We start from the raw sequence: 68096 nt of genomic DNA on the forward strand, positions 1-68096 counted from the left end.
CTGACTCACTAGTGAGGTTTATAGCTATTAGCTTTATTGATCACATCTGCACTGCATACCTATTCCCACAGCACTCATTAAACTCCAAAACTCCTGTCCTAGAGAACTCCAGGCACAATGTAAAGCCGGGATGGATTCTGTATGGTCAGCCTATTCTTTGGTTGTTCCAAAATCCTGGCCAGGAATTAAGAATGGATGGCCCTACAGCATTGCATACACTGTTACTGCCTGAAGCAGTGCAAGAAATTCTGGTAATGCAGCTCTATATATTGATATCCATTAGAATTACATTGTGATTAGCCCTTGCATAAATGCATGGCCAGGATGCAAGAAAACGTCTTGATCCCCTCTCACATGCCCCACACAAAGATAAAGGACAAGCAGAGTGCAGGGACTGCTCCTTTGGGGCCTGAACTAACAACCACTGAAGTCCGGATCGAGCTGCCAGTGAATGATTAGGTTTGCACATCTGCCCAAGGAGCCAAAGAAGAATTAGAACTATGGTTCCCATTCTCCTCTACATTAGCTCACTCTCTGAGAACCAGGTACAGCAGTGGAAAATAGACTATGGTGCAATTTACACATTACTCAGCCAGGCTGGCGAGCTCAGTGGGCTTTCTGCCCCCTGGATCTGCACCACTAACAATATAGAGACATAATTTTGCCCTTGTTGTTGCAGGAGAAGCAGAGACTCTTAAATGCAGGTTTAACAGATAAAGCAAACAAACAGAAAGTTCTGTTTAACCTTTAATATTAATATAGGCATCCATTCATCAGCATCTTTCATTATCCCTCTTGTACAAAGCTCAGTGGTATATCACTTAGCATAAAAGAACAAAGCTTCATTTACAAAACAAATACAGTAAACAAAGAACTAATCCTCACAGGACAGAATAAAATCAAATTATAATAATGATGATCATTTTACTGGCAAGCAAGCCACTCAAAGATATGTCTGCCAATACGGAGGCTGATTAACTGACCCTCAGATGGCATCACATGCCAACCAGTGGGCAACAAACCTTCCCAAATAGACAGGCCCACCAACGGGGGGGGACAAAAGGGACAATTGCCCAGGGGCCCGGGCAATTAAAAGGTTTTGAGGGCCCCCGGCTGCCGGCAGTGGAGTGGGCCTAAGGCAGGCTTCCTGCCTGCCCTCACTCCGCACCGCTCCCGAAGCAGCCAGCACATCTCTGCAGCCCCTGGGGAGGGGGTCTCCGTGTGCTGTCCCCACCCCGAGCACTGACTCTGCAGCTCCCATTGGCCGGAAACTGCGGCCAATGGGAGTTGCGGGGACGGTGCCTGTGAGCAGAAGCACACAGGAACCCCCTGGGCCCCCCGCCTAGGAGCCTCTGACAGAGGGGTGTGCCAGTCACTTTCGGGAGCTGCCTGAGGTAAGCGCCGACCCCCTGACCTCCTCCTGCACCTGAACCCCCTGCCCCAGCCTAGAGCCTGCACCCCGCACCCAAATGCCCTCCCAGAGCCTGCACCCCCCCACACACCCAAACTCCCTCCCAGAGCCCAACCCCAAACCCCCTCCCACACCCAAAGTTCCTCCCAGAGCCCTCACTCCCTCCCACACCCAAATGCCCTCCCAGAGCCTGACCCCACAACCCCTCCGGCACCCAAATTCCCTCCCACAGCCTGACCCCGCATCCCCTCCCGCACCCAAACTCCCTCCCACAGCCTGACCCCTCACCCACTCCCGCACCCAAACTCCCTCCCAGAACCTGTATCCCGCACACACACCCCGCACCCCAAGCTCCTGCCCCAGCCTGGTGAAAGTGAGTGAGGGTGGGGGAGAGCAAGCAATGGAGAGCGCGGGCGCAGCTTGTGCGTGCATGGGGGCCTATTGACTGTTCTGCCCTGGAGCCTGCAAATAGACAAGAAACATTAGTCTCTCCTTCAAGGAATCATAAATAAGGGCAAATTGATTGCCCCTCCTAATACACAGAATTGTTCAGCTTTTCCAAACCATCATAGAGACATCGCCCCTATTTGTCAACAACTCAGCCCCAGTCTCTCCCTGAGATTTCCCAATACCAGGATGAGGTTCAACAAACATCACTGCATTGGGAAGGCCTTAATGTTCACATGCAACACTGAATGGAGATAAGCACAAATGTTTACATTCTGGTGTTCACCCAAATCAGTGTCTGTCCCCCTTCCATATCCTGGAGATGAGAGTATGAGATTTTCTTTGGGATAACGGCCAGGCTCTGATTCCTGTTGGGTATCAGGTCCCAGACACTTCCTTTGCAAGTCTTCTTATACAGGTTGATGAACACAGGAGCCTAGAAAGTGCCATGATATTTTTTAAAAGCAGCTACTGGAGCCCACCAGAAGAGAAGCAGTTAGGTACAGTGAGCCTGATCCTTTATTCCTCATGAACCTACAGTTCGCATTAAAGCCAGTGGGCGTTTTGGTCATATACGGAATGCAGGATCAAGCCTATTATGGAACCATAGATATAATTCCTTAGTTAAGGCTCCAGTCCTACAAGGCAATCCACATTAGCCTTTACATCCATGTAGAGCCCCACTGAAACCCATATAGATCAGCTCACAGGATCAGGCCTTAAAGTTGCAAGAAGCATTTAGTCATAAGCCTAATTTTTAACCCACTGTTAACTTTCTAATTAGATAGATAGATAGATAGATAGATAGATAGATAGATAGATAAAGAGGAAAAGAGCCAGTGAGATTTTGCAGCTTATGAAGCGTGTTTAAAATACAACTACTCCTTTTTATAGAACTCCAAATATATGTCCAGTATTATTGTATAATGAGCTAACAATTTGACAGAATTCTTAAACTAAATGTGATTTCCAAAAGCAGCACTAAAAATAGAGACTATGTGGAGCTGGAATGGATCTAATGGTGATGCCAGGAGAAGCAAGACTAAACATGCTAGTTGTTACAGCAGTAATTTGTTTAAGAACACGTATACTGTTGTGTAGCATGGAGAAGAAAAATTGATTTTCCAGCAGCACTATAAAACATGCCAGGAAACTGTAAACCAAAGCAAAGCACAAACTACAATGAGATAATAAAGGATCCAATATTTTCTATATATCTCCATTTATGGAAGGAAATAAGGAATTATTCTACACTTCTCTTGTCTTCCTTTTATGCCCTCTGCTGCAGGTCAAAAGACAAGAACACATATATAGAGGCAGAACTGGAACTCTAAAAGCTTGAATGCTAAAACTTATGTGCATAAAGAAAGATACAGGAAGTGATTTAGCTGAGATGATAGAACTGGGAACAGAACCAAAAATGACTGATGATGATAATGATGATTTGTATTGTAGAAGTGCGTAGGAGCCCTACTCATAGGCCAGGATCCCACAGTGTTAGGCTCTGCACAAACACAGAATGAGAAGACAGACCCTGCCTCAGAAAACTTACAGTCTAATTACTAACTCTCAGTCCTTCTCTTCTAACTACTAGCAAAAATCAGTAAGCACACTGAAGATAGATCATATGAAGCTCCTGAATATGCTAAAACACTTCTGTTCCTTTTCTGTTATTAGGGATCCCGATTTCCAGTTGGTCTAACTCAGGGTAGTTTCATGGACTTCAGTGGACCTACATCAATTTACACCATCTTATAGTCTGGATCTAGTACATACCTTAATGCAGAGGTTCTCAAACTGTGGTCCAAGCTCCATTCGGGTGGTCTGCGGATAGTTCCTTCTAAGGTGTGCACCTGGGCGGCCGCACATGAGAGAATGAAGGGCCGCCCACCTAATTAGTGGAGCCGCGCAGGTGTGGCTCCACTAATTAGGTGCCTGGACTCTGGAGAAGATGCACATGTAAGCTGAGGTGGTGGCCTTGGGGGGAACAGTAGGTAGGTGGAAAGGGGCAGTGGGGTGAAGTGGGGGAAACAAGAGGTAGCTGGGGGACAGTGGGGTGAGAAGCAGGGGTAGAGGGAATTTAGGACATGCAGGACTGCAGCAGCCAGAGAAAGAGGCGACTTGCTCCAGCTCCAGGGTTGCTGCCGGGGAGAGAACCTCCTCCTTCCCAGCCCAGCTCGGTGGCTGCCACAGCAGGGGAGAGACCACTCATATTAAAACATGAGTTGTGTGCTTTTATTTATAGAAAAAAAACATGTTAATTATTATTTAGGTTTTTTTATATAGCACTTTTATCCAAAGCGCTTTACAATAGTTAGCTAATGGTACAAACAACGTTTGGAAAGTTCATTAAGTGGTCCGCCAAGACCCTCAGCAATTTTCAAGTGGTCCATGAAAAAAAAAAGTTTGAGAACCACTGCCTTAATGCTTAAAACCCTGCTAAAAGTTATGCAGCCATATGGATGTAAGTTACACACATAGCTCAAAGAGGTATCTCAAGATACAAGCTACTAAATAACGCATGCACTTAGTACTTGGGATTAAATGAGGATGTGGTTAGCTGTGCACTGGTGTATATAATAGGATTAAGGATCTCATCTTCATGAATTCTCTACCGGTTGGTTAGTTCTTTCAGGGTATTTAACAAAGCTTCCAAAGAGCTACTGCAATTGGCTCCATCAATAATATGGCTCAATGCCATCGCGAGATGTTTGCTTCCATCAACCTGCTGATTCATTTCTCATTTTATGCGTCACTTTTTTTCCTCTCTCCCCTCTCTTTAATGAATGATTTTTGGTCAATATTTTTGGCTCATTTATAATTGTGCCAGGAGGTGGCGAGTCAGTGCTGGGAACTGAACGCTCTGGGGTTAGGACCAACCAGCTTGGGACAGGGCCATGGGCTGAAATGTCAGAATCACATGAGTGAAGTGGCTCTTGCTGTGAGTGATCCAGCTAAGACTTTGCCTGGAAAATGCACCTTTCATTCTTACCACCTCACCCTCTTTGGGATAAGGATGCCAAAGTATTCAGGAAACAAAGTGGGGAGAGAGGATTGGAGTGTGAAATGGGAAAAACTAGGGGGATAAGGCGTTAATAAGATCGGCCTTAAATTGAATTGAATAAAGGCCCCATTTCCAGGGAGTCTCCCTAGCTTCTAAAGAGTCGCTGATTAAAGAGTTATATCATGTACAGCAGGTCAGAAAGCATGCTCTGAGAACTAGCGTCATGCAATTAACATCAATCACTACTTATGGAGAAGATGGAAGTAACTAGGATGGGACAGAGAAAAAAACAAATCTGATCCATTGTTCTGGTCCTTTAAAACTCATCCTATCCTTCAGGGTGGACTCCACGAAATAACATTGAGCTCCTGGTTAAAATAAAAACATGACACTCTCTTCCTGAAGAGTAAGTGGAAATTTAACAGCCAGGACTGTAGTTAAAAAAATGTGTTAAGTCATTTATACCCGTGCAGCCAGAGGTATTGTTTAACCATAGGGTTAGATTAAATTCTATATTTCTATATTGCACCTAGAGGATACAATTTAGGCTCCATTATGCTAGACACTATATATATATATATATATATATACACACACACACACACAGAGAGAGAGTTGGAGACAGACCCTGCACAAAGGCTTACAGTGTAAACAGACAGTGGGTGGGAGGAAAACCCAGAGATGAAGTGTCTGCCCAATGTCATACAGCAGGTTGGTGGTAACTGTGGGATTAAAAACCAGGTCTCCTGACTCCCAATCCAGTGCCCTGTTCACTAGACTATGCTAGTGCTGACACTGATTTCCTGTGTCTTTGAGCATGTAACTCAACCTGACAATTATCCAGAGTGGCTGCTGCCCTTTTTTCAGATTTAATTCACAACATGCATTGACAGCTTCCAAAATTCCAATAATATCTGGAAAAGTAGGTTTAGAATGGAGCATTTGTCCCTGCCCAGGAATTTTTTTTAAAGTATGCCACTTCTAACCATGCAGGACCCCAACTGAAATGGATCCAGGGCCCAGTTTCACAGGACCATCATGCACTTGCAAGGAAACAGCTCAATCTGTGTTTTTTTAAATTTTGTGCAATGTTAAACACTCTTGCCTGATATGAGTTTCCATCCATCTGCCCTCACAGGAGAGAAAATTATAAAGACACCAGGAGTGATCCCGGGGAGTGCTACACACAATTGCCTCAACAGCTGTGATTCATAAAGGATACAGTGTGCAGGTTTATAACCACTATATTTGGAGGAGATGATTCAGAATGGATATTAAACAGGGAACCCAAACATCCAACAGTTGGAGACAGGATAGTGGACCAGATGGGCCATCGTTCTGATCCAAAATGGAAATTGCTTATCTGAATGGGCCAAAGAGTTGTCTGTCTCTCACAGTTTAGTAGCCATGCCCTTCAGATGTCTCCCATGGTGAGAGAGATCACTCATTTTACTCCCAAAGTTACCTATGCTCCACACATCCCACTGAGCCTAATTTATATCAGAAATGAAGTTAATGAGGTTGAGTTTATAGTAAGAGGAATGAATCCCACAGCATACACAGTTTTCTGCATGAATAATTTTTTGTCTCCCTCCTTTTGAGTCTTTGTCACACATTTAGGCCTTAGAAGGCTTAGAGGGGTCCATGCTGGGAAGTCTAATAAGGTTCCAAGCGCCATGAACAGGCAGTTGGGTGAGGGCACTAGACTGCTGCTGTCCAGGCAACGTACACCTCTAGAGACATGTTTCTTTTGCCTTGTGTTGCTCTTTATCACCTCCTTTTGGCTGAATCAGAGTCAGGCTCCTTGACTAGGAGGTTGACTTGGCATGTGGAGTAAAACTGGAAAGATCCTGCTAATTCCCTCCAAGAGCAAGAGGATGCTTTGGTTTAGATACAAGCTATTGGTATGCTACAGTCGTTGTAACAAAGCAGCTTATTTCTTCAGTGTAATTTATTGCAGACTCTCACTATAATAACTAGAGCCTCAAGCTTCCTCAGCAACGGCACAGTCTGGCATCAGATGATATTCTCTCATCTAGCTCAGAGATCTGAATGCACAATCCAGCTCTCAGGGACATCATAAAGATTTGTGATACTCCTTGGAGGACTGTAGGCCCATAAACCAGCAAATTATTACAGCAAAACATAAATACAGTATTTTCATCCATGACAGATACAATCCTGTTCACAGTGGACCTACGAACATCAGACCCATCTTGCTGAGACCAGCAATCAGAACGTCTCAAAGACACAAAGTGCTCCTCAACATTTATAAATTAAGTTGTGTACTCAAAATTGAAGTGTAATTAACAATGATTACAAGAAACTGAAATTGAGTAATTGGCTGTCAGTTCTTTGCTAAATTTCCAGTTTAGATGGCAGGCTACAAAAATAGTCACATTAAAAAGAAACAGAGATCAGTGTAAATTACTTCTTATATGGACCCAAAATGTTGTGTTATGGATACTGTTTAATTTTTATGCAGCTCTCCATTCATCAATACACCTACACGAACAGATCACAAATGATGTGCTCCCCAAATAAAAGCTCTCCAAAAAACCGAGACCTTTTGTGTATTTTTAAAGTAACACACAATATCCAAAGCCACCAATATTATCATGATGAATGAGGATCAGTCAATGGGTAAACTTTTCAAAAGTGTCTAAGTGAGTTAGGAGCCTAAATCCCATTTTCTAAAGTGACTTAGGTACTTAGAGCTGGATTTCAAAGGGATTTAGGCACCTACAGATACAGCTAGGCACTTAGTGGGATCTTCAAAAGCACCTGAGGTGCCTAACTCCCATGTGAGTTCATCTTATTCAAAGTCAATGGAAGTAAGGCCTCGTCTACACCACAGACCTATATCGGTATAACTACATTGCTTGGGGGTGTGAAAAATCCACAACCCTAAGCAATATGGTTATCCCGGCCTAACCCCCTATGTAGACAGTGCTATGTAGATGGGAGTGGTGGATTAACTATGCCCAGGGGAGAAGCTCTCCCGTCAGCATAGAAATGTCCTTACTAAAGCACTACAGCCACGCAGCCACTGTAGCGCTGTACGTGAAGACAAGCCCTAAGTGCCTACATCACTTTTGAAAATGAGACATGCTCCTGAGTCTCTTAGGCTCGTTTGAAAATTGTAGCCAACATTCCTGTTATGGGCCTGATCCAAAACCCATTGAAGTCAAAGAGAAAGACTCACATTAATGGGTTTGAACTAAGCTTCAAATTCCTTTTATAAAGGATTCATAAACTACCACAAATGATCATGCCGGCCTAAACCATGGCCTGCAAGCCCACTCCAGTTAGATACAAATTTCTTTATTCTTACAATATTAAAAGATTGGCTAACTATTCTTTTTCTTGGCAAGTGAAACATTTAACAGCTACCGGAACCTGTACACATTTGAGAAAGTTTAAACGAAAACCCCAACTCTGATTTTTGTAAAAAGGATTATTGAAAATAAATATGAGACCTATCAGATCCCATAAACTAAGCAGAGTCAAGTCCAGTCAGTACTTTGCTGGGGTGGGGGTGCTGTCAAAAACCATCATGATTCTGAGAGAGCAATTATTGGTAATTCAGTGTGTGGCAAACCGTCTAGTGAGTTACCATCGAACCAATTCCCAGCACAGTATGGGAGCTGTCAGAGGGGCCATTGTCAGGCACGTTGGCAGGTTTAAAAAAATAAAGTTTTGGGGTCTGGAGTTCTGGCCAAATTCCAATTTGGGGAATTATAATGTACCTACATTTCTTTTATAGTTTCAGCTGTTTCATATTCTTCACTTCCTGTCCAAACTGTGTAGTGTTGCTGCTAAACAAGATACCACATTCCACCCTACAGCTGATGGCAGTTCACTGATGTCTGAAGTGACAGTAACAAAGCGTTCGTAGATTTACATGGATAGCCTAGAGAGACTGCGCCTAACATTAAGACCGTTCTTCAGGCTACCAACAGGGGGCCCACCTGTAGTAGCAGTAACACAATATAGAGCCTTTGAACTCTTGACCGTAGATCATAGACCGTAGATTCATCAACCTGCCTGAAATGAGCTGACAGTTTCAGTCCAGTTCCTAAAACACAGGTGTCCACAGCATAAAAATCATTATTATAATGTTTTATCAATACATCAGTCAGACCTGTGATGAAAGCAACCCAATCAAACTGGACGCTCAGTTGACACCCAATGTAAAAATACTTCATTCCCCAAAAGAACAAAATAAGGTAGAGAATTAAAATGTTAAGCATGTCCACGTCCCCAGGGACCACTTGATCTCCTTTATTATTCTGGTAATATGCTTATTATAACTCCTTTTCAGATCATTTTCTCAGGCTAATAGCTCCCCTATTACATCCAGTCCTAGAATCTACAAAGAGCAGTGACAGGTTTAACACACTGAATGGTTTTGCGTCATGTTCATTTCCTGAATATAAAGGACTTTAAGTGGCACAGTTACACCAGGGCTTTCATTTTGTATAAGTCATCTCAAGCAAGGGGAAATATTTGCTTCAGACATATTATACCAAGTCAACACAAACGTCTTTTAAACTATAGGCCTCACGCTGGATCCTTTATGTGCCCATTGAATTCAAGGAACTTTTGGGTGCACCAGAAATGCAGAATTGGACACTCTGTATTTTCATCTCATATGAGATATGAATATAACATATAAAAATACTTTTTACTGCATTATATCGCTGGCCCTACAGCTGGTCAAAAGTTATTTGTCGAACGATGGATTTGATTGAACAGCAGCAATATTTGATGATTAAATAATTTGTTAACTTTTGCTTTATTGACTAGCTCTATTGAACAATAACGTGTGATATTTTGCTACAGAGGCAAAATTTTGAGTGCTGGGTCTCCAAAACTGCATTAATTATATGTATAACTGCATCAGCTCATGCAGGGTCATGCACATAGGTACTGACACATAAAGAGCCATCTCTTCAGACCTCTGCTTGTTCGAAGTCATATGCACAAAAGTTTGCCAGTTTGTGATTACATTTATTGCAGTTGTGCATGTAAGTGAGGGAAAATATGCATGCATATGACAAATTATTAGTCTAACTGCTGTTTTATATATATACCGACCATGAGTATATGCACTACTGCATTAAATGCACATACTATTAAAAACCTCGATCTTCCAAAGCCTTCAGCATGTCCTTAACTTTAAACACATGAGTAGTCCTATAAAATTCAGTGGGTCTATATGCATGCTTAAAGTTAAATGCATGCCCCAGCTTTTACAGGAGCGGTGCCTAGGGATTCAAATACATTCATGTTTTTGAACATACATTTTCACACACAGGGATCTGAAATTATGTCCCCAAATTGCCATAATAGCAAAAAGGAGAGAGGGGTGTACATAAGTAGGTTATACACTGAATTGATAGAAGCATTTCTGAAAGCCTTTTTGAAAATCTGAACCACATTTCCTTTATTTCTGTTTACTTTATACACCATTAAGGAAACAAAGATAGCATGGAATAGGCATAATATGTAGCAGCACTGAAATCAGTCTCTTTCATTTGCATTATTATTTTAAACATCTGAGGTATATTTTCATGCAGTGGAAAATAAATGTTACTTTCATGCCATTTGAGCTCATTTTTCTACTTTTTTGTGATAAATTATTCTTTTAATTTATAGTTTTGAAAAGAGACTGAAAAGCTATTTTCTGCAGACTGAAACATCATTGTCAAAGTAAAATGAAATCTCCAAGCTCCACAAATCTAGGGTTATTTGTAAGCATAAGTGTCTGAAGAAATTCCTGTGCTGTTCTGAACCCATGCGGCAAGGTAGCGATGGTAACAAGACTAACAATGATAGAACCAAGCAAAGATAATTGAGCACATGTATCTTTTTATTATTGCTATTTTAAAATGTTCCTGCTCTGTAAAGCAGCACTGTTGTCAATAAATACTTCCCTTCCTTCTTTCCTTTTCTTTTGTTGGTGAAGTTACATTTTCTCCTTAGATAGTGGTTATCATATTCGATGCTTATTGACAAACAATAGGCCAAATTCATCCTCGAGGGAACTCCACTCCACTGCAGGGCATAGGTCGTGGAGGAATGACCTGGTGTATTTAAAGTTAGATTTATTCTACAACCATTATTCTAGTTATACAATAAATGCTAACATTGCTAAACTATATATGGTTAAATTATCAAAACATTATGGGCCAGATTCTATCCTCAAATTACTGTAATTTGGTCCTAAATGTAAACCCCTTTCCTTCTCTGATGCTACCATGTAATTTATTCCTCAGACCTAAACTTACCCTAAATCATATTTTGCATAAATAGGCCTGAGTGAGATTGCACAGTACAGCCACTGTGCTTCCTCCCCTCACAAAGGACATTTGTTTTGAACAGCCATTCCTACTTGCACTGATCATGCTATCTGCATTAGGCTCAATTCTCCTCTCCAACTGAGTTCTGTTCAGCCCTGGAGAGGATGAAACATCTGGCAGCCATAACCAGCTCTCTGATTCTGCGTCAGCTAGCCCCAGCTTGAGGTGTGCTCTATACCACTGGCATATGGGACATTATTTCAAAGAAGGATCAACGTGGCAGAACAATGCTCTGCCACGGCCCAACATGCTGCCTCACCATGCTCCAGCATGCCAACTGTGCCAGGAATGCAAAGAGCAGCTGGTGTAAGAGTCAATTTCACCTGCTTTATGCCAGTTGGGGAGTACCTCTCCACTAAAGGAATTCTCTGCTGGCCATTTATGGTCAGAATCCAGCTCCTATATACCACCTGCCTGGCACAAAGTGGACCCAAGAATCTGGGCCTAAAAAAAAAATCCTGTACATAGCAAAAACACAGTACATAGACAGATCTTCCTATTGTGCCCATCAACCACAGAGTATAAACAAGACTCCACTGAAAGAGACCAGGGTCAGTTTTCATTTTTCACTACTTTGCTGAAGAAACAAAAAGTTTTAACCCCTAACCAATTTGCTGAACTCTCTTCCACACATTCCATGGAGTTTCATTTCCCCTTCTCACCCCTTATATTATCCCTTTGGCCTCCTGTCATCTAAATCATAACAGAGGAGAGAATTCCACAGTTCGATAAAAAACTTCGGACAGAGTGTTCTGAGCCATGGCAAACAGCTACTCTGCTCATCCAAAGAGTTTAATTCCTACCTGCCAAGGCTCAAATGTGGGATGCACTGGTATGCCAAAGACCCAGAATAAGGGAGACCAATAAGTTATTCGTGCAACTTGCTGAAATGCCCTGGGACTCATTCCTTCAGTGCAAATAACTATACCCTCACTTGCATGATTTTTTATTTCTGATATAAATAATTTTCAGTGGCAAAAGTGAGAAGATCCTACATTTATTAGGGATGAAGGTAACCCTGGGATTAATGAAAATGATGTTCCTCAAAATGGGGGACATTGGAGAGATAGGTTTAATTCAAAATGTGTCAATACTGGATTGAAAGCTGAGTTGTTTTCTATTTTCCTTGTCATTCACAGCTACAAACAGACTTCCAGCTTTCCTAGAAAACTGGAACTCTACAGCGGGGTTGCTGTACTCTGCATGACAAAGGAATCCCCAACATTCTAGTCATTATCGGTATGTTTACACTGCAAAGAAAAACTGGTGGTGGCAAGTCTCAGAACCTGGGTCAATTGACTCCGGCTTACTCGCAGGGCTCGAGCTGCCGGGCTAAAAATAGCAGTGTAGATGGTCCCACTTAGGTTAGAGCCCAGGCTCTGAAACCCAGCAAAGGAGGAGGGTCTTGGACCATAGGCTCCAGCCCAAATGGGAATATCTACGCTGTTATTTTTAGCCCTGGAGCCCAGACCCACCCAGGAGCCCAAGTCAGTTGATCCAAGTTCTGAGATTCAGTGCCACAGGTTTTTCTTTGCAGTGTAGCCATATTTTAGTAATACTGAGTCTTGGACTATGGGAACAGCTCATCAGCATGAGTAGAAGCAGCTTCTTTACTTAGAGCTCCTTTAGCTTCTGTGTTTCTTTTGAATTCAGCAGCACAGCCAGGCACATGGCAGGATAGAAGGACATAGTTTCACTGCCACCCAAAACAGCAAATGTTTAAGAAGAACAACAATAATCCTGATGTTTAAGCTTAGCAACTCAGTCAAAGATATTCCTGAGCTCCAGGCATCTCAGTAGAGATGAAGGAAGAAACTCAGCAAAGCACAGTAGCTGAAGAGATTCATTTGCAGTTAGGAATCAGTTACTATCTGAACAGATAGAAGCACCACACCAATTGCTAAAATACAGGGCATGCCAAAGAGAGACTGCACCACCCTTTGAGCTGGGAGTCGAACAGCAGTATTAGCCACTGGCACAGCTAATGATCATTCTACAAGCATACCTATCCCATCTCAGTTGTTCAAGGTGCTATAGTCCAAATTCTGATCTCAGTAACACAAAAATAGAGTTTACTTTCTCTGGATTTCTACCAGTATAGCTGGGAGGAGAACTGGGCCCAGCTAGTCTATCAAATTCCTATGTTCAGAAAACAATGAGCAAGCAGATAGGTTTCTCCAATTTCTTCTGGCATATGAGCCTTACAGCAAAACAGCAAAGACTGAGAAGAAAGAAAGTCTAACCTTCTCAGATACTGGAAAAAGCTATCATTACATTCTTTCCTTCATTGCTTTCAGAAGGAAGGTACTGAGGCAATGGAAGAGCCCCAGCCTAGTCTAAACACAGACTTTGTAGCAATATAATTATGTAGGTTAGGGGTGTGATTTTTTTTTTACCAAAACAGTTATATTGATACAACCCTAACGTGGACATATCTTAGACTGGTCCAGCTTATTCCCCTTCCTATACAGGAATAGCTATACTGGTATAAAGCACCATAATACCATTATAACTATATCCACACTGGGGAGCTTTAACTAGACCGAGAAAGTTATAGGAGTTTCTACGGATGTCAAAGGGGATTTTGCTGCTGATTTCAATCGGAACAGAATCAGGCCTTCCAAGAGCATCCTGTGACTGAACTGCAAATGTATCCAACTAAAATGCATTGCCTAGCAGCATTTCTAGGTCGAAGACAAAGCTGTGCACAATCATAACTTAACAGGAAATGTCAAGCCATGATATTTATTTTTAGATAAATACTTGATTTTTTAAAATGTGGTAAATGTGAATGACTAATGCATGGTAAATTACCAATAAGGAACCTTATTATATTTCTATGATTCCTAAAATAAGAATTATTTTAGAGGAATGTTTCGTAAACTTAATAAGAAGAAAATAAATCTTATTAACCAGAAAGCTGGTCTACATTTTGTGGCAATTTTATTGCAAGCAAGATGTACGGCTGAACAATAATTAGGTATAGTAATCACATTATGTGTGTCTTGCTTCTTGAACATAAGGTTCCATATCTGAATTATAAGAATTATGTATTGTTTAAACTTGAAATTATATACCAAGTACCGTTGTTAACTTCATTCACAGGGAACACTAAATTGCCTGTCTGAGGTGGTTTGCTGGAAAGACTCTTTCCGGTATTTTCATTTTTTATAATTGCTAATAAGGTCCATAGATAATTTAATCACAGTAACTCATCCAATCCCGAGAGGAGCTAAGCACCCACGCTGCCTCTAAAGTCAATGGAAGATGTGTGTGCTAAGCACCTCTCAGGATCAGGCCCAATAATATTCTAGGGAAGAATATTTCCATACAATTCAATAATCCATAGGTAAGCATTTGAAAATTCGTGAAAGGAATTTATTTTTGAAACTACTTACGGGTAGATTTTAGCCAATAGCTATTACCAGCCACAAAAGGGAGGCATTACAGATGGACTTATTACAAGATACTATATGTAGCTGGGATCTAGCTGCAATGTACGAAATTCTCAGGAAAGTTATTAGATTATTGTATAATGTGGTCACCAATTGTACCAAGATGTTCTGCAAAGATTCTGCAAAAATATCAATTATAAACAAGTATTCCTGCACAATGATTCTGCAAAATTGTTCTGCATTGTGGTTATTATAACCAGATATTCCTCTGATGGGATAAAAGTCTGATTATGTTTGGATGACTAATGACTATCCCTTATCATGGAGTAGCCTGGTTAACAGCTCTCTGAAGATCTGTCACATTAGATCTATCCAACTTATATGTACATTACTTTATCTAAACTCTTCCTTCTACAGACTGAGATAATACCTATGCTGCTGTTAAAATATCTCAAGGACTGCAAGAGTCCCAAACCTTGCAGGTTACCAGAAGATCCTTTTATGGCGCTGTAATGGGGTGCTTACATCAGCAAGAGAAAAATTTTAGGGTCGTCACATGTCTAACTAGGTCAGTGAAGCTGACTTACATCAACCCAACTTCATAGTGCAGACAAGGCCTGAGACTGAAATGTTAGAATATTACGCTAATATCAGACCAGACCATTGGCCTTAACTGCAGTAGCAATGAAATTTTAAAAAAATTATCACTTGAGTACAGCTCGAAGGCTTAGGTGATTGGTATGTAAGTTGCCAGTTCAAATATGACCCAGGCCAGTACACCCCAAAAATTGCCACACCTTTTGGTAGCATAAATAAAATACATTGACACATGTCCACATCACATTGACCATTGAGCCACCAATCTCAGCAAAGTGGCCAATAACTGAATAGTCTGTGGAGACTGCACTCACCTCTAGAGATGGTCTTTCCAGCTCAAGGTTGAGACATACCGATGGAGTAATATGTGCAGGAAGCTTGCAATGCCATAATCTGTGCTGTGAGGAAAAAATAGAGCATGTCCGTTCTCATTAAATTCACGCAAAAATGGAAAGAAAAAATGCTTGCTTTTTCCTTCAGTCCAGCTGCTCCATACCCATCCACCAACAAAATCTTTAGCCCCACAAAATTATGGGAGACATTATGACAGAATATGTGCATGAGTCTAAATCTGTTTGAAGGTCCTCTGATGTGGTGAACCCCCATTGCCTCCTAGAAAAGAGGGAAAAAATTAATTAGAGTCATACTCCGCACCCAGTAGAGTGATTAACTAATTACCTCCCATTCAGAGGGGATTTAACTAGCAAAGGACCCATTAGGCACCCAACTAGAGGAGAAGGCTCAGGAGAGAAGTGATAGGAAGTGTGTGCTCTTGCTCTCTTGGAAGGGCCTGAGGTAAGCAGACTAAGGAATGCCACAAGGACAGAACTGATCCCTGTGGTAGGCCTTGGAAAGGGGGCAACACCCAAGAAGAGATTTCAGAGGACTCAGGACTCTTCTCTGGAAAAACCCCCACAGAGAGCAGAGTAGGCTCCTGTGGGGGAGAGCCCTGAGAGAGGCTTTGCAAGTGGAAGCAGAAGATTTCTGTAGCACAAGGAGGCAGAAGAATTATTAGTTGGATTTTCATTAGGACCTTTCAGTTATTCACAAAGGGGGATGTCCTTTGTAATGTGGCTGGAGGGGGCCGAGCCATGGAACACTTGGAGACAGGCAGATGGCCTGCTGGAACTGAGAATAATGGCCACACGATGCCCTGATGAAAGGGGGCACTCTCAGGGTGTACAGTAATAAAAATGCAGACAGTGAACCAGATTCTTAGTTTGTGTAAATTGGTGTAGCTCCACTGAAGTCAACAGAACTATACAGCTTGACACCAGCTGAGAATCTAGACTATTTCAGGTGTAACCCAGAGTAAGGCTCAAATCCGACCTACTTTACTCAGGTGAGTAATCACAATCCCATCAAAGTCATGAGTGTGTAAGTAAGCAGAACAGGTTTGATCCCTGTGGGCCTGATTGTGATAGACAGTGAATAGTGCCTTATCCTTGAGCGTTCCCACTGAAGTTAATGAGACTACTTGTGAAGTCAGAGTCTCATAATCTGACCTTTTGTGTTTAAAATACTGACTTTCATTTTCATTGAGTCACAGTATGCAGAACATTTGTGGAGATTCAGAAATGTCATCTACAGAATTAGCCTATTATTATCCAGCTAAATCCTTTGTTTTGCCACTGTCAGAATTATGGCAATTTATTTTTTCTACACAGCCTTCAACCAATCAAACGTGTATTTAAATTAAAAATGCAGAGCACAACGTGAAAGATACAATGAAACATTCAGATGCCACATTTAACAAGCAGCACTGAGACACAAAGAAACAGCAAAACATTGTTCATGAACAATGAAGGAAAATTAACAGGAAGGCTCCCCATTTGCACAACTCCATGCAACAAACAGACACACACAATGTGTTCACACACTGGTTTGCCTCATCTGAGCACAACATTAACAATAATGTATGTGAGCATAGGCTAAATTTGTGTGCAAATGACCAGTCAGATGCTTTTATTAATAACAATAATGATAACTAGCTGCATTACAGTATAGCCTATCAGTCCCAAATGATATTGGGGCCCCATTGTACCTAGGCATTGTACAGTCCATCCTCCAAATAGCTTACAGTCTAAGAGGAGAGATTTCCAAAGTCATAAATGTGCCTTATGTGCCTTTAAAAATCTTCCCCCTAAGCAAACAATAGAGACTAAGGTTGGGAGGGAAACGGACCCACAGGAGATGACCTGACTTGCCCAGTATTGACCAGAATTAGGAATAGAAGCCAGATCTCTTTACTCCCATGAACAAGTATTGGCAGGGCCGTCCTTAGGGGAGTGCGGGGCCCGGGGCAAAAGTGACGTCACTTCCAGGTCCGACCAGGCCGGGGATGGGATGGGGAGACTGGGGGAGGCGATGCCTCCCCAAACAGCCAGGCATGGCCCCGCTCACACTCCGCCCCCCCAAGGTCCAGCTTCAGTGGCACCGCTAGGCTCCAGGGTGCTGGGGCCATGCCACCCACCTTTCTGGGGCTGGGGAGTCTGCAGTGCCACCATGTGTTCTCCCACACACACACTATCCCTTGGGTAGAAGGGGCGGGACTGAGGGTAGGGCCCCCCAAAGCCCCGGGCCTGGAGCAGTTGTCCTGATTCACCGTCCCCTAGGGATGGCTCTGAGGCTTAATTGGTGCTGAGCTTTTCGCCTTTGGCTAGCAGGGATCTTCCCTGATACCAGCCACGCGGTGGGGGGAGGGGTACAGCAATCATCCCAGATAATTCATGGTGGGTGGAAGGGGCAAGAGGTTAGTTTGGTTTCTGCAGGGATCTTCCCTGATACCAGCCACACGGTGGGGGGAGGGATAAAGCGATCATCCCAGAGAATTGGATTGGGGTGGGGGGGTTAGTTTGTTTTCTGCTGCTGAAAGTTAACAGGAAAACCGCAGCAGTCAATGGGCTTTGCTTGGTATGTGGGAAAGGAGGGCGTAGAAGCCGAAAGACAATGGCTTACCATGGCCACATGCAAGCCAAATTCTGTTGCCCGGACCTGCATCTGTGATCTCTAACACCAAAGCCAACAGGCACTCAATATTAAGATGGAAAATGCGACCTTGTACTGAAATCACATGTGCTATGTAATGTGAATAGTGTTTTTCACCGTGAAAGAGCATAAGCATTGTTTTATAAAATGTATATTTTTTAAAAATTCTCTCCTTTTTTCCATCCCTCCAGCAGCTGCAAATTTTTCAAGCCTCCCTCCTCCGTCCCGAAGGCTATCTCAGATAAGGCGTTGAAGAAAGAGGACACAAGACGAGATGTTCTCGGAAATAATGGAATGCACCCGCAATGAAAGAGCTCATTTGAATGAGTGGAAGGACACGGTATCTAAGTACAGGAAAGATGCCAGTGAACGTGAGGTCATGAGGGACGCTTGAGATGAGAGGTGGCAGGCTGCAACGCTGGGGCTGCTGCGTGATCAAATGGACATGCTCCGGTGTCTGGTGGAGCTTCAGGAACGGCAGCAGGATAACAGAGTGCCGCTGCAGCCGCTATTTAACCTCCCTCCCCCCTCACCATGTTCCATAGCCTCCTCACCCAGACGTGTAAGAATGCGGGGGGGGGGAGGCTCCGTGCACCCTCCCACTCCACCCCAGTGGACAGCCCAACCAAAAGGCTGTCATTATATTGAATTTTTTCAGTGGCCTTTTACTTCCCTCCAATCCTCCTCCCAAACCTCCTCCAGGTTACCTTGTCGGTTCTCTCCCTATGTTTATAATCAATTAATAAAGATTACATGATTTTTAAACAATAGTGACTTTATTTCCTTTAAAAGCAAGCTGTGATTTAAGGGGGGAGGGTGGTTTGCTTACAGGGAATGAGTCAATCAAGGGGGTGGGTTTTCAACAAACAGCTTTCACACCGTAGCCTGGCCAGTCATGAAACTGGTTTTGAAAAATTCTCTGATGCGCAGCACTTCCTGGTGTGATCTTCTAATCGCCCTGGTGTCTGGCTGCACATAATCAGCAGCCAGGCGATTTGCCTCAGCCTCCCACCCCACCATAAAAGTCTCCCCCTTACTCTCACAGAGATTGTGGAGCACACAGCAAGCAGCAATAACAATGGGGATATCAGTTTGGCTGAGGTCTGACCAAGTCAGTAACGAGCGCCAGTGACCTTTTAAACGGCCAAATGCACATTCTACCACCATTCTGCACTTGCTCAGCCTGTAGTTGAACAGCTCCTGATTCCTGTTCAGGCTGCCTGTGTATGACTTCATGAGCCATGGCATTAAGGGGTAGGCTGGGTCCCCAAGGATAACTATAGGCATTTCAACATCCCCAACGGTTATTTTCTGGTCCAGGAAGTAAATCCCTTGCTGCAGCCATTTAAACAGATTAGTGTTCCTGAAGACGTGAGCGTCATGAACCCTTCCCGGCCAGCCCACGTTGAGGTTGGTGAAACGTCCCTTGTGATCCACAAGTGCTTGCAGCACCATTGAAAAGTACCCCTTGCGGTTTATGTACTGGGTACCCTGGTGCTCCGGTGCCAAGATAGGGATATGGGTTCCATCTATCGCCCCACCACAGTTAGGGAATCCCATTGCAGCAAAGCTACCCCCTATGACCTGCACATTTCCCGGAGTCACTACCTTTCGTAGCAGCACCTCAGTGATTGATTTGGCTACTTGCATCACAGCAGCCCCCACAGTAGATTTGCCCACTCCAAATTGATTCCCGACTGACCGGTAGCTGTCTGGCATTGCAAAACACAGGGCTATCACCACTCGCTTCTCAACTGTGAGGGCTGCTCCCATCTTGGTATTCTGGCGCTTCCGGGCAGGGGAAAGCAAGTCACAAAGTTCCATGAAAGTGCCCTTACGCATGCGAAAGTTTCACAGCCACTGGGAATCATCTCACACCTGCAACACTATGCGTTCCCACCAGTCTGTGCTTGTTTCCAGGGCCCAGAATCGGCATTCCACGGCTATAACCTGCCCCATTAACAGCATGATCTCCAAAGCACTGGGGCCCGCGGTTTGATAGAATTCCATGTCCATGTCCTCATCACTCTCGCTGCCGCGCTGCCGTAGCCTACTCCTCGCCACCTGGTTTTGCAACTTCTGGTTCAGCATAAACTGCACGATAACGCGCGAGGTGTTTACAATGTTCATGACTGCTGTCTTGAGCTGAGCGGGCTCCATACTTGCCGTGGTATGGCGTCTGCACTGTTCACCCAGGAAAAAGGCGCGAAACGGTTGTCTGCCGTTGCTTCCCGGGAGAGGGGGGAAGATGTACCCAGAACCACCCACGACAATGTTTTTGGCCCCATCAGGCATTGGGATCTCAACCCAGAATTCCAATGGGCGGAGGAGACTGCAGGAACTATGGGATAGCTATGGGATAGCTACCCACAGTGCAACGCTCTGGAAATCGACGCTAGACCCGGTACATGGACGCACACCGCCGAATTAATGTGCTTAGTGTGGCCGCATACGACTTTATACAATCTGTTTCCAAAATTCGAATTATATAAATTCGGATTAATCCCATAGTGTAGACATACCCTGAGTATTGGAATACTAATTCTTTGAAGGATGCATTATACTGTATGCCCATGTCTTTCCAGAACAGCAATCACAATAATCATGAGGAACATATTTGCCTAATAATTTTCTTTTGAATTGCAAAATACGGTACATTTTGAATGTCAGGGCACCAAAATAAATAAACACCATACTATTCAAGGAACAAATATTATATTAATAAATTAAATCTTAAAGATTATGTCACCAGTTTGAAAAATGACTGAGATTTAGAAAAACAAATGTAATAGAAGTCCATCTCACTTCCTTAATTAAGAGTGTGACCAGAAGGGACTGGCTGGAAACTGTATCCTGGGTGACACATAGGCACATCTATCCAGCATTGTTTACTACATCTCATTAAAATCCATATTTGCATGAATCAGATTCAAAAACATATCATTAGAGTCATAAAGACAAATGTATCAAACTGGTATTTTCATAGTGCCTGAACACATCATAGGGAAAATGATTTTCTTCATTTAATTTGATACAGACTGATTATCTTTGCATCTGAGTATTTGGAACTTAATCCAGTCCAACTCGCAAAGCCACACAAAACTCAGGCTAAAGCACATGCATGGAAAAGCGATTTGCAGATCCTTGCAATAATCCTTCAGCTCAGCAGCTCCAAAAAAAGAGTGACTTTTTCTAACACTGCCAGGACCCTGAAAAACAATACATTGTCCCTGATAGTTCTCTATAGAGCATTTCTCTGAAACTCATTATGGCTGAATAGCCTTCCTCTTCTGCAAATACTTTCATTGGTTATTGCCTATACATGATGTACATTAATATTTACAATAAATAAATAGATGAAATATTTATTTCATTTAACTTCTGGAAGCCTAATCGTTTAAAAATGTGGGTTTAACTTTTGTGCTTAATTTGCTCTTGCAATAACAATGATTGTGCACAAAACCTGCATAGTGGGGTGCAAATGGCTAATTATTATTTGCACATACAGGTACCCGGGATACCCATGCAGTTGCAGTAACTGCATGTTCATATTCAGCAGAGATTTTGCACATGCCATTGTGTGCCCAGGTTGCTGTTTTTCAAACTATCTGTTTCCCACATTCTTTGTAAAGTGAGTGCTTATACTGACTGCATTTTTATACCCACATGTGCATCTCATTTGTAGCGTGTCAGACTTCAGCATGTTAGGACACATCCATCAGCCGCACAGTATTCAGCCAGAAAAATAGGCAGAATACTTATCAGTGCATCTGTATTGGGGAAGTAGGAGGAGATTAACAGCATAAAGCATTTGAGAAAGACGTCAAATGCCTGTAAATTAATTTCAGTCACATCGGCCACCTTCAAAACATAAACAGAATAATTATGCAACCACAAATGGAGGAGGAGTACATTACCTTTGTACTCCATCAGTGCCAAAGATAAGACAATACAGATGTGGGGAAACTCTAGCAGGAGTTTTATCTGATCATACTCTGATTTTGTTCAACAGCAAAAATAGGTGGAGCAAGAAGGAAAGTTTAATTCTGAAAAAAAAAAAGGTTCAAAAACAAAAGCTACACAGTTTATTCCAGCAATACTAATACCCCTGTAGCTTTGTTTAAAAGTTAAAGCAGGGATTGTGTGTCAGGGTATTGAGGCAGTAAATCTGGTTCTCCTCCAGAACCCTATGTGAGCTTATTCAAGTGATTTCCCCTCACCTGCAGCAGCTCCTTACCTACAAAATGAGGATAGGACACTCACATATCTTGCAAGGTGGCTGAACTAATATTTGTAAAGCACTTTGGGTTTCTCAAGCGAAAGACACTTAAGAAGGGCAAAGTATTCTCGCAATTATTATGAAGACCTTGTGTTATCTGGCACATATGTTCCTGGTGGATTATGTCAGGTGGATCCTGGAGACAGAGGCCTTGGGTCAGAGTTTGGAACAGTGGGTCAGAGCCAGTACAGTAACTCCTCACTTAAAGTCGTTCTGGTTAACGTTGTTTTGTTGCTATGTGGCTGATCAATTAGAGAACATGCTTGTTTAAAATGGTGCAATGCTCCCTTATAATGTTGTTTGGCAGCTGCCTGCTTTGTCCACTGCTTGCAGGAAGAGCAGACCGTTGCAGCTAGCTGGTGGGGGCTTGGAACCAGGGTGGACCGGCAGCCCCCCTATGAGCTCCCCACTTCCCTAAGTTCCCTGTGCAGCAGCCGCCCAGCAGGCTATCAATTGCAGGCAGTTCAGCTGTCCCTCCCCCCACTGCCATGTGCTGCTCCTGCCCTCTGCCTTGGAGCTGCTCCCCGGAGCCTCCTGCTTGCTGTGCCCGGGGGTGGGGGGATGGAGGAAGGGGGAAGAAGGGGGCTAATGTCAGGGTGTCCCCCTCCCCCTGCTCCTGCCCCCCACTTACCCCTTCTTGATATAAAGCAGGGTGGAGACAAGACAGGGCTCAGAACAGAGGGAGCTTGCTGGGCGCAGCTGCTGTCTCAATTTGCTGATATACTTAAAAAGGCAGTGTACTTAGAGTGGGATCAGTGTACTTAAAGGGGCAATGCACATCTCTCTCTCTCTCTCTCTCTCCCACACACAGGGTGTGTGTCTCTGTCTGCCATGCTGTCTCCCCTCCCTCCATTCATGCTGCCTTTTAGAATGTGAGGCTACATTAACAACAATGTGTTAACCCTTGAGGGCTCAGCCGAGTGCTAGTTCATCATTTAGCAGTAAGGCATTTCCTGGGAAATATCCCATCCCCTTCCACCCTCTGACTTCACCACCTCAACCAAGCTTCACAATCATCATTGCTGTGTACAGTATTAAATTGTTTGTTTAAAACTTATACTGTGTGTATATATTTTAGATATATTATAGTTTTTTGTCTGGTTAAAAAAATTTCCTTGGAACCTAACCCCCCCTATTTACATTAATTCTTATGGGGAAATTGGATTCGCTTAACATCATTTCACTTAAAGTCGCATTTTTCAGGAACACAACAACAACGTTAAGCGAGGAGTTACTGTATAGCTGATTGCTTCTGTCTGGCTAACTGCTTTCAGGGGCAGAGCAGGCTGCATCGCCTGGAAGAAAGATCCATAAAGACAGGACAGGATGCAAAAAAAGCATGCATCTAGGTGGCTGGGAGGGAGACTCCACCCCAAAGACTCTGGGCTTGGAGGAACTGTCTGCTTGTCGTGTGGGAGTTCTTTTGGAGGTCCAAAATGTTGGGCCCAGCCCCCTGCATGCCTTCCAGTTACATAAGAACAAAGGAATTGCCAAACCAGAACAAACTAGGAGATTTGTGAGGAAATTTCAAGGGGCCAGATTTTGAAACTTTTACTCACATCAGTAGCTCTTATTCATTCATACAAACATTCTATGTGAGCACTAATTCAAATAGTACAAGGAACATCTGTTTCTGACCTTTAGAGGGCTTCTTAAATTGTGTTTTCTGTGAATTCCTTCCACCTAAGAACGGACTCTGCCTGAAGCCCTATATTCTGCTGCTCACAGTAAGTCAGAGAGACTGTCCCTTCTTGAACCTATACCTCATGAGTTTTAGAGCATGTCATAATTCCACTCTTCATTCTGATTTCCCCCATTTAACCCCCTTCCATCCCATTCAGGTTCACACACTGAGACTGGAGCCTGGAACAGCACTTAACACCACAATGGCTGTAAGGGGTGCTTGTGCCTCAGGTGTTTCATCCCCAGAGGCTAAAAGCATGAGGATAGGTGTGCTGTTTCTTTAACACTGTAGCAGAAAGCAATGAGCCTGGGGAAGGCTCTGAAACGAACTCTGATGCGTGGAGATAGAGGGACAGATTTCCTTATTTCTAATAATGGACCCTTGCTCAGTATTAAAAGAAAGCAACTCTTTGTCCCTGTGCATCCCAATCCATTCTGATGAGTGTGAGCTAAAGTTTGACTCAATTGTAAGCCTCCAAATGACTGTGGGCTGTGCTACCCACTGAGGCTAGGTCTACACTACCCGCCGGAATCGGCGGGTAGCAATCGACCTCTCGGGGATCGATTTATCGCGTCCCATCGGGACGTGACAATCGATCCCCGAATCGACGCTCTTACTCCACCAGTGAAGGTGGGAGTAAGGGCTGTCGGGAAGCCACAGAGGTCGATTTTGCCACCGTCCCTACAGCGGGGTAAGTCGGCTGTGATACGTCTAATTCAGCTACGCGAATAGCGTAGCTGAATGTGCGTATCTTAAATTGACTCCCCCCCTGTAGTGAAGACCTGCCCTAAGTCAACCATTCAGTCTAACATCTGGTGTATTCACTGAACAACATCATTGCTGTTAGAAGCAGAAGTATTGGAATTTCTAAAACCAGGTAAATAATTTGTAAAGAATAATTTAGTCAAAGAGTTTTGCCTCCTTCTCTGTTTACAAAGGTGCAGTCAAATAGATGGCATTTTTCCTTAGTGTACTCATTAGCTGAAATTGTTTGCTGAATAATTTCTTGTGCAAAATTCTTGCTCTGTAGCTTGGTGTTGGAACCCCTCACTACTTGACTTAGCAGATGTCCTAATCCTACCTCATTAGAAATGAATTTGTTCTCCTCTTTTGTTTAGGGAGCAAGAGGACAGAGGTGCCAGTAAGCTGAAATACTCTGTTTTGCAGGTAGCACCACTCCTGACTGCAGAGTGATGCTAGAATTATCTGCAGCAGCCAGAGAGAAGGTAGAACAGCATTTCAGCTTCAGCATTCAAAGGAACAGAAGGAAAGGCAGCCCGCAAGCAACAAAAAGTAATGAAAGAGGGATTAAAATTTTCCTCTGCAGCAATGCTAATTCTTCAAGGACCACAGAGTGTTTGGTTTTCTCAGGGAATCCCTAGACAATTAAACATGCAGTCAATTTATCACTACAGAAAAAATGTTAGCCCTCTATTCATCATCTTCACGGGCATGTATTTGAATTTGTTTAACATATAAATTCAGTACTCATGAAAGATGCTGGTATGACACCCTGCAGACCAAAGTCCTCTATTTACCAACAGAACAGATATACAAGCTACAGGATCAAAACAGAAGCTACCTTGTTTTCCTTACCTGTGTTTAAGTTCTTTATGATGCTTTTTCTTCTCTCAGAAGCTTTAATGTTAGCACCCAACACTCAACATCAGGCTTACAATAACTAAATGGTTCACACATTCAGTGGTGGAATAATAATAAACAAGAATTGTTTAGGTTCCATGCTTCTGTGAGGCTAACAAAAAACTATTTTCATTAGTTAATATTGTGCAAAAAGAGCAATCATTCACTGTGTTTTTTAAATGCATCTCTGCTTTGCTGCATAACTGGCCTTCCCTACCCTGGATGGAGGTGGAGATAGGCACAAACGTAACCCAGAGAAAAGATCTACCTAGATGTCAAGAAGTAAATCATTGGAAGTAAATCATGGTGTCTCTCTGATCCCCGCTCCCTCCATTACCCCATTAAAGTTTTACAGTCCTGATCAAGTAGACCTGAGCCTCGTGTTCATTGGCTCTGCTGTGTGTTACGGTGTGGGACAGGACTGAGTCTGACAGCTGGGAGGAGGGAAGGATCAAGCGAACTGCCAGAGATTGATGGGGAAAGAGCAGCAGACCCTGAGAGCCTTGTACATATTTAGCTATTTTAAATAATTGATGAATTATACTATTGTAGCAACATAGTGTTTCATGTGCCATGTCTATGTAATAACATTAAAAGACTCCCTACTTCTAAAAGTAAACTGGCTCTTTATTAAGAGGAACTTTTCATAGAGATGTTGCAACTGCTAGCTAGCATTTCAGCCATGTGCACACAGACAGACTTCCTGGTGCCTGCTCCAAACTCTTCCCTCCTGCAACCTGTGCTCTTCTCTCCATCATTCCAAGCAGATTGCTACATCATTCCCTTTTACAATTTTGATTATTGTTGTGGCTTTTATGCAAGCCTTTGTGGACTTGCTGAGGCCAGAGCTTATTAGTACATAGACCACCTTAGGGATATGATCTTTACCGCTAGGCCTCAGAGTCCTTCAAGCATGCTAGCCTTTGAACCAGTCTCACACTTTTTGTTTGTGTTATTGTTATTGGTGGGGAACTTGTTTCCATCCTTGTGCAATCATCACTCTGTTGGGTGGTGTCCTATTGGTCCGCCGTATTGCTCATATTCCTCAATTCTTCTAACTCTCCTAGGTTAGGTCAGCTAATGGCTGAGGCTGTTTCTGTATCCTTCTAATCCTGGCCTTGGTCCTGTCTGACTAGATGTGCCAGCTGCCAACCACTACTTTGCAATTGTCTTAAGTTTAATTTCCACCATTGTCCTGAGTCTGTAGCTACTGCATAGGACCAGCTTGAACTGTTGCCTTTTGCCATTGTTTTCTGTGGCTATTGGCAGGTTGGAACCAGACCTGCTCACCTGTGCATTGTGGCCTCACATTCTTGGCTCCTTTGTTGTAGCAGGCTGCCTGCCTACTTTGGTATTCTCTTAACTGCTTCTGTGTACTGTCTATTGACCTCCCGCTAGGCTCCAAGAGATTACCCCACGTTGGAAGCAGTCTTGTTTCTCCCAACCCCTCAATCCCGTCTTCCACACAGAGCTCATCCCAAACCTAGTAGTAGGGGGTGACCTTGTGTGGCATTTGCTCCTTACGACACAGCCAACTCTGGAGTATGAACTGTTTTACTGTCCGCTGTGGGCTGCTGGCTTTGCATCAGCCCTGCTCCTCGGCCTCCTTCTGAGGCATTGCACTATAGTACTAGCTGCTCCTCCAGGTTGTCAGGCTGTGGGACTGGTGCCTTGCATTTTATTTACTCCTTTCAAACGCCAGTTCTTGTGTCTCTGGCCCTTCCCAAGCTGCATTGTGGCGCATTAACTGTCTCAAGAGTTCACAGGCTTCTGATAGGTGTATGCAGAATCTGGAAAGATAGATGGCCATCCCTATCAATAGCGGGACTCCCCTCCCCTCTGGCCCGGGCATTTCCCTAATGACTCTCACTTTCTCAGTGTCCTGCTGGAGTCCCACAGAAGTCAACAGACATCAAATATAGGGGACCTCAGTCCCACCTTGTCTGCGTTCAGCCTAATATTCCACTCCTGGCACCGGTTAGGAATTGTTGCAGATTGGTATCATGATCCTGGATTGCCTCTTCCTTGACATCTACTACAATAAGAATGTCAACAGCTACAGTCTTCATGCCTAGGAGTCCCTCAAGTGCCTGGTTTGGTTTACCTTGGAACACCTCTGAGGTGGGGCTGCTGCCCATAGGTTTTTGTATTTAGCAGTACCTGCCAAAAACTTGTCAGGTGGATGGATGGCTCATCTTTCCATCACAAACTGTGCACAGTTGAAGACATACTGTCTGGATAAATCAGACAGTATGTCTTCAATTATTGTTAATGGGTAGTGACTTCTTTTCAATGCTCTGTTCAGTGGTTTTGGGTCCATGCAAATCCTCAGTTTACATGAACATTTTCTCAGCACTGTTAGGCTGCTGATCCACTCTGCACTCGTTTCAGTGGGTGCAATGATGCCTGTTCTTGGCAGGTTTGCCAGTTCCTTCTTCAGTGGCTCCACCAGGCCTAATCGCACTTTGCATTTCGGTAGTCTCACAGGCTGCATGTGGGCTCTATTTCTAATTTACGCTTGCCTCTAGGTATCCACCTTCTTGAAATACTCCATATCTTCTGGTAGACTGCTAGACAGGGCCCTGGGTGACTGTTATCCCTCCTTGTCACATTGAGAATACTGTGGTGTTATACTGTGATCAAATCCCTGGCCCGCTCTGCCCTGCTGCCCAGCAGTGGGTGGTATTCCTGTGTGCCAATTACTATAAACACCAAGTGATAATATCTCTTGTTACATGGGTTTCTTATCTACAGCCTGCATTTGCTCACTGGACTCAGAATTTATTATACATCACCTGCATTGGTCGCACTTCCCCAGACTAATATTGCTGCTTATCAGTGTTGCTGGGATTACATTGCAGCTGATTCCACAATCCAGCTGGAATCGAATAGGTCATTGATCTTATAGATTAAATGCAAATGGCAGTTGAGTGGCTGGAAGCCTTCTTCTGCAACACATATACACTGAGAGTCTTTGTCTTTGTGTCTGAAAGTCAAACTGCAGATATCCTTCTCTTTAGTGGAAGTCTCTACTTCCTCAATCACTGTATGTGGTGTCACTTTTTTCTTCCTGGGATAGCTGCAGCCAGGGCCGGCTCTGGCTTTTTGGCCGCCCCAAGCGAAAAAAAAAACCTGCGGCGCAGCTGGAGCGTGGGTGCAGGGGGACCGGCTGGGGGGTGGAGGGGGAGGGAGCGGGCGGGAGAGAGAGAGAAGGGGGCAGCCAGGGCTACAGCAGGGGCGCTACCACGCGGCCCCTCCCGCTGCACCGCCTCCTGCCGCCTGCCGCGAGGGCTCCGCGGCCGGAGCGGAACAAGAACAAAAAAACAAAACAAAACAAAACAGAAAGCGGCCGTGCCGCCCTAGGATTGGGCGGAACGCCGCCTCGAACAATCTGCCGCCCCAAGCACCAGCTTGCTCAGCTGGTGCCTGGAGCCAGCCCTGGCTGCAGCGTTGCAACATAAAGTGGTTCTGTTTTCCACACCTCTTGCACAGCTGTCCATACGCTGCGCATTTTTCTTTCTGCCTCTCATGTTGCTTTCCATGGACCATGATGCATTCTCAGTGGGTTTCTCTTTGACCTGTTTCCTGCATTCCTTTAGCTTGAGCCTGTGTATCTTTCCCTGCACAGTTCAGTTACCTTTGCTATGGGAGGCATTTTTTTAAGATTAGATCTGTTTCTCTCAATCTTTCCTTTAAGCCAGAAGCATGCGTCCCACAAATGATTCTGTCTCTAATAAGGAAGTATTTTATGTCTCCAAAGTTACATGTGAACGCCAGAGTTCTCAGCTCTGCAAACTAAGTCTCTATTCCCTCTTTTGCTTGTTGATTTCAGGCAAAAAAACAGTATCTCTCTATGGTGTCATTCTGTCTGGGACCACAGTGCTCATCAAACACCTTGATTAGTTGTTCTAGTGCTTCACATTATTCCTGGCACCAGTGTCTCACTCACCTCTCCTCCTTTTTTCCCAGTGTGACCGTAAAAAAGCTTTACCTTCATTTCATTATCTTTATCCTCCACGGTCAGCTTCGTATACAGACTCAGTTCTTGCTTCCAGGCTTGTGCAAGGTTTTTTGTTTGAAAATCCAGCATTCTCAGTGGTCTGAGTCCCTCCATGCTGCCTGTTTGCTCTGTTTCTAGGTGCTGCTTCATTTCTCTGTTAATCCCACTTTCTTCCTTGCTGTGAGTTTTACTAGACTGATTGCTGCCACTATGTTTCATGTGCCGCATGCTGGGTATCATGAAAGGACTTAATGCTTCTAAGGGTATGTCTACAATGCCCATGTTACAGCGCGGCTGTGGTGACATGGGCAGTATAGTCACGCTTTATCGCCGGGAGAGAGCTATCCCGGCGATAAAAAAAAACACCTTGACCGAGGGGTGATAGCTTTATCGCTGGGAGCAATGCTCCCGGCAATAAAGCACTGTCTATCCTGGCACTTTTCAGCGCTATAACTTTTGTCACTCAGCGGAACCATAGGCACCGACTTCCCAGCTTTCCTGTGGGTGCTCGACCCCGCCTCTGCCCCCGGCCCTGCCCCCACTCCCCCCCTTCCATGAGGCCCCTGCCCCACCTCTTCCCACCCCTGCCCCACCCCCATTCCAACCCCTTCCCCAAAATCCCCACCCCAACTCCACTCCCTCCCTGCCTCCATTCCAACTCCTTCCCCAAATCCCCGCCCCGGCCCCACCTCCTCCCCTGACTGTGCCATGTTCCCTCTCCTTCCTCTCCCTCCCAGAGTTTGCTAACGCCACCAAACAGCTGTTTGGCTGTGGCTGGGTGGGAAGCGCTGGGAGGTAGGCGGAGGAGTGGGGATGCGGCACGCTCAGGGGAGGAGACGGAGGAGGAGGAGGAGGTGGGGTGGCGGTGAGGGGAGCTTGGCTGCCAGTGGGTGTAGAGCACCCACTAATTTTTCCCCGTGGATGCTCCAGACCCAGAGCACCCAGGGAGTCGGCACCTGTGCCCTGAATGACTCAAGTTTTAGCGCTGAAAGTGGCAGTGTAGACGCAGCCTAAAACTAAACTTCCTCTTTATTTAGGGAACTAAGATGCTGCAACTGCAGCTAGCATTCCAGCCATGTGCACACAGACTGGCTTCCTGGTGCCGCCTCCAAATTCTTTCCTTCTGTAAACTGTGCTCCTCCCTCCAAGTTCCATGCAGGTTTCTACACAGAGCATTAAAAAAATCATAATGTGGATTATACTGGGCTAGATGGACCTGTGGTCTGACTCAGTATAGCTGTTCTTATGTTCTTATGTACTGAATTCTCCCCCTGTATCATGCTATTATGTCTCTTCCTAAAGGGATAGCTGCAGTTTGTTTACTTTCACATCATAATTAATAATACTTTTAATTACCTAGCATATTTCACCCAAGGAATTCCAAACACTTTTCAAACATCAGTGTGGTCAGTAGTAACCTCCATTTTATCAATGGATAAACTGGGAGACAGGGAAGTTGAGACTTCCTAAAAGGCACATTGTAAGTGACTTGCAAAGTCAGATATAGAATCCAAGATTCCTGGCTCTCAGGCCTCTGCACAGCTGCTGGTTAATAAATGTTGAGTAAGAGGTTAAGTATATCTATATTGCTGTGTCCACAGACTTCTGAACTTCAGTACCACTCCACTTTAGTTTAAAAAAGGAGATATTTTAAAACAATTGTAACTGAGATTTTTTTAATATTAATATTTATCTGTATTAGAGTAGGAACTAGAGGCCTCACCAGAGATCACAGCCCCACCGTGTTTGGCACAGTACATAATACTGATAGTAAGAGATGGTCCCTGCCCTAGGCAGCTTACATTTTAAGGCCCCAGTCCTGCAAGTAGTTCCACATGGGTCCCAGGGTATGCCTGCATGGGTCTCTTTGCAGGATTGAGGCCTAAACAGACAAGAAAAACAGATGGTGGACAAAAAGAAGCAGTTATATCTCCATTACAGATGGAAACTGAGTCACGGAGAGATTAAGTGTTTTGTCCAAACTCACACAACAAGTCTGTGGCAGAGCTGGGGACTGACCCCAGATCCACTAACTCTTCAGTCCAGTTCCCTAACTACCTAACCAACATTTAACATAAAGACAGACTCCTTTAAAATCAAGATTAAATCCATACAAATTAATCTGTATATACGGTACAAGGATTCTTACCTACCTGCTAGACCATACATCTTTCGTGAGAAATATAGCAATGACGGTGAGTCATGTATTTTTCAAAACTTTAATAGCAGATCATTAGTTTTAATAGCATTATGTGACTTGCTATAGGAATAAAATTTATTAATATTTATTTAGTTTTTATTGGTTTATGTGGGTTTATATGATGTGGTTTATGTTTTTAATTGTCCTTTGTTCTGATTATTTTTAAATAACATTCAGGTGACTTGGCACAGAATGGGGGATGGAACCAAGGGTTTATTATCAATAGTATTGTTTGATACAACCAATGTGTCACCGGCTGTCTCCCGCAACTTCACAAAAATGTATCAATTTGAGGTTATCCTGTTAAGCAAACAGCAGTGCAGCGACACCATGCGGGCCAACGGTCCAACTGCAGGGCACAGTGCGAGTTTTTCCGTATCCAGAACCACGCAGACGAGGCTTTGCAGAAGAGACGATGAAATGTTGCCGTCAATTTAGCACCGAAAGCCTGAGGCCTTTGAGGTTTCAGCTGAGTGGGACCTGCATTTTCCTTGGAGAACAGCCTGACATTCCTCATCCCTGTAACAATCTAATACACTTCTGGGCAGCCACCTGCCCTCCAGAAAGAGTTTGGTGCAAAAGGTGCAAAGTATCTCATGTACATAGCGAACAAACTGCTTCTGTGGAAAGATATGCTCAGCTCCTCCCTTCACTCCCAGTCAGGTCAGATCCTCAGAGGCATGTGGGCAAGGTAAAAACTGAAAGTCTCTGTAAAAAATATCTGCAAAATACACATTCTCAGAAGGTAGGTTGGCCAATTTCTCTGCAGTTTTAACATGATGATGAGGTGTGTGCAAATGTGCTGCACATGGACTATGTACACGCTTGTGTGTGCACAGGGAACATGCGTGTTGTGTGCACGTATTTCCAATCAGCATACACACGTTTATTTAGAATGGGCCAAAACTTGTCTTCAGAGTGGTGTGTAAAATACCTACCACAACGCTGGTGTACTATACAAATAAATAATACACGGAGTGTGTGCATCCCTCCTGGGTGTTTACAATGGGCATAGGCGTATTTTTGTGCAATACAGGTATGCGTGCAGGTAAGCAATGTGTGTTTGTGTGCCCGGTGGATGCACAGTTGGGTGGATGCCTGTGTCTAGTGTGTGCACTATGGGTGTATGCCAGTGCCTGCTGCACATGTGGGCCTATATTGCCTATGTCCATGTTGAACCTGAGCTGGATTCAGGTAGGCTTGTCCTAGTCAATTCATGTTCACAGGTGTGTGTGTGTGTGTGTGTGTACTGCATGTTGCCCGTGTGGGGGTGTGCAAGCCTGCAGAGTGTGCGGCGGCCTGTTGCATGTGCGGGGTGTGCACGTGCCGGTGGCCCGTGCGTGGGGCTAGTGTCTGCGGTAGGTTGCATGTGCCGGGTGCGCGCCTGTCGCTTGCGGGTGTTGCGGGCTGCCCGACTCTCCGGAGCGTTCCGGCGGCTCCCTGGCGGCCCTGGGTGCTGCGGCAGCCGCCGGTTGCGAGCCGCGGTTACCATGACTCTGTCCCTCTCCGTCAAAGGGACTGGAGCAGGGAGCGTCCTGTGGGCGCAGCCCCAGCCCCGCCGCCTGCGCTCAGGGCGCGGTGCCTCTGCCCTGCTCAGTGCAGCTCAGGCTCCCTCCCCAGCCGCCGCGCTCGCGGCTCCTGCTGCCGCTGCCCGGCTCCTCCACGCCCGCCCAGCTCCTCGGGGGAAGGACCCAGCCAGCCGGAGCCGCCACCGCACAGTAAGAGCGTCCCGGTTCCCCTGCCCAGCCCGGCGCCCCTCTCCCGCTCCGCTGCGCTGCGCTCCCCGGCTCCCTGCCCAGCCGCGTCCGGGAACTTCCCGGGCAAGTTTCTAGCGAACTTTCCTCCCTCGCGAGGAGCAGCCGGGGCCGGAGCCCTGCCTGGAGGCGCCCGGGCTGCGGCTCCTTGGAGGAGCGTTGAGTGCGAGTCCCCCCTCCCCGGGTCGCTCCCTTTCAGGCCGTTTGTCAGTGGGGACAAAAAGAGATCCGAGGGCACCCAGCTGCTTTTCCCGCTCACTCCAGTCCCCGGGTCACCAACACTCGTGGGCCAAGAGCCACCCGCCCGGCCGGCAAGCTCCGGGAGCTGCCGCGTGGCTGTAGGCTTTGATTGTTTCCCCGCAAGGATGCGGATTCGGGTGATGATTTCAGACTCGTACACATCACGTTCAAGCAACAGGTTTTAGCCCACAGCAGGGATTGAACGGAAGGACTCCTGCCCCTTCGCCCGGCCTCCGTTCCCTACCCTGGAACTAAAATAATGGTCCTTTAGCTCATTAAAGTGGCTTATCCAGGTAGCGAAAGTGCCGGGCGCTCCTGAACTTTCCGCTGCTCTCCAGCCTATTTTCTGTTTCCTTCCCTCCTGTCTGAGTGCCTCGCCGACAGCCGCCTCGGCTAATCCATCAGCTAGACATGGCTTTCTATTTACATCCGCTTCCATTCTTTGTGTCCTTCTCCGTGTCCCGTTCCCTCTCTCTGCGTTGTCTGTTTGTGCAGTGCGATTCGCTGACTTTCAGAGTCGTGTGCCCGTTGTCTGGGCTCTGATTGTCCTTTATCCAAATCATTTGAATTATTTTAAGTTTTCTGTTTCATCCTGCTCATGTAATGACTTCGTTTTGTGTTTACTGTCTTAAAAGCTATTCTTCACAAGTAGTCTGCTTCAGTCTTATTTATCAATCGGAAAGGATTGTACCTTGGGGGGGAAAGCTACTATATGTACTGTTAGTAAACAGTGTTCACTTTTAATTTCAGTGGCAAAAGGTGTACTAAACGTTTATATATATAAACACACTACAAATCTCAAAAACAACAAGGAGTCCGGTGGCACTTTAAAGACTAACAGATTTATTTGGGCATAAGCTTTCATGGGTAAAAAACCTCACTTCTTCAGATGCACAAATCTACATTTACTTGTTAAAACGTGCTTAAAATTTACTATAATTTCTATTGACTGTATCTCATTTAAAATTGCTTACAATGAAAAATCTATGTGGAAATAAGAGAGCAAGTTATCAGTTATAATCCCAGGAAGATAGGGATTCTTTTTTGGCAAAGTTGCTTCTCTTCTGATTGTTTATTGACAGAAGCATTAGTCTCAATAACATGCTCCAATAAAAGGAAAGTCAGCATTTAGTTGGTGGGTTGGCATAACATAACATGCCCTTGCCTTAAGTATAACTGCTTACCAAATCAAACAGAGCAGCAGATATGGGCTCATTTATTTTCATAGGATATATTTATTAATATGATTTTAATGTCAGACACTAACTTTTACAAGTCTTGTTTTGATGAGAAATAATAACAATTAGTCTAGTGGGGGAAACATATGCTTGGGGAACTTCCTTGGGTTGCAATGTTTAGGCTGTGTTTGTAAGTAGAGTAGAAGTTTGAGTACCCTGTCACTACATGAGTAGTTGTGTCAGTGCAGTCTGGAGTATTTCAGCATGGTCCCCTCAGACAGGTGTTATAGTGTGAGCACCATATGGTGGATAGATGAGCTTCAGGGACTGGAGAATAACAAGATAGATTTGTAATACAGCCCGAGAAGCATGTGGAACTTTTTTTTCCCATTTGGAAAAGTATAACACAGGAATAATTTTTAAATGGCAGGAAAACTTATGGCAGAGCCTTTTTTGGAGAGGTAATTATATAAGTAGTCGCACTGCATTGGAACATGTTTTGCCAGAGGAAATGGTAAACAGCAGCAAATGTAAGAAGTACTAGGAACCAGACTTGGGACCGAAGTCTGGGGAACTGTTCAGATACTTTATAGGCTTTATAGGGACCTATGTCCCCCTAGCGCTGTTGTTATCATCCAGGCACAACTTTGACTTGTCTCTGCAACAGAACAGTAGCAAGGCTTCTTGCAGGATTTCTGATTACATCAGAGATGCACTGCAGAAATCAAAATGCTGCAGAGGACATTCAGAAAAAATTGGAACTGGAGTTTTAACAAGTAACTAGTTGTTTCTGTTTGCTTTAGAAGGGCATCCTTAATAATCCCTTCCCCCTAACTTAATTAGTCTGACAGCCTCCCTCAATTGTGGGGATGATCAGAGCAATCAAATGGATTTCTAACTTGGTTTACTCACTGAACATAATAGATAAGAACACACAAACTGAGCGTGAGATATTTCTGAAGAGGTTGTGTCTGTCTCTGTCTGTTTCTCTCTCTCTCACACACACACACACACACACACACACACACTTGCAACCTAAAGAAGTTAACCAAGGATATTTCCCCCTCCACACACACACTAAAATACTTCTTATTATGTATTACTTGTATAACAGTAGCATGTAGAGGTCAACAAACAAGATCACAGCTTTCATTGTGCTAGGCACTGTACAATCACAGTGAGAGACAACCTCTGCCCCAGTGAGCTTGCAAGCTAAATAGACATGACAGAAAAGGGTGAGAGGGAAGAGAGCCACAGAGACAAGTGACTTGCCCAGGGTCACACAAAAGGCCAGCAGCACAGCCAGGAACAGGACCCACATTTCCCAAGTCCCAGTCCACTCAGAGCAGAGTGAGTGTTGTCTCAAAGGCAATGAAAGGAGCCAGTGGATTTTTATCATTGTGCATTACCCAGAGCTGTTTCCATAGAGCAGGCTAATGCAAACGCATCCGTTTAGAGCTTGACCTTTCTCAGCACCCAGAATAATTACTGATATGGACTGACTAGTTTGTCTAATGGGTTAATGTTCAGATGCAGTGTCTGACTTAAAACATCTCTTAATTGAAATTGATGTTTTATGGTGCTTTTGTGAAACTGGTACAAGGCTGATTGGCTATCATGGTAGTGTTGCTTGGTTCTTGGTCTGTTGTGTGTCATAAAAATATGGTTGTAGCTTATTGCTTTTATACACTATTTGGGTTGGGCTGAAATGGGATAAGTTCATTCTTGGTATAAATCCATTGCAGCCCAAGGATGAACTTGGTCCTTATTGAGTTTTGCTGCAGCTTCCTTGTAACCACAGAACATTTTTATTTTTCAAACTAACAACATGTTCTTTGAGAAGGGCATAGAAGTCAGTCAAGTTGCTGAATGGAAACTTTACATAAGTACAAGGGCTGAATTTATCTATCTTTTAAGCAAAAGCACAGTCCTAATACTGGCTTATAGTTCCTTGGGAGGTGAATAGAATTTGCTGATTGCTGATGCTGATGAGTTTTTCAGCAACAGAAACCTGCAGTTGGTCATCTTTCTCCTGACCATCTTGGTCTCCTGGCAATCCTATCACCAGAGTATAGGGGTGCCTCCCCAGGAATAATACAGACAGCACAGTCTAACACTGCACTGTTTCATTTTCCTTCCTGCTTCAACCACTCAGGGACTGTGGGCTTGTATATTAGCTTTGATTTTCTTCTACTCTCTCGCCTCATTTTCCTCCCTTTTTTCACCCTTCTTCGCCATGTTCTGCCACATTTCCAGGAATACCAAGTTGAAGGAGTGAGTTTTAAACCTCATTTTGAAGGTTATGGAATATGTGGCCATTCTGGTCTTCCCCAGTAAGGAGTGCCAGAGACTTGGCCCTGTGGCCAAAATGTCCTGTCTTCTGCTTTCACAAGCTCCATCCTGGATGTTGACAGTTTCACATTTCCTGACTATTATTGACAGTTTCACATTGTAGCATCTAGTTGGACTGTCTAGGCTTCTCAACCACTCGTTACAGGAAAAGGGTAGCCAACGGCCACGTTTTATAGCCCCAGTCAGTCGGTTACATCAGGGATTAATTTGGCCTGTCGTCTTGCACACATACAGAGACAGAGGTGGGAAGGCAATGAAAGAACGCATTTTTATGGCTTAATGATTTCACAGTTGGTGCCTGTGGGTTACAGTGGAAGCCTGATACACACATAACATTTACATTTTTTCTCCCATTTCCTCATGTTGTATCAGTGGATGTACTGGGAGATCAAACCAATTACAGAGATGAGCTGCCTCCTCATTTTTTTTCTGGCTGCAATTCAGGGCATAAGCTGTTATTAACCCACAACATCTGATATAGCAGAAGGGAAAATGGTTAATTTAACTCCTCTCCTGGTTATTCACAATTTCCAGGAACTGTAAACGTATCAGCATTCACTTTGGCCCAACCCCACACAGTCAAGTTGGTAAGAATAAACCATTTTTTTGCAACAGAACACCGGGGAACACTGAAGGAGGGGGTGTGGGTGTCAGTTCAGCATCTTACAGGGTCTCCCACATCTCAGCCGAGGCTATAGCCTGAATTCCCCAGGGCATCATTCTCACAGAGAACAACATCTCAGGAGTACTTTACGAGAAGACTAGTTGTAAAGTCAATGGGAATGCTTTATAAGGTAGGACTATATCTCAGGGTTAGTGCAAGTTTGATTGTTAGTAAAAAGCACTTCTCTGAGAACTAAAAGCTAACACCAACCTACCCTTGGAGCCAATCTATGAAAAATCGCCTCTAAATTTGCTCCCCTTGACCTCTGTTCTTTGCAGGTGCAAACTTTAGAGGCACAGCTATCATTCTATACAGGATTTATTAGCTTATCTGAACTCTGCAGCTTTAATGGCAGAGAACCATCACTTGTCATGAAGCTTCACTAATAATCTCACTATTGGCTGGAATTTCCCGGAGCATGTCTTTTTACATAGGATTACATTTTGTGTTCTGCAGAAAATAAGACATGTGAATCAATAGCCCATTACTCTGTCTTTATTCAGGCAAGACACTTACTGAAATCCATTAGAACCTTGCCTAAGGACCAGTGGATTTGGCCTTTTGTTTGCTCTCCACGTTTCAGATTCAAAGATTTTTTAGAATTGCATTTCTCTTGCCTTGGGCATTGCCATGCATGTATGTTCCTGGCCAAAACAGAACAACTTAGAGCTCAGTTTTGTGAGTGAGAGTTTGTGTAATAAGGCAGGGAAAGTTGAACGTATAGGAGTTTTTGGCACCTTTCCTGTCAGTTGTGTTCATGGAGCATGGAGGAGCAGCAGTGGAGATCCTGCTCCATGATACAAACAAGACGACAAAGCCCTCTTTGCTTACCTCAGGCCAGGAAAGAGTGCTGTGACTCTATCAGGAGTTGAATTAAATTTTGGCTATACTTGTGTATTCCCCAAAGGTTTTCCTTACCCAGGATCCTCCATCTTCTCTTTAAGGGGAGGTGATTGCTGAATTCCTTTTATACTGAGAGGTGTCAGAGGCATGAAGGTATCACTCCACCAAGAACACAAGTCCATCTGCCCTGAGGAAACAGGAAAAGGTTAGCGCCAGAAGGGGGATTAAACTTCAGCGTAGAGAATAGTTGAGATAATGGTAACATTAAAGTCTGCCATGTACAGAGAATTCAGACATGCATGAGCAGCCCACCATGCTGAGATTGAAATGCAGCTGTTCTGCGGCTTGATACTTGTGCTTCTGGCTAGAAGTATGCAAGCTTTTAAAATAAATGGCTTCATTCATAATCTTTAACACCAGAGAAGAGTAGTTCTGTGTCTAATGGAACCTACTGTAGCTGCTACTCCCCTCCCTGCCCATTAAAGGAGAGAGAGTAAGTGTCGCAAACACATGCAGCAAAAATATATTGTTGTGTAAGGCAGGAAAATGGAATATTTACTGCCCCTATGTGAGCCTGTGACTAGCAAGTGTGATTACTATTTATTTATTGCACTCAATTGTTATTCAGTGAAAACACTCCCCCCCCCCCCAAATTAAATAGCTACTCATGTTAAATGTGGCTGAATATACAGATAAGAAATCAAGAGCCAGCGTGGCATATTCCTGTCCTATGCTACAGCCACCTTCTAAAATAATTCAAGTGAATGTTGCCGTGCAGCAAGTTAGGCAGAGAGAAAGAGAAAGAGAGGGAGAGAGAGAGAGAGAGAGTTTAGCGGTTTCAGGGCCAAATTTTTATACTGGTATGAACTCAGGATAACTCCATTCCTTGTGTAAAGTCACTCCAAATTTACACCAGTGTAACAGAGAGCAGAATTTGCTCCTTCATTTTTTCAGAAGCATATCATAAGAACCTTTTGGAGACTCTTAGAATGACAGAGAAAGGTACCTTTGCTCCAACTATATTAAATAGATTAGCAGTACAGCGAGAGCAGTGTCAAACAAAATTATTGAATCCAAAGAATAGTGTATGATTTGTGTGAAATTCATATAAAGTTATTAAACTATCTTCTCTGAATAAGGCTCCAGAGAGCAAGCTGTCATGCTATTTATATGTCCAGTTACACACAACATATGAGCATTATATTTGAATAGCAGTGCAAATGTTTTGTCAACATTGTTATCATTTGACTTCCTTGAAAGTAATCCAAGACTGCCTGAACAGACTATGATGAACTTCACTAAATATCCTTATCAACTTCGGATTCTTTTGTATATACTTAATTGTTACTAAAGTATTTAAGAAGATTTTTACCTATGGTAAACAAACAGGAATGCCTTTTTCCAATTCCTTTTCTGCACCACACACTTGAACTCTTTGTGACTGTGCAATAACTTCTTTTTTACAGTTGCATTCTGCTAAATATATAGAGCCACTTGCAAGCTTTCCCTGTGATTTCTTTAGCAGCCCTATAGATAGTCAAGTTGCAGATCCAGAGGGCAAACATTTACACTAACACCAAACATGTGTATTTTCTTTGTTCCAGAGTACTCTTGCTGGAGTGTCTAAGGGATGTGAAGTTAGCTTCCAAGATGACTCTTTTAACAGGAGAAAATTCTGATTATGACTATAGCGCCCTGAGCTGTGCTTCGGATACCTCCTTCAACCACACGTTCTTTCCGGAAACAGAAACCCTCAAGGGAGTCTTTTACCAAAGAGCCAAGCTAATTCACCCTGAAGAGGATCTCTTTAAAAGCATTCACCCTGAGGACCGGAAGCATCATATCATCATAAATGTAGGGGGCATTAAATACTTGCTGCCCTGGACCACACTTGATGAGTTTCCCCTGACGCGCTTGGGCCAACTGAAATTTTGTAATAATTTTGATGACATTCTAAACATTTGCGATGATTACGATGTGACGTGCAATGAATTCTTTTTCGACCGCAACCCGGGGGCGTTTAGGACAATCCTGACATTTTTGCGAGTTGGGAAGCTTCGGCTCATGCGAGAGATGTGCGCTCTTTCTTTCCAAGAGGAGCTGCTCTACTGGGGCATTGAGGAGGACAGTCTGGAATGGTGCTGCAAGAGGAGGTATCTGCAAAAAATGGAGGAGTTTACAGAAATGAACGAAAGGGAGGACGATGACCTCATAGAGAATGAAAACCCAGGCGAAACAGTGGAGGAGACAAGAGCCAGCTTGTGCATGAAAAAGTTACAAGACATGGTGGAGAGGCCTCAGTCTGGGCTTCCTGGGAAAGTATTTGCATGTTTGTCTGTATTGTTTGTGACCATTACGGCAGTGAACCTATCCATCAGCACCATGCCCGACTTAAGAGAGGAGGAGGAGAGAGTAAGTTGACCTTCAGGATGGTAAAACATCGTTGCCTGGGAAAAGTAAAGCAAATACAGGGCCTAATCCTGCTCCCATTGAAGCAACTGGGAGTTTCGTAGTTGTCTTCAGGGCGAGCAGGATAAGGTCTGTAGATAAAGATACTGAAAGTTGTAAATGACACTTTTCTCTGAGAAAAACATTTTGTAAATGTGCATTATTCTGGACAGCCATATCATGAATTTTTGAAGCTTTGTTTGTGCTACTTAAGAACACCATAACTACTAATAGAAACTAGGGAAGTTGGAGCCAGACCTCACTGCCTCTGAAGTCAATGGGAGTTTTGCCATTGACTTCAGTGGAAGAAGTATTGGGCGTCTGGTAAGTTTTGTATTTAGTTTGTAATTCAGCAGATTTGCCAAACTGGTTACCCCTTAATATAGCTTCAATTCATTTAATATTATGGTTTAAAAGACCCAAAAAAATCATTCCTGTCACTTTACCAACTAAAACGGTGACTGTTCATTTACATAAACTCCTTCTCTTTCTTCTAGGGTGAATGTTCCCAGATGTGCTACAATATTTTCATCGTGGAGTCTGTCTGTGTGGCGTGGTTTTCCTTGGAATTCCTGTTGAGATTCATTCAGGCAAAGAGCAAGTTTGTATTTCTGAGGAGACCATTAACCCTGATTGACATTATTGCCATTCTGCCCTATTATATCACTTTACTAGTAGATACCACTTCGGTGGGCTTTAAAAAGCCAACCTCTGGCAACATCTATCTGGACAAAGTAGGTCTGGTGCTCCGCATACTCCGTGCCTTGAGGATTCTATATGTCATGCGGCTGGCCAGGCACTCCCTCGGCCTGCAGACTTTAGGACTCACCGCTCGCAGGTGTACCCGGGAGTTTGGACTCTTGCTGCTCTTCCTCTGCGTAGCCATTGCGCTTTTTGCGCCGCTCTTGTATGTCATTGAGAATGAGATGGCGGACTCACAGGAGTTTACCAGCATCCCTGCGTGCTACTGGTGGGCAGTAATCACCATGACAACAGTAGGCTATGGCGACATGGTTCCCAGAAGCATTCCAGGCCAGGTGGTGGCTTTAAGCAGCATTCTGAGTGGCATTCTCCTCATGGCATTTCCAGTCACCTCCATCTTCCACACGTTTTCACGCTCCTACATTGAGCTGAAGCAAGAGCAGGAAAGAATCATGTTCAGGAAAGCACAATTCTTATTAAAAACTAAGTCTCAGCTAAGTAATGCATCACAAAGGAGTGACATTTTATTTCCCAGTATCTCTTCTGAGACTAGGGACAACGACTGAAATTTAAGTTGCCATGACTATCTGATATTCGGCAAAGTTATGCAGTCAGATATCCCATCTTACCATTTGCTTTGGAAGCATTTAAAGAAATCTTTATACAAATAGCAAGAAAGGGGGTTTTAGCAATCAAGCTGATGTGGTTTTAAAAGCCTATTATTAAAGGCTTTTTTTTTTCTTTTCAACAAAATGTACAGTTAAGACAGTTTTTCCCCATGAGCTCCTGCAGTGGGATATTAGGAATTTGAGTTCTCTGACTGAAATGAGAACAATGTAAAATTACATACTTGACACAGGCTGTGTTGTATTTGTAATATAAAGTGATGTACCATTTTCCAACCAAGACATTATGTAGGTATTAATTTTGATCATTAAATAAGTTCTTTATTTTTGTCATGTATATAAATACTATAAAGATAACAAGTTCAAGTCTAAATTCATCCCTGGTGTACCTCCATTGACTGTAGTAGAATTAACCAAGTATGTAAATTACCCATTGTGTCCTTAGAGAGGATTAAACAAGGTGTGTGTCATTTAGGGCAGACAAACATAGTATTTGCCTTGTGAGCCTTTCCTGAAAACAACAATAACAATGAAGAGGAGCTATTGGTTTTTGGGTGCTTTGGGACAGGCATGTGCTGAAGATGTAAATACTTATCGCTCAGCAGCTTCTAAACTTAAATGGGCTTATACTGTAGCTCTGATATAGTTCAACAAAATATTCCCAGTGATGGGTAGGAGGGTCTTGAGTTTTTTGACATCCAGTACAGACGACAAGGAGATAGCTAGCTGCAAATTAAACCGAATGTGCATGATAACATCATAGTAATGATGTCTGTTTCAATGTTATCCCTTTACACCAGATAGAAAACAGAAATTAAAAAGACTCTGTTTCTAGATGAAGCTGCAGCATTACTAATCAGGTTGGTGCTGTGCCTTGACTGTATGGCATCTGGCTTCTTTAAAAAAAAAGCAAAGAGTATTACAAGTTGCCAGTGATATAAAAAGGAAATAATATCAATTGAGCCACGGGAGACTAAGTCAGTCTCCCATGACTCAAGACTATAAGGTATAAAGCTTTCAGCTAATCCTTTACTGATACAGTAGGCATCTTAGCACTGAAGAAAAATTATCTTGGGAAACTTAAAGGCAACTAAAGAAGTTTAATCCTGCATCTTTCACTTTACTAGCCCTTAAACAAGTTGATCTAATCTGGCTCCCCCAGAAGTCAATGACAAACCTCCCATTCATTTCAATTAGAGCAGGTTTGGGCTACATGACAACTCAAGAAACAACGTCCAGACAGGGCCGGTGCAAGGAAGTTTCGCACCCTAGGCGAAACTTCCACCTTGTGCCCCCCCAGCCCTGCGGCGCCCCCCCCCCCCCCCTCCCCCCGGGGCCCCCCCCCCCCCCGTGACAGCTTCCCCCCGGGAGCCGTGCGGCAGCTCCCCACCCCAGCTCACCTCTGCTCTGCCTCCTCCCTGAGCATGCCGCCCCTGCTCTAATTCTCCTCCCCTCCCAGGCTTGCGGCGCCAAACAGCTGATTGGCGCTGCAAGCCTGGGAGGCAGGAAAAGTGGAGCGGTGACCGCGTGCTCAGAGAGGGGGCGTAGGAATGCTGTAAAACAAATTGGGGGCACCTCTTTTTGGCGCCCCCAAATCTTAGCACCCTAGGCAACCGCCTAGTTTGCCTTAATGGTAGAACCAGCCCTGAGTCCAGAACTTTAACAAAGGAATCAAATTGGTTGATATGTCTCTTAGTGAGAGTGTATTGTGTTGAAAATCTTAACTTCAGATGAAGTTTCCCCAAGTTTAAAAGAACAATGTGAATTTCCTGTCCATTAACTGTCATGAGCAAAGAAATATGAAAGTTCCCAGTATCTCTGCCATCTCACCTTAAACCTGGTTTTCAGATTCCCTGTTCTGGTCTCTGATCTCTCTTGAACAGGAACTTTCAGTCATGCTAAAACAGGGGTTCTCAAACTGGGAATTGGGACCCCTCAGGGGGCCATGAGGTTATTACATGGGGGGTCACGAGCGGTCAACCTCCACCCCAAACCCCACTTGCCTCCAGCATTTATAATGGTGTTAAATATTTAAAAAAATATTTTTAATTTATAAGGGGGGATTGCACTCAGAGGCTTGCTATGTGAAAGGGGTCACCAGTACAAAAAGTTTGAGACCCACTGTGCTAAACTGTATGATGGTTTTGTGATTTATATCAAAGAGGTTGGGGTTGAAATGCAAAATTCAACTTCACTTGAATTTTTGTCTGTGAAAGGTGAAACCTAGTGTAAACCTACACTGAATGGCCAAGTCTCCATGTTACAGTGACCTGGTTTAAGTTATAAATAATCATAAAATAATATTAGATATATACAATTATAATAATAGACATCTTATGATTTCCTACTAAGAAATAATAGTTCAAACCTCCTTAGCACCTTTCAACCAGAGTTCTCAGAGCACTTTACAAACACTAAGGAATGAAGCCTCACAAAATTGCTGTGATAACAGTAAATATTCCCATGAAACTTCTCCATCGAAAAAATTCTACATTCCAAATGTTTTGACCAGCTGTCACTTTAACCACAACACAAGCACACCGCATTGTCATTCCTTTGTATTAGCATCCATTATAAAATGATTTGGTAATGGGACTATTTGAAAGAGTAACATTACTTGTATGTGTTTGCAGGACTGGGCCCTAAAGGAGAAGCTGTATGTCAAAATAAACATAAATCAAGAGATTATGGGCCACATCCTCAGGTCAGCTCCATGCTATGCCAGCTTACACCATTTGAGGATGTGGCCTAAATTAATCAATTTATGTTTAAATCAGCATTAAGTAAGTGTATTTCAGATATTGTATTTTCTGTTGCAAAATTATGGCCAAATCCTGAAGTCATGACTTTAGTCAAATCCTTAAGTGTACTAAGCACCAAGCCGGCCAGGGGATTTGTCTGAGTCAGAAACAAGTAAGGATTTCAGGATGTAGCCCATTGTAATTTTGCACTTGGCAACAAATAACTTGTAAGAGTATCAACATGTTGTACTATGAATCATTGTAACAAATTGCTTGTGTTTTACAGCAAAGTGATACATACTGTAGTTCTTATGCTAAATTAATACAGCTATATGTCTTAGGAATACAACATTAGCATTAAACCCACATGCTGAGTTCCAGCTTCTACTGTGAAGGCTGAAGATTTTAAATGATTATAACTCTTTACAGTATATTATCTCAATTTTTAGACAAATTTATTAAATTGTAGATTGATTCAAAAGCTGACTCTGAAATGTTTCCAGCCACACAGCTGACAGCTACTGAGTCTGATATCTTTCCTTTCTTGCTTTTTAACAGCATGTGAAGTTAACAAAAAGTTCCTATAAGAACACTCTGTGCTTTCATGAAATACAAAGGAATTGTTTAAATTGCCTCTGATAAAAAGTGGTACTTGTCAAATATCCTACTAAAGGTGGATTTGCTTTGCTATTTGTATTATCCTGTATATACAGCAATAGTATGTACATTTTCAAATTGAACAGTAGTAGCTATATTAATTTTGATTAATAAAGTGTTGGGCTTTCTTTATATTTTCATGTGCTTGCTTATAGTGCAGGCTGGCTACCACAAGCAGCTGAAGCGTCATCAGGGGAGCAAGAAGATGATGCAATAGTAGAGCAAATCTCAGAGCAAACAAAGACTTTCATCCTCTCTTGGTGACACGTTCCTCATGCCTGAATGCAAGAAGGGAGGGATGGAAGAGGGCGCAAAGAAAGCAAAAGTGGGAGAACTTACATGGGTGATTGACATTCTGAGATCCCATAGTTGGGAGAGAGGACTTGGGCGATGACCATCACTAGCTGAAGCAGGTTGGCTACAAAAGAGAGCATTAGTCAGGCGTCAAAATTTATCTATCTGCCTACATACTTCTAGTGCACCCTTAGGCTCAAAGTGCCAATGCAACAGCTTGAGTACAGGAACCCCTCTCTCACATGTGTTTCTGAGAGCCAGAAACTTACCCATTCCCCCTGCCATTCAAGACATAGCTTTAAAACTGTTTGTAAAACTAAGTAAGAATGGGAAGAGAAGAAATCAGGGACAGAAATTGGAGGAATGAATAGGAAGCAGATGGGGAGTTCAAGTGAAGAGAAGAATCCCAGCAGAGACCTGCATTTCCAGTTAGGATGACAACACATTAAATTACATTCCTGAAAATCTCTTCTTTTTTCCCCACTTTTCTCAAAAGTGGCAAAAAATAAAATTCAGCAGATCAGTGTAATATATATTAAAAATTATTTAAACATATTTCTATAGCAAAGATACAGTGAGTTTCTCTTTGATTTTCCCTCACTGAACATCATTTGATGTGGATCATTGACTGCAGTGGCAGTTTGCACACTGCCATGCATTTGAAAGAATGGGAGACTTGCATTATACTTCCCTTATTACAGGTTTACTCAATGCCACTTCACCATGAACTATATCCTGCAATCCTTACTCAGGGAACTCTCCCTTTGTGGCAGATGTAGGAATTGGGTCCCACTGTACCATCATTCCATTGTACTTTCAGTCTTTCCTATATGAATATTCAATACCTTTGGCTACGTCCTATTAAACAAAAACCATTTGTGCAGGGCTGACTCATGGATTCATGCATCATCTAATACACGTGTCTGAGAAGGAAAACTGGCATGTTCTGCACATTCATGATATGTGTGGGCAGAGTTTAGCTGAGTGTTCAGATTGATGTAAAACCAAAGATTGCTGTGGTGGAACAGTACCTCTTTTCCACTGCTCTTCTTGTCTCTTGATAAGAGTTAGACTTTATAGGATCCTTCAATAAAAATACCCTATCATAGGTGAGGAAGTACTAACCCTTGGACAACAGTTTAAGTCTTCAGTTGTACAGTACCACCAGTTCCCAGCCCCATCCCCCATTTAATTGCTTACTGCACATCCTATTCATTACATAGTACCCGTTAAATCCAGATGTAGTGCCCAGAAAGGAGCTGGCCTCTATCAGCTCAGAGCAGCTAGATAACACAGTAGCAGATAACAGATACTAAGAGATTCAGGACTGACCACACATTAACTATACCTTATATTATAGGAGAGCATTTACAAAAAAGAGTTAATGAGTTAAGAAACAAAGAAACTGATAAATATTTCTGATAAAACTAAGAAACACCAAAGCCCACTCACAGATTTGCCAGTAGAAGTTAGCACAGCAAAACAGACAGAAAACTGGACAGCATACTCCCAAATCTGTGCAGATTGAAATGAACATATTTAAATTTCATTTTCGATTGAAGAGTGACAAATACAAATTAGAAGATGGGAGTAGGAAACTCAGACTCTGAGCACAGATCAGCCAATGGTATTAACTAAAATCTGAACTGTTTGCTCTAGGGTTGTGGGCGGGACTGTCTACATGGCCATTTTCATTACACCTTGTTAGCCAACACATGTATGTTAGACATAGGGCATATCAGATTAATACCATATTATACCGAGCATGTGGGCAGTTATGTTAACCAATTTGTATTATGTCTTTCACACGTTTTCCACTTTGCTCACTTATGTCAAGAGATATATATCCCATCATACTCTGCAAAGCTAAATGTAGCTTTTGCCATTAGCAAATATAAAGGCTGTCAAAGGCAAGATAGGTTTCAGAGTAGCAGCCGTGTTAGTCTGTATCCGCAAAAAGAACAGGAGTACTTGTGGCACCTTAGAGACTAACAAATTTATTAGAGCATAAGCTTTCGTGGGCTACAGCCCACTTCTTCGGATGCATCATTCTATTTCCTTGTACCAGTAACTTCATGGGCAACTGGTTTAAAATGTTGTCTCCAAAAGAGAGATAAGGGAAGGTACAGAACCACAAGTTAAGGAACTCGACAAACTGGTGAGTTGGATCTCAGGTGACACAAAGTGCATTCTAACTTTGAAGCAACAGTAGTATAAATATAAGTGAGTTTGGGGGTATATTTTGAAGACCACCTACTGTGTAAGGTGAAAATGCTGTGAGATAAACATTTCTTCCCAAAAGGAAGGGTATGTATGTCTGTTTCATACTGTACTACTTTGTCTTAGACAATAAACTTTGGCTAAGCTTGTTTACTTGGTCTTCTGAACATTTTTAATAATGAACTATAAATGTAGTCAATCAATCAATCAGCTATACTATTAATCAGCAGCCTGGAACTGACTGAATTAACAGATGTCCCAGCTGCTGCATTTTAACAGCCCTTTTCAATTGCTTATCCCATGGAGGATTTTGCAGGGCTCCAGCATCCAGTTATCCCAGAGATGACTTAGGCCTCTTGTCTCAGAAATACAAACCATCAGTATTTAAACTGGGATGTACAGTGCATTATGGAACAGTGAGTTTGGAGTGTCCAACAGAGATGTCATGAGATCACAAAGGGTATGGCTACAATATAATTAAAACCCCACAGCTGGTCCACGCCAGCTGACTTGGGCTAACGGGCTCAGGCTAAGGGGCTGTTTAATTGCTGTTTAGACATTCAGGCTCAGGCTGCAGCCCAGACGCTAGGACCCTGTGAGGTGGGAGCATCCCAGAGCTTGGGCTGCAGCCTAAGCCCAAACATCTACACCACAATTAAAACAGCTTGAGTCAGCTGGCATGTGTCAGCTGCAGGTGTCTAATTGCATTGTAGTCATACCCAAAGCGAGCCATTCCCAGAGACCAGGCAGTGTCACAGGGCACAAAAGTAGAGTCATGTTTTATAAATCCTGCCCTCCCCTCCCCCCCATGAGAAAAAAGCCTGTAAGGGCATATTTCTAAACTAATGCTTAAAATGCCTAACGCTAGATCCACCAGCTAATTAACTTATCATTGTTCCTTCATTGCCTTCTGAGATGCTATGGTAATGAGCAGTCTGAAAACCTGGAGTGCAACAGAGACTAGATGAGCTCCAAGAAACTTCTAAAACTCTGCGTAGTTCACTGCAGCATGCAGGCTCTGTGAATGTTCTGTATTGACTTAGAATCATAGAATCATAGAATATCAGGGTTGGAAGGGACCTCAAGAGGTCATCTAGTCCAACCCCCTGCTCAAAGCAGGGCCAATTCCCAACTAAATCATCCCAGCCAGGGCTTTGTCAAGCCGGGCCTTAAAAACTTCCAAGGAAGAAGACTCCACCACCTCCCTAGGTAACGCATTCCAGTGCTTTACCACCCTCCTAGTGAAATAGTGTTTCCTAATATCCAACCTGGACCTCCCCCACTGCAACTTGAGACCATTGCTCCTTGTTCTGTCATCTGCCACCACTGAGAACAGCCAAGTTCTATCCTCTTTGGAACCCCCCTTCCAGTACAAGTAGTAGACTTGTACTATTACTGTCCCTTTGGGACAATATTGGTTATTTGTTTGGCACTGACCCACCAGTGTATGCAAGTTTAACCATTATCAGTAAAGTTAATGGGCATTTTACCTGTGTACTGATTAAAGGAGGAGTTCAGAATCTGTATTGTTAATTATTTTGGGTCAATTACAACTTCCTACTATTGTGTCCATTTCTTTTGCCATTCTTTGGAATGCTCCATTATCCCATATTCTCTGAAATCCTGGACAGATATCACCATGGACACCATTAATCACGCTGAAAGCACAGCTGATAAGCTACAGGCCTTACTGATGAGGAAAGCTAGCAAGCTCACATGACATTGGCAGATCTTTCCGTGCTCTCTGTCCAATAGCTATTTTACCTCCTCTCTGCCTCGAAGACCTAATCCAGAAATGAATGTCACCTGAACAGAAATAAAGTTCTCTCCTAGCTAGAAGCACAAAGACCCAAACAGACTAATTATAGAATGTGTGTTACATGTATACAAACTACCACAACCACATTGTTACCCTGTGGCCATGCTGATAGGCTTTGTGCACCCATATGACTCTCTGAAACCAGTTCTGGGACTATAAAATCTTAGCATCTGAAGGCCAAATTTTCAGCTTCTCCTTACCCAAGCCTCTTTTTCTGGTAATCATTTTGTTCCTACTTTTATTTTTTGAATCCAAAAAACAGTTGGAAAATTTGGTCATTAGCATGCATCAAATCCAAAGCTCAAGTGGCTAACTTGGAATACACAGTATTATTCCATATTATCATCTGGGGATCTGAGTTAAAAGCCAAGGTTGCTTGCTTCCCAGGCTACAGAGTTGTCAATTTTGAAACTTCTGTAAAGTAAAGTACGGCCGGTCAGCAAGTACACCTCTACCCCGATATAACGTGACCCGATATCATACGAATTCGGATATAATGCGGTAAAGCAGTGCTCCGGGGGGGCGGGGCTGTGCACTCCGGTGGATCAAAGCAAGTTCACTATAACGCGGTTTCACCTATAACACGGTAAGATTTGTTGGCTCCCAAGGACAGCGTTATATTGAGGTAGAGGTGTATTTCCATATTTAGATGTATATTCCCTTCTGCTCCACAGATCAGTATATGTTTCTGCAATAAGCACTTCACTAAGTATATGGACATGCATGTATTTCCTGTACGTTTAATTATATTGGGATGGTAACTGGATATTGGGTTTTGGCATTAAGACATACAGCTGCTGAGCTATGAATCTAAGCAGTACATACATATTTTCATTAGCTAAATACTTAATAAAAGAGTCCTACAGCTTTTACATTAAAATCTATCAGGTCATCCAAGGGAAAGATGACTCATTGCAAGAGTCACCAATTGCCATACACTTTGGAGTGTAAAAGCAGCATTAACCCAAAGCAAAATAGGCCAAATGCTGTGCTAGTATAAAGGGTATCTTAAGAAATTGGGCAGGTACATTTTAGAGGAGCACTGGGGTGAGGAAACTTAAGGCAGTGAGGCATTGTGTGGCAAAGTAAATGGGTCATAAATTATTTTACTTGTAGAGAGCGGTGGACATAGGGAGAATAAACTCAAAAATGGACCTGACAGTAAAAGAGGGCATGGTATAATCATGGAAAGAGCAGCTAAAAAAAGAACTATAAATTAAGGTTAGCACTTTGCCCCACCATAGGGCCTTGTCTGTACACAAAAGTTGCACTGATACCCCTTTTCTGTGGGTGGGAACTACCGTGAGCCCATACACACATTTTCTTCTATTACTGGTTCCCTGGCCTTCCATTTATAGATGCCACTCTGGTTCAAAACCAAGGCAACTCATAAACATTCACAAGGCCATGCTGCTCACACAGGCTTAGTGGATGCAACTGATATCCAACGCCAATGGGCAATTTTCCACTGTATGTTGAAATTCTAGTCAGTGTTTGTAAACTTTGTAGAGGTTTATACTGCTCATTTTAGAAAGGTCCAGCCTCAAAAGATCCATGATAAACCACAGGAGCAGCTGTGTTCAGTCCTGCTAAAAGCTAGAGGATCTGTGATTTCTAAGATATACACTGCAACAGTGCTTCAGTTTGAGAGATATATAGATAATGATTTTCATCAGTGGAGAGTTAAGACTGAGTCAAATTCAGGATTCAGATTTATGCATCCTACATTGCCATCTACAGACCATTCATAGTATTTCACGCCAGAGGTTTGTAACCTAGTGATAAGCAGGGATCTTAGTTTACCGTGATTAATCAGAGAATTTAAAAAAAGCAAAAAACAAAAAAACATGTTTTTCCACTATTAAAATGAAACACTGAACTTTAGTTTCCCTGGCTACCATATATATATAAGGATCAGTTGAATACAATGTTTTAGTGATATATTTAAAGTTTTTAAGCAAGATTGAAGCCTACCATCAATATGAAATTTGTCCTTGCCAAACTCAGTGACACGGTCTTTCGGGATGATTTTTAAAGTTTTCAGCATCTTTTCATAACTTTAATTACTCAACTATGGAGGCTGAAGTGAAATTTTAGATGCATTTACACACAAACCCCTATATACCAGAAGCAGTTTATTGGAGTATGTCTAGCTATGTAAATTTAAAGCGCATTCAGAAATCAACCCAAGGTAGGTTGCGCTCATTGAATAAGCAACACTGGTACTTTCCGTAAAATTTAGTTACTTGTTAGTATATGTTTTCATTTTTTCACAAAACGTAAAAACTAAAAGATGCTCTGTAAAAACACAGAGCTCACTGGAGTGGCAGGCTTGGGGATTTCTGAGCAAGGAAACTGTCTGATGCTGTTTGTTTCTATTGTATTCAGAGAACAAGGACTTTATATACACTTTTATAATAAAACAAGATTACACTGAGGATATATCTGACTCTTATCATTTCTCATCTAAATGGAAACATCCCTGCCAGGTCCTGAATTCTGGTGAACTGCTTTGACCAAAGGGGCAACACCTGTTTAGCTGCTTCCCACCACTCTTGAGCAACAACAACAAAAAATCTGTTTCTCTGTAAATTGATAAATGATTTAATCACATGGTAATACTTTAGCTTCTAACTTTGTCAGATAAATTGTATGTTTCTTGAGAAACTGCTACCTCCACTTGCAATATATATGGTTTATATATGTTTAGGAGTGCCCTCCAGAAGAGGTTCCCCACACACACAAAAATTTGCACACACAAAAACTCACTCAGTCCCCTGGGCACCTGCAATTTGGATATTCTAGACCACACTTGTTTTAGGGACCATCTTACACTTCTTCATTGCCAAGATATTTTTATAATTGCATAGTGGTGTGAATGTATACATCTAAGTAGTTAGGCCCAGATCCTAAAAACACTTATTACACATGTGCTTAAGTTTAACCATGTGAGTAGTTCCATGGGACAAAAATTAATCACGTGCACAAGTGTTTGTAGCATCAGGATCTCACTGCTGTAAATGAACTGAAAAACTGAAAAATTCCACCAGACAAACAAAACTATACCCTGTGCATTGAATGCTTATTGTTTTGGGAAGTGTGTTTGGAAATGAAGTCACCATAAACTGAAATATAGACATTACAGGTTCTAAACTGAGCTAACTGAAAAAGACCACAAATATACCTATCTCATAGAACTGGAAGGGACCCTGAAAGGTCATCGAGTCCAGTCCCCTGCCTTCACTAGCAGGACCAAGTACTGATTTTGCCCCAGATCCCTAAGTGGCCCCTCAAGGATTGAACTCACAACCCTGGGTTTAGCAGGCCAATGCTCAAACCACTGAGCTATCAAATGCAGCCTATATGGCTAGACACCGCAAAAATCCATTGCAAAACTGATTACTAATATCACCAAGGCCAGGGTAGAGCATTAAAATAAGTGAAGAAGGAAGCAAAAATGGCACTATCATAAGTATAGGATCCCTGAAGTCAATTTGAATGGTTAGTGGTACACATATATTGGCAGAGAAATGTCACACAGCTACAGAACAGTCTGAGCCAGAAGCAAAGAAAACTAAAACACTGTAAGAGGACAAATGAAAACAGGACTTTTCATCCTGATAAGCCCAGCTTTGTATAAAGCAGACTTAGGTCAAGCACTTTGTTCATTCTGAAGGTGCACCTGTGAAGTGGCAGATTTCAAAGGCGGGGGAGGGTCCTGCTGATGCCTTCTGAGCTGAGAGCTTTTCAGCAACAGGATTCCATAAATCTCAAAGTGCAGCAGGGGAAAAATGCATGGGCTTTGCGGAAGGAATTCACAAATTTGTAACACAGCTTTTTGTATATGAGGCCCCTTCTCTTTGTGAGGAACACATGAATCTCAATCACTTGTGGAGCTGATCCAATGACAGGCTTCAACAATCTCTTCACCTTTCCAAACAGGTAAAGTATCCAAAACTTCCCTATCATAAACCTCAGTAAATTACCTTCTTGCAAGCAAGGCACCCCCTACTGGGCTAATCCATAAATCAGCAGTTTAGAGGAAACCTTTATTGTGTTCTCTTTAGGGTGACCAGATGTCCCAATTTTATAGGGACAGTCCCGATATTTGGGGCTTTGTCTTATATAGGTGCCTATTACCCTCCACCCCCTGTCCCGATTTTTCACACTTGCTGTCTGGTCACCCTAGTTCTCTTCAATGAGAAGCAAAGCACTAAGGCTTGGCTGCTTTGTCAGGGAAGAAGTTTGGAAAACAAACATACAAGAAGCCATGCTGAAAATAACATTCTGGCCTCAATTTTCAGAAAAGTTTAGCACACAATAGCACACACAAAATACGCACCCAATTGATTGAGCCAGTTGTGGTAATCGCACATGCAAATTTGTTGGGTAATTGTGAAAACTTGGGCCAATGGGGCACATTTTCAATGGATCTCCCCCCAAAACACCCACAGTATTTGTGGATATGTCTAGTTGCACACAGAAATCCTACACTTGCATGCCCTAGTGCTTTATGTAGTGTGTGCCATGCACACACACTGATATCTCCATCACTCCATTCTGCAGGAGTATTTTTGTCTGCCTATTGAAAATGTGACCCTCTGAATCGTTAGGAAGAGTACAGAAATTCAGAGTTTAGAGAGGCATCCTGGATGAGATTTTCAAAAGAGCTGAGCTTAGTGTGGCCTTAGCTTTGTCCCCTCTGTCAATAGTCAAACCCACTGTGACCTCAGTGGGAGCAGAGTTAGGCACAATAAAGAGCAATGTGTAAAATCTCACCCTCTTTTTTATTTGTGCCTAAGATTTGCAAGGCTTTGGGAAGTTGTTCATAGTTTATTTATGATTGAAGTTGCCCCATTGTTTTGGTGTTGTACAAACATGGATTAAAAACAATCTCTGCACCCCAAAGAGCTTATAATAACAAGACACAACAGATAAATGGGACAAACAAACAGGTGAGACTGGGGTAAAAAGAAAAAGGTAACAATTAATAAGAGCATTTTTCCTTTAGACTGGCTGTGTGCACAGTGCAGCTTTGCCACCTAATCGATAGGTACTGCCCTGTAAGCATCGCATCAGAAGTGAGATCTGAAGGAGGAGAAGGGAGCAGATTAATGAATTTTGGAGGTGGAATGGAAGTTTGTGGGTGATGTGAGCAGCACTTGCACACATAGGCAGTGAATTATATGGGCGTGTGGGGCCCATGCTACACCAATATTTAGGAATGTGGGCCCGGCTCCATCAATGTTTGGGCTTACTGCACTTTGGGGGTCCCCACACTTCAGGGGGACGCAGAATCCAGGGTGGCCTGGGGGGTTAGCGAGCGACCCAGCCCCAGCCTGCCCCGCTCCGCCCCACCGGCTCCCGGCGTCACTCAGGGGAGAGGTCCCGGTGTCACTCAGGGGAGAGGGTGGAAGCTGGAAAGAGGCGGGGCAGGAGCTTGGGGTGGAATGGGGGCATGGAGGGGACAGAACGGGGCGGGCTGGGTTGCTCACTGCTGTCAGTGCCAGCCCCCCACTAACCCCCCCCCCAGGCCACCCTGGACCCCGCGTCCTCCCAAAGCACAGGGCCCAGGGGGGTTACCCTGGTCTGTCATATGGACAGGATGGCTCTTGGTCCAGGGGGGCCTGGCGCTGGCAGCAGCGAGCGACCTGGCCCCAGTCCACCCCTGCTCTGCCCCCTCCCTGCCCCTATTCCACCCCTTCCCCCAAGCCTTCGCTCACCTCTTTCCGGCTTCCACTCCCTCCCCGAGCGACATGGGGAGCCGGAAGGGTGGAGCGGAGCAGGGCAGGCTGGGGCCGGGTCGCTCGCTGCTGCCAACACCAGGCCCCCTGTTAACCTCCCAGGCCGCCCTGGACCCTGCATCCCCCTGAAGAGCAGGGCCCCCCAAAGCACGGGGATCGGGGCGGTTGCTCCAGTCCATCCTATGGACGGGATGGCTCTCCTTGGACCTGTTCTGGGCACCACCAAAAATTAAACAAACCTGGCACCCATGCTTGCACAAGGCCATTGCAACAGCAGTACAGATACAGAAGGCATGTTGTCTGCCTCTTCCTATTACTGACACCTTCAGAGGGGAAAAAAAGGAAAATAAAAAACTGCCACACAAACAAAAATTCATGGATCTGTAGAACAACACATCCAGTGAAACAGCAATAGCTTCTCCAGAGCTGCTATGTGTAAATACAAAGGTATGAGATGCTTGTGAACAAAAAGCATCTTCCTCTGATGCCGTATCAAGTCCACCCCTCCTGTAGAACAGCCCTGTATCAATGGAACCATTACTATGGTCAGAGTGAATCTAGTGATTCTAGAACTAGGCGGCACAACTTTTGGGTTCTATTCCCAATATCAACTCTCCTGTGTTGTGTGACACTGGACAAGACACATAAGAGAACCTCTCCCCTTTGCCCAAGTTCAGTCATCTATAAAATGGGTACATGACGGGGACTGGTCCACTCACCACGCCTAGTGGCTCATCTGGGAAATTAGCTCTGCTACCTAGTCTGACACCGCTTCCTGAGAGTACTCAGTCTGTCGTTCTCCTCAATTACTCCATGACCTCTGATGTACCAGGAGTGGCAGCACTGTCCTTTTCATAGCTTAGTCCTCTGGCTAAGTCATATTAAAATTCTCCCCCCTTCCAGGGTATCACTAGCTCTTTGAGGCAAACTGCCGCAGGCACCTCTTGGTCTGTGCCACTCCCCCAGTGACCAGTAGGGAGGTTCCAGTCCAAGGACCCCTCAACCCAGAAGCACTGGGCTTTTACGCTCTCTGTCCCTTCCCTGGGCAGCTTTCTGCTCTTCCCCCTTGTATCAGGGAGTGCAACCGCAGGTTTTCCTCCCTTATTGCAGCCTACCAACTTCCTCTCTTTACAGACCCTGTCCAGCTCCTCCCCATCTGCAATTCAGCCCTAGCACTCCCTAGGTACAGCCTAAGCTTAATTGGCCTAATTTACCCATTCAGGTCTTGTGTGGGGTGGACACCCCCTGGCAGATAATATTTTACTTCCCAGGGATGTTGTGATGCTGCTTCAGTCAATGTTTACATTCTGAGATCCTGGAGTGAAAAGTGCAAAGCGTTATTATTCCCATCAACGCCCACCTGTTGCAAAAGATTCCCATGAATAGCGTAAATATTTCTCATGCAGTATGATTGCTCTCTAAAAGTCTGGGATACAGAGGCAGGAGCTAGGGAAAAGACCTAAAAGGAGGGGGCTTGTGATAAGAGACAAGAGCAGACAGAATAAGAAAGAGTTCTGAAAGGCCTGCAAGGTGAAGATGTGAAGTTTGAACCTGATGTGATGAAGCAAGGGGTGTAGGGATTCAAAGAAGGGGTGATGGGATCAGAGTGACCAGGAAGAAAGTCCATCGTAGTAGCTGTGCTGTATGGACTGGAGGGGGCTATGTTGGAGAGAAGGAGCTTGTCACAATAAACAGGGCAGGTGATGGTATAGGTCTGGTGAGCTTTGACTGTATGAACAGAAAGACAATGTCAAAAGTTTCGAAATATTATGAAGGAAGAAGTGCCAAGCTTTGGATATAGCCTGGATCTACAGAAAAAGGGAGTCGAAAATGAGCCCTGAGGGACGGGGAGAATGGTGGTGTGGTCAACAGTGACAGAGAAAAGCAGAAAAAAAGAAGGTGAGGAGCTCATTTCTAAGAGTCAGTGATGGGGGGAGGCAGGGCAGAGAGGCCCGCATATGTGCTTGAATTGGGCCTGATTATTATACATCTTTGGTCACCCACAGGTTCAGTAACAGAATTGTAGTCTAGATCGGATGGTTCCAAAAATAGATTTGAAACCTATAATACACAGCGTACATCTTTTGGGAGTGCTTCCTGTACATTCATCTTACATCTGAAAAACTACCCATGATGCCATCATATGTTACCTTAAGTATGTTTGCGTTTGTATGAGAAAAAAATTAAATCCCTTATCGTCCTTTAAAAAGTTAAAACCCTTATCTGCCTTACAGAGAACTAATCATTCCTTAGCTGGTGGGGCAAATACTTTTATCAGAAGATCTGGGCTTCTGTTCAGTATTCATGGGCAGGTGAATTCCCCTTTGTGTAAGAGAATTAATTTCCTAGTTAAAGATGGGAGATGAGCCATTTTAAATTTGGAAATAATCTTTCTTCCCAAGCAGAGAGTCAGTCTCCTAGCAACGGCAGGAACACCTTGTGAATAAAACAACAGTGATTTGCACAGAAGGGCTTCATGCCAGGGGCAGGGAGAGCCACAAGAATGTTCAATTGTCAGTTTCTTCCTTCAGTGATCCATTATGAATGATTTTGTCAGCAAAATCTGTGGCAGATGCACACCTCAGGGCTGCAGTGAAATAAGGAAGGAAGGGATCTATCTCTAAGTATCTACATGGCCCCATCACCACAGTATCTGAGCACTTCACATGCAGTTATAGATCTTCAGTAACAACTCTCCCTTCCTTCCTAGCCTGTAGGGAAAATAGTTTGATTAGTTTGGGGGTGTCAGGGGGAAGGGAGTATGTATTTTTATAAGTGTATTGTGTTTGAGTGTGAATTTATCAAGGCAACAATAAGTTGAAGAAATTAGTTTTGCATTTTGTTCTGAAGGGATAAGTCCAAGGACGTACTTGTCTCTTGCAGGAGTGAGTAACATAGACTAGGTCCAACTCCTTGGCAAATTCTGTCCCCTGAACTCATGATGAGCCTCCCCTATACTACTTAACAGTTTCATTGTTCCAGAGGAAGGCAGCCACCATGGGAGTCATGGTTATGCAGGGAGAAATGATCTCTCCCTGAGGTCTCCAGTACTACAGCAGATCCCACAAAAGGCTCTGCATGACACATGTTGGTTTGGAGACTTTGAGCAGGACTCCTTACTTAAAGGTGAGTGTACAGGATCTGAGACTGGGAAGGCCAAAACCAAACTCATAAATTTAAAAAATAAATAAATGCAAGCCCCTTTAAGAAGGCCTCCAAACCAACCACGGCTGCAGAGTTCCCGGCGCCCTTATTGTTCAAGGAGGCAGGCAGACTTTCTCCCTTTCCCTTAGGCAGGAGGTCAGGGAAGAAGCAGCTTAATGAAGTTCATAAAGCACTTAACTCACAGCCTTGAACTAGAGCAACCAAACATAGGGCTTGTCTACACGGTGCAGCATTCTGTGCATTTGTGCATTCACTGGCCTGCATAGACCCTGCTGACGCACACTAAAAGTTCCCTAATGCACATTAATTAAGTAGTCTCATGCAGCATGCTACATTACATTACAGTACTACCTTAAAACACACTAGGGAATTTTTAGTGCGCACCAGCAGGTCCACATGTATCTGTTACTACACACACACTAATGTCCACTAAAATTTACTTCCCTGTAGTGCAGACTACACACTATATAGACAAGCCCTTAAAGTCAGAAAACAAAAGTCTATAGATCCTAGGCCAGTGTCCTAGTACTTGAACGGGCCTGCAACCTGTAGCCATCAGCATGACTTCTGGTCCACCCCACACCCATCGCACACATACATGCTTTCTTTGCTCAACTTCCTTTTCCTGTTTATATAGCCCTGGCCCAAGGACAGGGCAGGATGTTTCTGGATTGTGCCCAGACTGTCTTGGCTGTAAACTCTAGATTGATTCTTAAAGGGGCGGAACATCCCGCCACAGGGAGCAAGTTTAGAGATCAGAACACTAGGGTGAATACCAAATGTTACAGATGAGAATGGAAGAGCTACTACAGCAAAAACTCCTAGGACAACCTGCACTACTGAAAGCAAGCACCACAGATGGAATGAATTTTGTTTAGAAAGAAAATAATTTCCTTCTATGCTTTAGGGAAAACATATGTGCTTTCTCTCTTTGCTGACAGAGATAAAGAATTAAAGGGGTAGATCTAGTGTATTAGTTGAACATATGCACATACAAGAGGAAAGTGTAACTGGATGCATAATTTGCTCATGTTGTTACAGCATCACAGTTGCTTTTACTGCAATTATTCACTCAGCTCTAAGGCTTACCATATCCGTAACAGCCGATAGGCACGGTACCAGGGGTCATTTATACAAATTCATGTTCTGACCATAAACCTATTTAAGTATATGGGAACTGCAGAGATAATTCTGCAAAGTCTCATAGGATGCACAGTCTGTCTAATCTACCTAACTAATTTAAGCAATTATAATGCACCCACCATCGCAGTATCTTGAATCCACAAGCTACCCAAGGAACCTACCTCATGAATTAAAGGTGAGATTTTCAAAAGCACTCAGTGCTGACCTAACTGCTCCCATTGAATTCTGCCCCTACTGAAGTCCAAGTTTTACTATGCATCCGACTAAGTGGGCATTCACCCACGAAAGCTTATGCTCCAATACATCTGTTAGTCTTAAAGGTGCCACAGGACTCTCTGTTGCTTTTTACAAGTTTTACTACTACTCCAAAGAGAGCAGAGTAAGACCTATGATGACAGCTTATAAAATCCCACCTTAAAAGTATAACAGCTCTTCTTTTACACATCCCATGATGTTGGAATTTTATTAAACTCCTTCACCAAGAGAAAGTGGGTAATTTCAAGTGTCGCTTTCCTCTCCAGCACTTAGAGTCCGTATTTTGCGAAAGGGAAGGGGGAAAGATATTCCATGACTTGGATTAATCTGTAAGATTGTGAAATGAAAGCATTAGGATGGAAGTCACAATTCGTGATGTGACTGACAAAATCCAGGAAGAATGACTTCGCTAGTTTGGACACCTACAGAGGATGAATGAAGAGGACCTGGTGAAGGTAGGATGTCAGGAGAGGGTAGTAGGAAAGGGACCCCGAAGAAAGCATAGGAAGCGATGGATGGATTGCATCAAAAAAAGATGGTAAGCAGATAGACCTTAGTACCGCTTCAGACAGACAAAGATGGTGGATGTTTGCACAATGACCCAATCCCCGATGATGCAGGGTGGGGAAGGAGAAGGTGGAGTAGGAGAAGAAAGGAGTGTGCAGTAGTCTCACTTTGAGAGATATGACTGAGATATTTAAAACTGGACTGGACAGAGGATAGAGGACTGGAGAATTCTCTGTATGGAACAATCTTGAGCCCCAGGGCAAGGCTTGGATGATCTGATAGGTCCTTTCCATCTCTTGCTTTTGTGATTCTATAGATTTAGCTATGGCTTGTGTCTAGACTTAATTAGGTACTCTTATTTTAAGCAAGCTTGTTAAGACATAAAAATAGCCTCATGTTGGCTTGAAACCATATATTGAAATAGCCAGCATTTGGAGAAATGCAAAGACTTATAATCTAAAACACTGAAGAGGGAGTAGGCTAAATTTACACCATTTCCCCTTTCTTATTAGATTCATAGGACAGATATAGATTTTGACACCAAGCTATTTTTCTGTTCTTCACTGCAGTCTTTGGCATGAGAATGAAATATTAGACTTGCAAATGCTTTACAATAAAAATAGACAGAACCAAGAGGTCAGAGCAGCACCATGACATGGATAGATTTCAATGGGTTTTAACAATCAGCTGAACCAAATCACATGAAAAACACTGTAAGAAAATTAATCCACCAGATGATAAAGGATCTTGAAAATGATGCAAACAGAATCCATTCTTCTTCCTGATTTCAGGACTGGAATATAATGCACTCTCTTCAGTTGCTGTACAGACAAGAAGAGCACACAAATGTGCGACTAGACGTACTGACTGTATAATAAAAGAATATAATACAGCTGCACTGGAAGTCACCAACTACTTACCTCTGTTTCCAACAGAGTCACTGCAATATCCCATCATCTGACCCCACCATGAAGTATGTGAGTTATATTACCTGTTCAAGTTCTAAAAGCTGTTCCAGAATAACACTTATAATCAGGCTTCTCTGGGGTCCCATCACCATAATATCTGACCACCACACAGGCACTGATGAATTTATTGTTACAACATAATAGATAGAGGAGATAAGTGAATTGCCCCAGGTCACACGGGAAGTCTGTGACACAGCTCAAGTGAACCCAGATCTCTTTTGTCTCAGTCTATTTCCTAAACCACAAAACCATCCTTCCTTTGTGCAACTCTGCTTTACTTGTAGTGGGAAGCTATGGAAATCCCTTCCCACGCTTTAGGAAAGATGTGAACAAGTTGGAGAGAGCCCAGAGGAGAGCAACACAAATGATAAAAGGTTTAGGAAACTTGATCTATGAGAAAAGGTTAACAAATCTGGGCATGTTTAGACTTGAGAAAAGAAGACCGAAGGGGGAACTGATAACAGTCTTCAAATATTTTAAGGGCTGTTATAAAAAGGACAGTGATCAGTTGTTCTTCATGTCCACAGATGATAGGACAAGAAATAAGAGCTTAATCTCCATCAAGGGAAATTTAGGTTACATAGTAGGAAAAGTTCCTAACTATAAGGGTAGATAAACTCTGGAATAGGCTTTCAAGGGAGGTTATGGAATCCCGATAATTGGAGGTTTTTAAGAACAGGTTGGACAAACACCTGTCAGGGATGGTCTAGATTTATTGGCCAGGCCTCAGTGCAGGGGGCTGGACTTGATGACTTCTTGAGGTCACTTCTTGCCTATTTCTATGATACTATGATATTTATTTCCCACCACAAAGTTCTCAAAGCTACAGCCTGAGGTAAACAGTGTGGCCTGATATATTTAACTAATGCTAATGAAAAACACAGAAGGTTTATACCACAAACCACAGAGCATATATAACTTTTCTGTGGTTTGCATTAGCAGCCGATAAATATGTTCCAAATTCTACCACCCTTACTCACATTGGGCAGTACTTTGCTCTGATGGTCATCCTGGGACTGCTCAACTAGACAGATCATCCCCACCTGGTGGGAAATGGAGGGGAAATGGAGGAGGAAACTTATGCTGACACATCATCCCACTGAAAGGTGAGGAAAGAAGCTAAGGGGGATGAGCCTGGCCAGAACAAGAAAGCCCCTAAATCTGGTCTTGCTATTGATCTCTGCCCACAGCTTCAAGGCTTTTGCGTGGCTTCCCTTCCTCTAAAGGCCTCATTAACCATGTTCATGTCTCTGCTGAGTTTGTCATAGTTACTGCACCCAAAATATATCTAACAGGCCTTATTCAGGCAAAACTCCCATTGTGTCAGGGAGGAGTTATGATCGCAGGATTGTGCTCTGCAAACTCAATGTTGCTTGGATGCCCACACAGCCGTGGAACAGAGAGGATAAATCTGCATTCTCCGTTTTTGCTTTTCACAAAGCCATCACTCTGTATCCGACCTATCAATCCTTATCCTTAAAGGAAATCTGCACAACACTTTCAAAAGATGAACCTGGGAGTTTATATTCATAATTTTGCTAGACACTCAAAATCATGGATAGAGACACTGGATTAAGGGCTTATTACAACAATCTATAACCCACTAACAATGCCCCCAGCTGCCTTCCTCCCTCTTCTCCCCCCCCCCCATGAGTGGAGGGATGTGAATGAGCCACTTCATCTTGAATGGCCCCTTGAAATATGTGTTAACTACTTATGCTAAACAATCTGTTCCACCTTGTACACCTTGTATTTAGCTGTGACACTCTGAGTATGTTTACCAAATGTGAAGAGCTCTGTGTAAGCTTGAAAGCTTCTCTCTCACCAACAGAAGTTGGTCCCATAATAAAGATATTACCTCAACCACCTTGCCTCTCTAATATTCTGGAACTAGCAAGGCTACAACAACGCTGCATATAATACAATCTTGGCAGGTAAATTTTCTGTCCTGCAATTTACTGACTAGAATTTGTGAATGAAAGAATGATGGTACTGCATTATACCCCTGTTAAGTCTCTTCTCATTCAGAGGGAGCATTTCTCAGACGATCTTGGATAAATGTGACCTGCTTAGATTAAACCATTTGCCTTCTCCCACAGCAAACAGCTGCCACATTTCATTAACATTAAGTGATCACAGAGGAGCAAAAGACAGATGCTTTCAGTTTCACAGGGTGTAATCTTTGATTTAGATATTCCCATTAATATGTTTCGATGCAGAATTTAAAAATAATATTAGCCCAAGGTTCGGTCCTTGATTCAGTTACAGGTAATTTATTTAATTTGGTCAACGAACCTTGAGTGCCACAATAAGTGATGAAATTCAGAATTTTATTATATTATAAAACTAAAGCAAGCATGCATAAAAGAATTACAGCATAACAATTTAATGCTACATTTATACTATGAAATAACACCAAGGGGTGATCAATTCCTAGATGAAAAAATGGGTGTAGGGTCCTTCCTTTAAACTGTGCATGATGGTGTATGGAGTGCCACATAATTTGGGAGCAATCCTATTTATAGTAAATTATAAGAAGTTAATTAACAATAAATCCCCCTTTTTATCATATTTATTTTTCCATTACCCTATTTACTCTTCCATACCCCAAAATCCAAATATCCAAATCTATTAATATCAAACATCATTCTAATTATTATTTGCATCAATACAAATTCTTCAGTTACCAATATTTAAAAACATCCAAAAAATCCCCTACAACATTGGCTACAAACGTTTAAAACAAAAGCATGCTTACTACATGACCCCAGGTTATGCCTTGAGTCACTTCTATTAATAACTCTTATTCACTTATGCTAACAGCTTAACTTTAGCTAATATGCAGCCTAAATTTTAGGCCTAAAGGCCTGCTCCCTACTTGCATTTCAACACACTTAAATTAGCATACGCAAACATTACCCTCATACTCTACATTGGGAAGGAATGCCTGGCCTGAGTGTATACCTCTTCCAGCATCAGGCAACTGCTAACCTCATTATAGGTCTGAGCCAATGCCCCTTCAAATCAATGAGAATCTTTCCATTGACTTCAGTAGGCAGTGCCTACAAGCCAAGCACTCCCAGAAACCTTATTGACTTCAACAGTCTTGCAGAACCATAAGACTATTATCAGGACCCATGTTAGCTAGAAACGCATATATATGTTAGCTATAAATGCTGTTAAAGTTGAATTAGAATAGTCATAGCTTTGTAATAACTATGCTTTTATAAATGAATAGCCATCTGTTATAAATATGAATTTTAACTGAATCTTCTAAAGATTTATTGACACCTCGCATAACACTCTGAAACACTTTTCATTTAGAACTAACTCCTTTTTGATATCATATAGTACTGCATTCTTACTTACTAAGGACATTTGTATGAAACAGAATTTTTACTCTGTGTCTACACTACAAGTGTTACAGTGGCACAGCTGATGCATAGCAGCTACTCCACTGTAGAATAGACACTTGCTACAGCAACCTAAGGGTTCTTTCCTACTTTTTTACTGCTTCTGTAACAAATGCACCCCATCAAAAGGAATGGAGGAATAATTCTTCTGTTGACCTAGCAGTGTCTATTCCAGGGCACGGATTGTCTTAACTATGTCTCTCAGCGATGTGAATTTTCCACACCCCTAAAACAATATAGTTAGATAGACCTAAAGTGTAGACCAAGCCTACTATAGAGTTCATGGGCTCCTGTTGCTTGTTCCCCTCTCCCCCACACAGTCACAGACACAATTCCACCCAGGCATAAGCTGAGACATATTAAATTTCATAGGGATCTATTTCATATGGAGGAGGCGTTCTGAAAATCAGGAAGCTAGTTTCAATCTTAACTATGGAATGACAACCACTGTTCCATAATATTTTACACAGAACTACTGGTACAGTACCACATCTCCTCACAGTTGTTCAAAGTCCTTAGAAACAGTATATAGCCTGTGAGACAGCCAATTATATCATTTTTTCAAGTGGAGAAACTAGATCAAGCATATGTCAAGTGACTTGCCCATGCCAAGTTCCCCTCTTTCACCTCTAGAGGAGACTGCACAGGTTATCTGAACCCAGCTGGTAATTTTTTGAAAGCATTGTTGCATCCCTGCTACTCTACATGCTCTCAGATCTGTTTAAAAGCTATTGAAACAGTTCGTTTCAGAGACATTTATAAACCGGGTGTCACCAATGAAGTTCTAGCTGAGTCTGTAATGACTCAACTTTTTGTAAAATACAGAGTGATAAATGAGCCTATCATCTTTAGTGATAGAATGATTCAGTTTCAGGAACAAAAAGCCGAGGCAACTACGACAAGATTTAAGCATATGTGCAGTTTAAGCAGTTTCATGATAGTCTATTGTTGGAAGTAGCACATATAGGTGACATCTGGAATCCAATTACAACTGTTTTGCTTTGGTGTAACTGCAATGGAGTTACTTCTGATTTATACCCGGGTAAGCGAGAAGTGAGTCAGGCTCTCTACCTCCAGTGTAATGTAAATGTTTAATCATAGCATTAATAGTGTATCCAAAGCTTGGAAAGGTAGCCATCCATTAACCTAACTGTCTGAACAGATGTAAATATTTTAAAAATATTGTCAAAGATTGTCATTAAATTTGTATTTATTAATAATAATAATAATGTGCTAAACTAATGACCAACTCTCCTCTTAATGACATTTTGTAAACTTGAAAATGAAATCAATATTACTGTTCTTTCCCTGTTGCTTCATTGCATATGCAGAGTGGCTTGTTACTCTAGTGTTTCCATGGAGGGCAAGAGTGAGCATGCTGCTTTATTGCAGTTTCTGGGCTGATGTATTGTTATCAACTTACTCATGAAAACTAGACTGAGCACCCTTGTTTGCTTCTGTAGAGTTTTCCCTCACTATCTGTCTGAGCACAAAGGTCTATTATTTTGGGGTTGCATGTGAATGTTGGGGGATCACAAACTACCTTGTTACTGTAGGATTGCTCATGAATTTTGGGCTGTGATACTGGTTTGTAGGGTTGCTTACATACATTGGGCTGTTCCTATTTTTTTGTTTTGCCTTTTTTTTTTTTTTTGATGGGGCGGGTTCAGGGACATCCATTTTTGAGGGGTTTTTGGATTTAAAAAAAAAGTAAGGCATGAGGGCTACAATAAATATTTCAGTTCCAGGTTTACAAAAGAGAGGAACACGAAAAGAAAATCTTTTTGCATTTACAAATGGATAGAAAACTGTCTTAACCAGGGCTGAAAATCCTGAACTCTCAGTAGCTCATTAGATAAATATTTTCTTATGTTTTACGTTTCTGAGAAGCAGATTATCACTGAAATAGGAAAACTGTAATTTTTAAGAAACTGTTCCCTTAATGCTTTAAAAAACTACAATACCAATTCTGGATTATTTTTAACACACAAATTAGTGCTGATCTTACACAATTAAAGCTGAAAACAATCTTTCCAGGTGTTAAAAATCGGCCGGTAGTGTTGCTCTGTAGAATTAAGGCCTAAAATTTCTAAAGGTAAAATTGTGCCAGTAATTCCAATAAACTCTCCTTTATAGGGCTTTCTAACTGGACTACAAAATTTCCTGAGAGATGAAGTTTAGCACACAAAGTCTCAGGTTAGGTATCTAAAACAAATGTAGTGCTTTTTAAAATTGGGGGTTTTCATTATATTTTCTTGGACTGTTGCATCTAATGTCAAATTGCAGCATTGCATTTTAAGTTTTCTCAATACATTTTTGAAAAAACTGTGACCAGAACTATTTTTTACAAGG

General features: G+C 43.0%; 1 protein-coding gene and 1 long non-coding RNA gene across 4 annotated transcripts; one reads left to right on the top strand and one right to left on the bottom strand.

Moving 5' to 3' along the window:
* Window positions 1-10805: 10805 nt before the first annotated feature.
* Window positions 10806-23167, bottom strand: LOC117885713. 2 transcript variants are annotated; one of them, XR_004647826.1, is made up of 3 exons: window positions 23118-23167; window positions 15534-15617; window positions 10806-10951 (listed from the first exon to the last, which is right to left on the bottom strand). It is a non-coding gene; the product is annotated as an uncharacterized LOC117885713 (long non-coding RNA). The 2 variants fall into 2 exon arrangements; XR_004647825.1 differs by lacking the exon at window positions 23118-23167 and adding an exon at window positions 22125-22245.
* A 10261-nt stretch (window positions 23168-33428) lies between these two features.
* KCNG1 (potassium voltage-gated channel modifier subfamily G member 1) lies at window positions 33429-44094 on the top strand. Of its 2 annotated transcripts, none has more exons than XM_034787848.1 (3): window positions 33429-33729; window positions 40647-41454; window positions 41988-44094. In XM_034787848.1, the coding sequence occupies exons 2-3, from the start codon at window positions 40693-40695 to the stop codon at window positions 42756-42758; spliced, it is 1533 nt and encodes a 510-aa protein (XP_034643739.1). In that variant the 5' UTR covers window positions 33429-33729; window positions 40647-40692; the 3' UTR covers window positions 42759-44094. The 2 variants fall into 2 exon arrangements, with proteins under 2 accessions (XP_034643739.1, XP_034643740.1); XM_034787849.1 differs by lacking the exon at window positions 33429-33729 and adding an exon at window positions 39170-39247.
* Window positions 44095-68096: the final 24002 nt, after the last annotated feature.

This window comes from Trachemys scripta, chromosome 12 (genome assembly GCF_013100865.1).
Source record: "Trachemys scripta elegans isolate TJP31775 chromosome 12, CAS_Tse_1.0, whole genome shotgun sequence".
Lineage (NCBI taxonomy): Eukaryota > Metazoa > Chordata > Testudines > Emydidae > Trachemys > Trachemys scripta.

Coding starts and splice junctions, on each gene's coding strand:
- KCNG1 (XM_034787848.1), top strand. CDS start 40,693: ATGACTCTTTTAACAGGAGAAAATTCTGATTATGACTATAGCGCCCTG. Junction 41,455..41,987: donor TAAGAGAGGAGGAGGAGAGA/GTAAGTTGACCT, acceptor TCTTTCTTCTAG/GGTGAATGTTCCCAGATGTG.